The sequence below is a fragment of the Notothenia rossii genome (genome assembly GCF_949606895.1).
Source record: "Notothenia rossii genome assembly, chromosome: 1".
In the NCBI taxonomy this organism is placed as follows: domain Eukaryota; kingdom Metazoa; phylum Chordata; class Actinopteri; order Perciformes; family Nototheniidae; genus Notothenia; species Notothenia rossii.
The window spans coordinates 87,640,601-87,712,689 of record NC_136912.1 but is presented as its reverse complement, the minus strand read 5'-3'; the positions used below and the strand labels follow the sequence as shown (position 1 = coordinate 87,712,689).

The 72,089-nt window shown below is 41.9% G+C and overlaps 2 protein-coding genes across 2 annotated transcripts in view; one reads left to right on the top strand and one right to left on the bottom strand.

Annotated features, from left to right (window-relative positions):
- Positions 1 to 24,225: 24,225 nt before the first annotated feature.
- On the top strand, positions 24,226 to 60,361 carry celf5a (cugbp, Elav-like family member 5a). The gene is made up of 9 exons (XM_079641950.1): positions 24,226 to 24,376; positions 27,200 to 27,279; positions 34,682 to 34,828; positions 41,793 to 41,958; positions 51,428 to 51,637; positions 51,876 to 51,977; positions 53,105 to 53,248; positions 55,631 to 55,794; positions 56,276 to 60,361. Exons 1-8 carry the CDS (start codon positions 24,271 to 24,273, stop codon positions 55,756 to 55,758), a joined length of 1,083 nt encoding a protein of 360 aa, XP_079498076.1. The 5' UTR covers positions 24,226 to 24,270; the 3' UTR covers positions 55,759 to 55,794; positions 56,276 to 60,361.
- A 7,957-nt stretch (positions 60,362 to 68,318) lies between these two features.
- rgmd (RGM domain family, member D) overlaps positions 68,319 to 72,089 on the bottom strand; it is a 12,794-nt gene continuing 9,023 nt past the window's right edge. Inside the window, exon 5 of the mRNA XM_079676131.1 lies at positions 68,319 to 70,704. Within this exon, the coding sequence (XP_079532257.1) occupies positions 70,015 to 70,704 (690 nt within the window). The 3' untranslated portion in view covers positions 68,319 to 70,014. The remainder of the gene's footprint in view (positions 70,705 to 72,089) is intronic.

Genomic DNA, 72,089 nt, shown 5'->3' with positions numbered 1-72,089 from the left:
CATTCAGCTTGAGATTAACTCAGCTGCCGACTGTACTGTGGTGCTTCTGATATTTACCATCCTTCCACTTTTTCTGCATTGTCTCCACTTCACTAACTCCTGGTATAATTTTCTTAATAATTTCTGCTACTATGTCTGGATGGAAAACCACATCTTCATCCAGCAGTGAATGTATGGAAGTGGGGGTGGAGGTATTGGGGGTAGAAGGGGAACGGGGGAGGTGGACTTTAGATTACCTTCGCAATTTCCAGAGAGAATGCATTTTATAATGATCCGGGATGTTCCCGGGAAAGGTCAGCTGAAATTGCAACAAGCGTAATTAGTAGCTTATCAATAATGCATCCGAGGGTTCAGTGGGTGTGCGGCCTCCATCTGAATGTGTGCATGTGAGATAGCATGCATGCAGCTGTTGTGTGAGTGTGTGGACCTGCAGGGATGACCAACGACATCTCTTCTCCTGACATTCATTTACATAAAAACACCTGTATGTCACTCTGGGGAGCTGCTTTAAGCATTAGCATGCAGATCTCCACCACCAACCATACGGCACTCCATTCCACAACTGATGGCAGTAGCTGCTGATGGAAAACTTGAAGAGACACATCGATCACTAAGTCAATTACTATTGATCACAGTGTCAAAATGAGGGGCCATAAGGCAGGAAGAATGTGTGATAAGGGTATATTTTACATGAAGCATGCAGAAAATATTGGAGAATTATGCAGAATTGGTATCAGCCCTGACGCAATCAGCGGTAATTATCTAGTAGTGGAATACATTCCCTCAAGCACAGTCCATACCTATAAAACTTCCAAGAGATGTGTAAAAGGTGGTTAATGCTCGAGGAGAACTTATACGACCATTTTCTATGTGAAATACCGTACATGGGATTTACCTTACGCTTTACCCAATACATTTGATTGGTATGTGTTTTTACAATGGACATCTGTTTAGGTTGTCATCATCAAATCCCCCTGCTGAAAGGTGACAGAAGTCTAGGTTATAGTGAAGCTAACTCAACAGCCACCTTCTCTGATTTAATTTCGTATTATTGCATCAGAGACTTGATCAAAACGCTGCCCTTGTTTAACTTCTATCTTGACTAACAGGATTAGCCTTTTCTTCTATCCTTTTGAATCCCCACACAAGGACTAATTTTCAACTATCTGCTAACTTTTGCGGAGCAGATCTTTGAATGAAAAGCGTATAACTGAAATATTAAACTAGAAAAAGGAAACCAGAGTATCTTGCATAAATCATCAGAAATGTTCTTAGTCATACTCTGGCTCGCTGATAAGGAGATCAAGATTGAGCAAGACATTACCACGCCTACAAATCCCTCATCTTACCTCTTCCTGTAGAAGGGAAGGGATGTGATCTCTCCAGATGTATTCCAAGGAAGAGAGAAACCTGAGGTGCATGTTAGCGGTGTGAAAAGCAAAGGGGGAGATTGCCGGGGTCGAGTGGACCGCAGGGAATATGTCTGTGCATGTGTGAGTGTTTGCGGATTTGTCGTCGTGTGTGTGATGTAATGATCCCAGGTTCTTTGGCCCCTGCCTGTTGATAAGTTGCTGCAGAACACATGAACAGGGGAAACGGGAAGCTAGCGAGATGAATGTGATTGGATTGCCGGCCGAGAGCAGCCTCTCCCATCTGTCTCAGAGTCTGCCATCCCATCTCACAGGCGGCAGGAGGTAATTGGGTTCATTGTTCTCACCACAGGATCCCCCGGATTGAAAGCTTCATTATCTGGATAACCATGAATGTAAATGAACCACACGTATGCAGTGGGGTAATGGGAAAAAAATAGATCAGTGCTTGCCACAGCCACAACACACAGCATATCCCCAAACACAAACAGTATTCGTGCATTCTTTTTGGGAAATCACATGCCAAATACCTACACGTTTGCAAACGGTTTATTCAATTCATTTCTCTCTTTCTGATACATGCACACACATTTGTTTCTTTATTGCAGAAATAACTTAATTCGGCATTAGCCCTGCAGGTTGAGGATGTGTTCCTTTGTGTGAGTTCCTGCGAATGAAGCGTCGCCTCGGTCCTCAGACAGAAGAAGAGAACAGTGCTGACTGCTGACATATCCGGCCTCTACGGGCTGGTAACCACGATGTTAACTTTCATGGCTGCAGCTAGCAACTGTGTGTGACAATGCTGTGATGAGCTTCTAACCACACTTTTCCCTGTAAGCATATTTGCATGAGTGGATAGCAGGCCCCTGTATACTCACTGGAGCTCCTACCATGAATGGCAAGACAGGGCCTGAAGAACAACAGTAAGCATTATGTGCTTTGAATTATTCATGCAAAACAAATGTATAACAGAAAGCCAGGCACATCTCTCTCTCTAATTAGGCAGAGTTTGTGGGTGAATGTTAGGCAAGGCCTTTGGACAGTTATCTCGCAGTTGATGACAGAATGCTTCAGGCGCCAAGACTAGCAGCCAGAGAAGGGTTAAAGCATCTGCCTTCTGAAAATATACTCACAGTGGAGCCCGACCGCTCTCCGATCCTCTGGCAAATCCATCAATTAGCTGCAGATGTGATCTGCATTTGAGATTATGGCAATTTAAGCATATCGGGAAAACAGCCTAATCTGGTCTCTGATGGGCGCTCCGGTTTTTCATTTTGCTTTCCAGGAGGGACCTGGGATCTGGTTGGGCCTGGGATGGGAGTCTACAGAGAAAACTGCACTAATACCCTTATACGCATGACCACCCCATCCCTCTGGATTCATGTATCCCATCTTTGAGTGTAAACGTGAAACACTGATTTATCTACACAGCAGTGAATCCAAATATTCCAACTAGAGTATTCAACAATGAGACCCGATGTGTTGTAGGTCATCTGTACAGAGTGGAGGCTGGGAGGAAAGGAGGGACGCAGCAGAGGAGAGCAGAGTGGAGCAAAGTGCCGTCCTCACTGAAATGCCATGCTGTGCCTTTGCGTCCGTTGTAGGGCCCTGTCAGATTGTGTTTACTTTCCTGAAGGACGTTTCACCTCTGGAAGCCTGGGAATGAATGGAGAACTCATTTCTCCAACAGAGACTAGTCAATCACTCCGCATTTATTCTCCTCCCTCGCAGTGACCTCTCCCCGGCCAGGCGAACAATGGCACCCCAGTAAACTGCAGATGAGTTTGACTCAAAGCGAGGCCTTATATACTGGGGACGTCAATACTGTGCAACAAAAGCTCAGGGAAATCAAAGAAAAACATTACTTTCCACAGTGTCCTGGGGAGGAGGCTTTTTTCTTTGTATTGAGTCTGAAGTATATTGAAGTTTAAACCATGCTCTACGGTGTGCTGCGTGGCCACAGTATATATATTGTCAGGCTATTGAAAGGAATAGTGATGGTGCGATTTTGTGGCGTTCCGTGGATGACGGTTGCTTCATCTGAAAGAGGTTTGAAGCTTAGCATGGCTAATGTCATGACTAGGATCTGGCAGATGGCAGAAACAGTTAGGGATCTCATTAGATCAACCAAGCGTCTATGCATGTTGCAAAACCTTTCATTAATGTTCCATTGCTGGAATACTATCTCACAATATTGGTCAAAGTCAAGAGAGGGTAGAGCAAAGTGTTCAAATGCTACATCTGTGCAATGCCGGGAGATTAAAAAGATGCATGTGTCTAATCAGCAGAGATACAAAACGATATGTGTGTGTGTGTGTGTCAGTCTTTATATCTGAGTTTTCATTTATCTGTGCGTGCTCGTGTTTGTGTGGGTGTGATGAGTGATGCATCCTTGCTGAGCATAGCAAACAGGATTGTAATGGTCACAGAGCACATTTTGTACCATTTGCCTTGTAATTAACTGGAATTTGTTCAGCACAAATGCACTGCAAGCGTGGGAATCTGAAAAAAACTCTTCTAGTGCAGATTATCGACAGTTGGTGAGGGGAAACTGGCATTCTTTTTTTCTGGGGAAGGATTCAAAGTGCCTTCATGTTAACACTCATTTTATTTGTATTATCTTTAATGACACAGAGGCTAAATGGACCATAGAGGGAACTGATTAGCAGCCCCCTACAGCTTGGCAGCCTCAAGTCAATATGGATGTTTTATGGGTTTTTAAAGGACATTTAAAATGAATTTTCATATATAGCTTAAGGCATTGGGCTAATCACAGCAAGCAGTCTGCTTATGAATGATGCTCTGCACTGCGAGGCATCAGAATCGCTCGCTGGCAGCAGTCATTACAAAAAAAGAAGGGCATCACTATAGAAGGGATGATTTTAGACAAAGCAATCGACACAGCCGACTGAAACGACTTTAAAACGACCCTTTAAAGGCACATTTCCACCACACAGGGAAGGTTGCATTATTTGTAAATGTTGATTGATGCTATTTAAAATATATATTCAGAGGAGCTTCTGACATTTATTCCACTGTCTATTGTATTTCAATGATGTATAGAAGTTAACTCAGTTGCTGAACCACATTTGCACAATTTCCAGGATTGTCTCTACATTGTAACCCGAAAAGAGAATTGAGCAAAGTCACATCAAACATCTTTGATAGATACTATAAAATATATAGTTAGATTTGAGTACAATTTATGTATACAATAATATTGCCTACCAAAATGGCAGAAGATTGATTTTTCAGCCTCTTGAATATGAATATTTACTTACAGTATATTCAAGGCTCTTGAACTGGACATGTTAACACATCGTCTTGAAGTTTGAGAAACTGGCATGTCCTGTATTTTCTTACATTTTGTTGACCAAACGATGCTTAAAGAAAATGATTATATCCATGAGGTAGATTTATAATACCGCAGCCACATTGTTGAATGTCCGGACACTTGCTAACTAGAAACAAACCTTAACAATAAGTCCTGTAGACATTCAAATGATGACCGCAATACAAATAAGTGAATAAATGTTTTGGGTAATTGGTAACTGTATAACATTATCAGGTGGTTATATGTTTTCCTAACAAAACAGATAGTTTTTTTTTATTCCCTCACAAGTTGGACATTGGATAAAGATGCTCAGAAACTTCTAGCACATCACAGGGTGGCACCATCAAACGCAAGACGAGAAGTTTGATCTTTCAAAGGCGAGAAGCGCAACATACTCCGGATGCCCCGGCAGGCTCGAATCGAGTTTAGTTGTTGTGAGCATTACTGATCAACACCTTAGGAAAGCAATCGGCAGAACTATTATGCACAGTGATTTTTCCCTCTTACCTCTGGTGATGGGAGGGCATAGGATAGGAGGCCTGTGCCCACAGCTCTCTGCAAGATGCTGCTTTGCTGGGATCTGCGCAACAGAAAACCAAGCTATTTACAGGGAACACAGCAGCGTCAGAAGTAGCTACTTGCCTCAGGGTGCAAAAATACTTGAAAATAAGCTCCTGGTCTCTTTGATGTGTGTGTGCACCAAATCTAAAGGCATTTCAAGTAGTGCTGCCTTTGAGCCAAGGACGAGTCTAAATTGTCTCTCGGAGCTGAAGACGGGTGAGTAGGGGATGAGGGTTAAGCAAAAATCAAGAAATATAATTTTTTTTTCTGATGGGTACATTACCATAATGTACACTTCACACGCCGGCTGACAACGAGTAATCCCAGTGGTGTTGTTTTTAAGATGGCTATCAAGGATTTCTGGAGCACCAGAGGTTTATTGTTCCTCCTCTGATGTGTGATGACACTAGTCTTTGGAGGCTCCTCTGATGAGAATATGAGTTTGGATATAAGGGAAACATAACATCTCTTAGCAACACTCAGCCCTGTTTAACAGCTCTGATATGATGGAAGAAAAGTGTTCTGGAGGAAATTAAGTGACTGGGTTACAACAGCTGCCTCTTCACAGCTTTTTCATTTTGTATTAGCTGCTGCATTAAAAGGCTACAGTATGTTCTGCATGGCAATCTGCTTTTTGTTGTTGCTGCTGCTCAACAGTTATTTGTCACAGTAGATAAGGCAGCCCGATTGTACGTCTCAGCGCAAAGCAGCATAAGATATTCAACTACAGAAATGAGGAGAGATATACAAAAACATGCAAGAGATAAAATACATGGAAGAATAATGTTGAATATCAATGCACAGCTGAACTAATGTATATTGAGATATGATGAAAGAGAGTTAGAGGGGGATGGGGGGGATGCAGGACTCGCATGAAAGCAGCACTGGATAGCCCTCTGCATGGTGCCAGTAAGCTATGGCTGGTAAAGAAGGGAAACGACGCACTGTACAAAAAAGCTTTTTCTACCATTTCACTCAAGCCGAGGCAGGACTCATACAGTTCACTGGGAAGAATCCCAGGAGGTCTGAATGGCTCACAACATCTGAAAAGAGCTCAATTTTGAAATAGGATGGTTACTAAACTGCTGTAACCATGGCTTTGCAGGTTTCCTTGTGCCTCCAAAAAAGGAAATGGAAAAATAACATTTCACAATCTCAGGACTTGAATAGCTTTCTTTTGCTCTGAGAGGAAAGAGGAAAAATAAAGACTTTCACGCTTCAACCGTTATTTGGCCTCTTTCCTTTCCTCTTCTGTTCTGTGGACAGTGAGTCACCTTCCTCCATTTTCTTCCAGACACACTTTTCGAAACAAAGGACCCTCTATCTTTTGTGAAGACAAGTGCTGTTTGAAGATAAGTTTAGAGGAACTATACTATATTTTGACAATACTTTGAGAGCCCTCAGGCATCACAAGCTTGATAGATTCCCACCTTCAGGTCAGAGTTCACCCGTAATGGTACAGGGGCCATTTTCTCTCCTCTTGCAATCCTGCAGCTGAATTCACAATAGCGTTTCTTTCAATTTTGCTCGCGGCTGTTTTTGACACATAACTATTCATTATGCATGGGCTGTGGCCTTCATTGTTGGCTGTGGTCAATTGAAATGTGTGTCAAATACAATGTGTGTGTACGCTGCTTCTTTGTGTTGCTGCACAGTCCGCCAATAAACTGTCTACTACTGTACTCTATAGCTATGTGTGTTAGCTTTGATACATCGATTGCACACATGTATTTTAAATCTGACTTGTCACTTGTCATGTTGAATGGCTTCTCCAGACAGATTTAAAATTAAGGAATCCCGACAAGTAGTCCTTTAGGGTCAAAAGGTAAAAATGCTGCACCCATAATGCAACTAAACAGCTTATTTTATAAAATCTCATTCATTATTACTCATTGTCAGAGCTGATATTGTTTCAAAATTTCACAACGTTCCGCCGCAGGAGTCACAGAAGGCATGCTGGGTAAATATCAAGCAAACTGACATTGTTGTAAATAAAATGACGTGTTGTCAAGTTAATGTAAATCATACAAAGAGTACCACGGACGTTAATACATCTCAAGTCATCATTGGTAAGATAATAACCAGTAGGTTTATTTTGTACATCAGTCAAACTGAGCATTTACATGAGTGTGTGAGCGCAAGCTTAAAGTTCCCTCAATTATATTTATCTCCACACTTTTGAAACTTTCTTTACATTGTTATATTCTTCATACATTATAAAGCAGTGATGCTGGAGGTCTGCTCTCTGGTTGAAGAGACCAGATGTGAGACTCTTAAGTGTCTCCGAGGGCAGCGCCTCCATCACCTGCTGCCATGGAGACGGCACTTATTCTCTCCCTCTCGTTCCCTTATTATCCCTACATCTTTGAAGTCTCCAGAGAGAAGTTGTGGCTATAATTCTGGGCTGTCTCTCCTGTCTAAGCCTCCTCTGCTGAGTAGAAGCACCTGCGTTAATCCCAGGTAACACCTCTGATCAAGGATTTTAATTTAGACCTGGGACGGGTGTTCACACCACGGTCCTGCAGGCCAGATCGTTGCGTTGACACTCCGGTGATAGATGTGTTTCGCTGTAGGCAGAAAGGAAAGGCATCTCTCACTTTGCTCCATTATGGGTACTACAGTCAAAACACAAGATGTGACAGGAAATAGGATGAAATCACAGTTTTTTTTTATTGACACTTGTGCAGATTTCCTCGTTTATGTAAGTCTTTTACCGACACTTGAAGTTACTTTGTCATCGTTTTTTTTATATATATTTTTTTCTATGCTGGAATGAGTTTGTCCTTTGCTTTGAAAGTTTCCGATGTGCACAAGACTGGACCCGATGTACAGGGAAGAAGTGAGGAACAAAAGCTGTGATATACTAATGCCATTTCTCTAAGGCAAACTCGGAGTGTGTGTTTCTGTGTTGGTGCCTTCTTCTGCAGACAGCAGAAGTGCCAGTGTTTTTCTCCTGAGTGATTTCTTTTTCTGAGTAATCATTCAAAAACAAAGATGGTCCTTGGTTATGCTCGGGGAAAAGGAGGCTATTGCCATCCTTCATTTCAGAATGTTTTACTCCCGGCTGCATTGATTTCTCTCGTTACTGCAGGTCAGCAGGAGGAAATTGAATTGGAAATTTTCGAAACACTCTATTATTTCATTTTCTGGCATTTGTGTTTCTTCCTACCCGCCCTTTGTATTTTCAGAAGTCAGCTGTGAAACTAATGGGGAAGAGCATTTTCTGTCAGGACAGTTAAATGAATGCTCTGACTTTGGCTTCTCTGATAACGATGTACTCCAATGCAAAGGTTACGTTCACCTCTGTGATTTTAGACCACTTTGGTTTGCATTTATGGAATCCCTTTCTTCTTTTCATTGCCATCTGCACTCCCTCGATTCACTTTGGGTTGGCATTGCTGTTAAATGGAGAACATTGGGTCACATTTTGTTGGATTGCTCCGGTGAGTGCAGGTAGTTTTAGGAGTGGAAAGAGGCAGGCACAGGTCAACATGACACAATATATTCCATGTATTGTCAATTCTACACAAGATTTTACTTTAAACTATGCTTCACTACTTATCTTTGTGAAGCTGTGCATTGAAAATGTTCATATATTCATTATGTTCATATATATATTATATTAAGCGCTTTGAGCACCAGGAAAAGCGCTTTATAAATGTAATGTATTATTATTATTATTATTATATATGTGGCAGTGGCTATTCCTTTCCTCACTTTTCCTTTAGCGACATTGAAAGCAACATATATAGGTTGCCTTACGATCGATTTCCTTTAAATGGCTCCAAAGAAAGTGACAACTAAAACTCACTTAACATTCTCTGTCAAGAAATGTATTGTTATATCCTGGAAAAAATTCCATTAGGAATGTAATTCACAGAGGCAATTACTTCTTGTCGATTGCTGGTGATTCTGAAAGTGATTTTTTTCCACACACAGATATTCAGGCTTAAAGCCCCTGTATGAGATGTCTGAGGTGTTGAGGTTGCTTACTACCAACTAGGGGGTCTTTAGGGGGAATCAAATAGACAAAGCATTAGCAAATGAGAAGTAGAAATGCCACAGCCCCAATAGGATTACATGGGGAGCTTTTTCATTCTGAACACCTTATCAGGGACAGCTTTCCACTTGGGATGAAAGGTGGACGCAATTAACTTTATGGAAGGATACGGTACAAGCCAGTAGGATTATAGCCAGCAGTAATATGGGTCCCTAGGAACAGGACTAACTACCACTGTTGAATGTAACGTCAGTGGCGACAAAACATATACCGTAGCATGTTTTTATATTAGAAAGCAGGGACGGGAAAATGCAATTTTTTACCAAAAGACTACATTTTAGTTTGTAGAAGCCACATCCTCGTTCCTTCACAGCTCCATTTAAACATTTTCACAACGTTTTCTATAAATGTGTATCTGGAAACATTCATGTTTTTTTTGTACAATGAGCATGTGTTTACTTTGTATCCTTGAATATTATTGACCTCTCCTCCTTCCCCTTAGATGTCTGGATTAACCAGAACAGAACAGTGCTGAATGAATAACAAACTAAACAGATTTATCCTAATTGTTATAGTTTTTTATAGATTGTATGACATCTTATTATAGTCTATGTTAAGTTATTGTAATAATACAGTTAATAAAGCAATGAAGGAAGCTCAGTTTTAGTCCTACATTTAACTCCACGTCTTTAAATTCAACTTTAAATGTGGAATACTTACATTTATCAGCTTTGAATCCATGAAGTGATGTTCAGTACATAATCCGTTCACTGTCAGCTCTGACTGGGTTTTTCTATTCGTCCATGTATAGCATGGTGAGCGGAATCCAGTATCGTAGCAACGGTAACTATGGGAATAGAAACCTGTGGAGAGGTCAATGTGACGGACTCCACTTGGCCTCTTTGTATGAAGTCTCTCTCATTGATTTGTTCTAATTCCAAACATCTATAACCACACAACACCCGACTCTGCACGGGAACAAAATGCCTTTATTTCTAATTGCTATATCTTACTGATTGTAGCGGGACAAAAACATTTATACCACACAACATAAGTGGACATTTTAAAAAAGACAGCTGAAGATTTTAGACAAGCTTTTTATAATCAACATCCCCTTTTTAATTGGTCTTTCTTTATATATGTGTCTTGTGTCGTCCTTTATTTTACAGATAGGGTTACCTGTCGTGAACCTTTGGATCCAAATGTATTTTTTATAATCATATATTTTCCCAACTTGTGTTTCTTGCATTTTTTTTGTATGTTTATATGCAGCATATGTGCAAACAGGTTTTAACTTTTGACCTGAAGTGAATTTCTAGTCTTAGTTAATAATGTGTGCCATGCTTTTAAAGCTATTTGAGCTGCACTTGGTGTATAAAAAGTCCTTTACCAATAACGCTTTATTATTCTTATTTATTATACAAATGTCATAGTGAGACATGTTAGGTTGCGGTCTGTCCTTGGTCTAGCTTCTTCTGTATTTCCTTTTGCTTTCACTCCTTCATACACGTCTCTCTGTCTGTCTGTGCGTGCGTGCGTGCGTGCGTGCGTGCGTGCGTGCGTGCGTGCGTGTGTGTGTGTGTGTGTTGATGTCAGCTCCAGTCCTCGTGGGACAGATTCCCCGGGGATCCCTAATTGACAAGTGTGTACAATAACTAATCAGCGGCAAAGCAACTGCCCTTTAAGATTATGAATTAACTAAACTAATTTCAGATAATCCTTCACCATACCGGGCCACGCTGACAGCGCCAATTGATATTTGAAATGCAGACACCCCTCCTCTCTGACTCCTGCCAGTCATTTCAATACACCCCCCCTCCAACCCCCAGTAAAGGTGGCGCGGTTGATAAACTGCTGATGGAGCTCCGAGAAGATTACAAATAATTTCTTAGCTTGATGTGAACACACCCCATCATATCCACATACAGCTGTACACACACACACGTAACACATACACCATTACCTTAAGCATGGACTGCAGTTATTAGCATGCCTATATGCACAAGCCATAATAAATTAATTTGAAAGGGCAGGGTTAAGTCTAGTGGGCATTTGCTCATAAAAGTTGATGCCTTATAAGAGGTTTACCCATTTAAATTCCTTTTCTGTGTTGATGCCTAACCTCTCCCCCTCTAAAGCTCTGTAATGTGTTCTGTCAACGGAGATTAACATTGTCAGACAGCTGTGGAGTGAAAAGGACGACATGCGGATTGTAGAGCAATAGAAGAAAATCTTGACAGATCGACCTGACATCAGTGTGTACAAAATAACCCCAAAATATTTGAAGTAGAAAAAAAAGGATATGTGTTGTGTGCTCATTCTCATGTAGGAGAATTATGTGAATGGATTTTAGTGGGCAGGAAGGTTTAGCTTGTTCAAACTGATTGAGTTGTTCTGCAGGATATGTAATTGCCAATGTTTCTCTCTCATTACATCACTTCTACCGTGTGATTAGAGAGTCTTGTGAAGGTAGTCGAGGGGAGAGTGGAACAGAATACGGTTTCTTTGATTATAACTATCACCGGACTGGAAATTGACAGCCAGCAGGTTTCTCCATCACCTGAACAAGAGAAAACATGTTGCAGTGTTTTGAGCATTTGTTACATGTCGTTTTGTCATAATACATTTGTGTTGCTTCACTCCAAAGCTTGTGGCAGAGTTAGGTATGTTCTGTATAGTAAGTTTGTATTTTCCAATGTTATAATGATGTAATTCAATGTAAAAAAATCCTCAAGCACACATAGGGATAAGTCACCCTGATATTGTGTTTTTTTTGCTAAAACAGTGGATCTGGAATATATAATAGGGTTGTTGTTAAGCTATAGGTAATATGTGCTTCTGTGTTTCCCTGGAAGTATTACAGAATGACAGGAAAACTCAAATATACCCTCACTGTTTGGATGTTACGGTTTGGGTTCTTTTTTGCTTCACCAGTGACATTTGATCAACACTAAAGATCTTTAAGCCTATGGGTTCTCATGATGGGGATTTAAAGCATAAGTTTCGTGAAAAAATACCTCCCAAACATTCACATCATTTTAGAAACCATCCAAATCCAACATCGTTTGCTATGATTATCTGTAATTGATTGACTGAGCATATATAGTTAATAATTTGTATTCATATATAAGCCGGTGGCTATACTGCCCTTTTACTGTAGCGCGAAACTCCACAGCTAGCCCCACAAATACAGCAACCCTCAGCTGTCTCTCCTCTCATCAATGTTTGTCGATCTCGGTACTCGCTCTGTACGCAAGAGCTGACAAAAAACGCAGAGCGCTAACTCCGATACGCCCCCAAAGAATGGAGGAGCGCTCACTCCAAGCCAACAAAAACGACTCAACTAATTAAACCTATTCGTTAGCAGCAGAGTGGCCATAGATCCATTGTAGTAAGTTGTCTGCATAGACGAGTGTGTGTACATACAGTTTGTCTGAATGTCACTTCTTTATTGGGTTGGGGGGGGGCGGTCAGTCAGAGAAACAGCATTGTCAGTAAAGGCAACAGGATAAAGAGGAGGAGAGGATCCGCAGGCAACTGTGAGCCACTGTCCCCCTTTCCCCCGCCTGCATTTTTCATCACACGCTCCCTTTTTTACACTATTTAGCTTTTTCCTCCCCTCTAAACTTCCATGTGGTGCGTGCTGACACCGCATTCCTCATCCCTGCACACAAAGCCCTCTGGTGCTCAGTGTCTCAGAGTTCGAGCATGTCCATTTGTGTGCCAGCGTGTGCCATGTGTGCATACATTTGAGTATTGGGGATGTTGTGCCCCCCCGTCTCCCCCTCCTCACACACACTCACAATGACTTTATGTGTCCCATAGGCAAGAGAGAGGGAGCTCTTACGGCTCCTACACACGGCGGCGTGCTTTGTCGCTTGCCGGCGGGGGGGGTTGAAACTCGACCGACAGCCAATCACATGAATCTCCCGCCCCAGACACACAAGCACGCAGTTTGATTGGCTAGAACTTGCACTGGCGTATGATTCGATTGGCTGACGCCTCCGTTGAGGCGTCAAAAGTAGAACATTGCTCTACTTTTGCAGCGAGCACCACGAGAGAAGCTACGCTTTGCTCCAACAATGCAGTTCGGCGAATCGTGACTTCACCCCATTCAAAGTGAATGGGCAGAAGCGTTGAAGCGGCAACGCACGCCGCCGTGTGTAGGGGCCGTTAGTATGGAGAGTCCATTTAGACAGTTGGCAGCACTCAAACTAGAACATAGTTTCCTTGCACAGAGAGGATCATCTTAAATGATTCTCAGCTGAAATTCAAATTTCATTTTGTTTTGGCCCTAAGCAACCGGCAGAATTGCCTGGCTGAGATCAGTAAAGGTCAGGGGGAATTAAAATGCTTTCTATAAGGTTTGTCAGTGAGGGAGAATGAGCTCTGAAGAGATAGAGAGCCAGAGGAAAGGCCACCTGCCTGATAGTTTAGCCTAAGTTGGTGAGAGAAATAAGCCTATTTGTGGTTCAATGCTATCAGGTATTAACTTCACAGATCCACATTTCTCCTGTCCTTAATATATATATATATATATATATATATATATTTATATATCATATTCCAAGATATGGATTGCATTTGTAAGTCCTTCATTAAAAATGAACGTCTCAGAAGCTCCATCTTCAGACAGCGTGTGCTTTACAATACATCTCTATTCATGCCAGGAAACTAGATGATTTGCTATCCATTACATTTGATGCATGAAGCAAAACAGCAGAGCGACAATGTAACTCACATCCTATGAAGATTTCCATTCTCCCCTCTTGATGATTTGTTCAATATATAGATATTTATTTCATTAGATATCAAGCAAAATATCATTGAAATGAAAACAAATGGGCTGTCAAGACGATTAGAGCCGAGGAGAAACAGAGCTGTGTGTGTGTGTGTGTGTGTGTGTGTGTGTGTGTGTGTGTGTGTGTGTGTGTGTGTGTGTGTGTGTGTGTGTGTGTGTGTGTGTGTGTGTGTGTGTGTGTGTGTGTGTGTGTGTGTGTGTGTGTGTGTGTGTGTGTGTGTGTGTGTGTGTGTGTGTGTGTGTGTGTGTGTGATTGAGATAGAGAACAGTGTGGGGGTCATTTTTGCCACAAGGCACACACAGATGTCTGTTTCTATTCTTATACTTATACGTCTCTATCGGTCTCACAACTCTGTACGCTCCGCAGAGGGATGATGTTAGCTGCCACATTTGGTCTGGCTGCTTTTTGACCTTAGTGGGAGGAAACAACGGAGAGTGCGGTTGGCCAGTAAGGGAATTTCTTATGGGAATAGAAGATAAAATACATGAATTTCCAAAAAAAGCAGTAAATAGAGACTCACATCTTTATATCTGGATTGTGTCGGGAACCAGAGAGCAGCCAATGTATTGTTAAATCATTGACAGTACAAGATGCTGTATTTTCTCACAGCTGTAACATAGAAGATATCGTTTGAAAACCTTTGCAGCAGTTCATTAGTTTGTGTTATGGAAATCTTAGACCTAGTCAATACTGTGGAGATATACAATTAGAATGATCAATCAATAAACTGGTGAAACAAACAGAGTTGTCTTTCTGGATCTTTATTCGAGGCGCCTCGAAGGCACAAGTCTCACAGAGTACAAGGTAGTCTGCAGGAGTGTGCGCCACAGAATAGCAAAGCTTATATATAAGATAGGGCGGGCAGACAGAGTTTTTGTGTAGCTAGGCGGAACGCCTCAGAAATTTGCTTTCACACGGATGTGTCATATTGTTATTAGACACCTGTGTCCTTGAGCTGTAGAAAGTATAACGGTTATCAGAATATGGAAGTTCAAACTTTGTGTGAAGAGGAGTAGTTTCAACATAGTCTGCCAAATCAGCTCTGTGGCCTTGAAGCGCTTGAGAATAATAACCCTCATTAGAGACAACAGATGAAACAGCAAATATGAAGAAATGGTACAGTAGTGTTAGATAATGCTTTCAGAAGCATTTGGTTTTACCATATAAGGTAACATAAGAAATTGCCACTACATTTGACAGTGCAAGCTTCAGTAACATATAACTAGATCTGATCTTTCAGACAAGTAGAGTTAAAAAAAGTGAGAAAAGAGTGTGAGGAAGTCCTGTACGCGTGTTTGCCTTAGGCCTCCAAACCACTACATTTTTGAAATGCTTTCATTAGAATCACATCCCCTAAAAAAGTGCCGATTGACCTTCCTAATTAAAGACCACCAGCGCTGGGCTGTCAGTGTGACGGACAGGGTTAACTCTCCCCCTGCAGTCACATCAGCTCTACAGAGGGGGCGATACAAAAAGCACACGGCGGCTACTGAGTAAAAAAGTTTTGAGTTTAGCATCTCGCTTGCTATCAGGACTTTGCTCGAGCTATTAATATGGAAATGGTAAAATATAAAAGTACACCAGTGACATGCTTTAGGGCTTATGTATTTATTTATGTACTTGCAACTTTACCTCATACAGCATTTCCTCACCTCATAACTGTTAACACTGCAGTTTCTCCAGAGATCTGCACTGAACTGGAGTATATGCAAAATGAAGCTGCTGGCTGATGTCACATATAGCGAGCAAATCTGAATCTACTTTCACCAAGGTCTGTGTAGGTCGCGGCAGGTGAGGGCCTGAGCGCACCCTATATTCCCCTACAGCTCTCACACTTCTGGCCGGGGGAAAGCTGACATGCAGGGTGGCCTGTAAGCCTCTTTTGTCCATGTGCAGCAAAGTCATCTGCCAGCTCAGTTGCTCTTGCAGACAAAGCTTCAGAGAGATAGCCCATATTCTGGGACATCCTCACCCTCTCTTGAGCTGGAGTTGGGCATGGCCCCTCGCTCTTTATCTCCTAAGCCTCCTCCCTTTCATTTCTCTCTCTCTCTCTCTCGTGCTCGAAGACCATTTTCATCATCTTTTTCTTCCGCATTTCTCTCTAATTTTATTACTTTTGTTTGCTGTTCTGCAGGGTTAATACTTACTGTAACCTTTAGGTCTTATCTCACACTTTCATTCCGTCAACCTTTCCATTGTCTTTCCTCTGATAGAGGTTTTTGTTCCGGCATGGGTTTATATTTTATGATATTGCGGCTGTGCAGAGGTGAAGAGGTGACAGGATATTGGTAGTGCACGCTATACTTAACACAATAAGATCAGGGGCAGCAGGATATCACATGGGGCTCAGTTTAGCTCAGTGTATAATGAAGTTTGTTTGCTCTTGCTGTATTCAATTTTGTCCTTCCGAATGAGAAAAACAAGTAATTACTTTAGAGCAACCATGAAGGCTAATGAGTTACCATGAAGGTAACTCATTAGCTATCCAAGATAATGACAAGGTAATATGAGAGAAAGTAAGGAGATGGAGATTGTAAAGCAGAAGGAGAGTGACAGTATGGTACACCAGACAAAGAGGGGGAAAATATGTCAGATATCAAAAAAAAAAAAAAAGCACCTCTACTGTAAGGAAGAGAAAAAAAGAGAGGGAAATTGTTCGTGGAGGAGAAGGGAGGTGGGGGCTGGCCGAGGGGGTGTGTCCAACATTACCCTCATGAATCAGTGTCAGCGGAGCGATGAGAAAATAATTAAGAAACAGGCTAGCGCTGTGTTAAATACTGCCAAAGGTAAAAGGCCCATTCTACTGTATAGAAACACAATCTGGACGGGGAAGAAGAATGGCAATAAATGGGATAGGGGGAAAATGGGGGAGAAAAAATCCATATTATAACGGATGCCAAAGTGCCCTTCAGATGGCATTATGAAGGGAGACAATATAAATAGCACTGCCATATTGTAAATGTTTATATACAGTAGCTACGTACACACGTTGCACAGCAGTTTCAGGATTTATGACCGCAGCCGTAATGCACTGAATTCCACACAAGGCTGCGAGTAATATTTCACATTTGTTATCATATTGAATGTAAATTTGCTCGGACGTGAACAGTGGAGATAAATATTTGAAGGCAATTTCTTCTCCTATTCTTCTCTGTTCAGCTGTTCTTAGGTGGAGGACTGATGACTAGGACTGTACGGAAAGAAAGAGAAAGACACACATGCATCCAACAGTTCTACCTACACCTCAGTTTACATGGTTGCATTTACAGAAGAGGGAAGTCAGTAGGCTGTAGATGTTCAGTAATATGTTAAAGGGATCCAGCAGGGGCCGAGATGCAGCTGAAGTCCCCAAACAGAGCAGCTATTAGATCGCACTGGTGCACAAAATCTGTCAAGCTCTTGTGAGAATATTGAGTGACATACAGGAGGTCCTGTGTGTGCTGCATGTGCATTTTTCTGTTTTTACATGTACGTATGAACATATCTGCGTGCACGTGGGTGTGCATGCTCGGATATGTGGGTGAGTCTTTAAGGTGTCATCTACAATATCCATCATCCTTTCTGCCAACGGCATAGAGAGAATTCATGATCACTGGTCTCCAAATCCCCTCTGAGATGGAATCGACTCGGTTGGTGTGCACGGAGGAAATGTGTACAGCTGGAATGCGGAAGCTATCTCCCCGTGAGGCTGCTGTTCGGTAACACATTATGGTTTGATCTCGGGCTTTTTGGCCTGGCAAATACGCTATAGGGATAGTTGATGCAACAGTTACCAAGAGCAACCTCCCACTGCAGTGATGTTTGTTTGTGGGAAGCGTAGATGTCTCTTGATACCGTATATTCTTTATGTATACAGCACATAATGTACTGTATATGTTCCTGTATGCGTGCCGGTTCATATAGCTGCGTGTATTTGTAAGGCGTTCTATTTCTCTGACAGCCTGTATGGGAGTGTGCGTGTGTTTCTTTGTATGTTGCCAGCATATTTACAGTGGTTACGCACATATGAGCAACCTTGTGTCATTCGTATGTGTACTGCTTACATGTATGTGAAAGCAGTGAAGCCTAATCCATCCCAGAGGGGTGCTTAGTGAAGGATGCGCTGTTTCTGCTGCATGGTTATCAAGGCCCTGCACGCAGCGCTAAATGGCTTTTATGGGTGTCAGCCAAGAGCAGCCTTGACACCAAAATGATGAAACTATGACATGAAATCAAGCCGGTGTCATCATAGGTGCTGCTGGAGTTGAAAGAAGCGCGTCCTCCCTGTAGCTTCTGTTAAAAAGGAGCTTATTGAATTAAACATTGAATACATGAACAACATGGCTGTTTATGGGCAAGCATCACAATGAAATATAACATTAACATTGATATATGAATAAGTGTTGGATCAGTCTTTATAATTCTCTTTGTATTTTGTGTTTAATCATATTTGTTTCACCATTAGTCCATATTGCATTGCTTGCATGTTGAAATTGCCCATGGCCCTTTGGTTAGATCTGCAGTATTGTTTTCTTTTCAATGTTGTTTCCAGGCAACATCTCCGTAGTTGTGAGGAAACGGCGCTAATAAGGCAGCTCATTAGGCCCGGTGCATGGTAGGCCTTAAAGTGGGTGCTGTCAACTCTGTGGGTTAGCATGCACACTTCAAAAGACCGCTGCAAATACAACACATACACACAGGAGTGCTAATTTACTTTAGAAATCGGTAAACAAAGTCTTCTATCAGCCCACATTTCTTTCTCCGTTGATGGTGTGCCGGTGGATTGTGCTATCTCGGTTCTGTCTGAAGTGGCAGTGACAAAATACACGACCGTGCGCTCGCCACTGACACATAAAAGGCTCATTATTCAGGAGTTAATTTGGCAGGGTTCTCTCACCCTAAGGCTCTGCCAAACCTCAGAGTCCCTCCCTTGTTGGTCTCCCCCAGTCTACCACTGATCCCTTACTGCATGGAAAGGAAGCCCTTAGCACAACTATGCACAAGAGGGCAAACCTACACTACTGTGTGTACACACACATCCATTCACCATCTCATTAATGCCAACACAACCATTTAGATCCCGATATGTAATAAATTGGATTAAATTCCACTGGCTAAGCATTGTGGTTAATTAATTTCATTCCATTCTGTTTGTGTTTTTTTATGCTTCAACACATGCTGACCCTGTTATTGTGTGGCACCCTGCTCATTGGAGAAGTATAACAGGCTTGTGGAGGAGAAAGAGGAAGCCACAATGTTTGGTTTTCCGGCTACAAAGTGATTTTGATTCTTTCTTTCTTCCTTTTGACAAGGAAGTACGCAACAGTAGCTATAGCTCTAATACGGTGGATCCTTCCCCTCCTCACAGCCCTTATCTTGCCCTCCAAATGAGAAAACCTGGATGGCTTTTCAGGGCCCCTGTTTCTGCCTGGATGCTATCTCATTTGGTTTTAATATATTTATCCATTCATTATTGTTCCTTTTTTTTATCAGCCGGCTAATATTGTTCATAATTTGTCCTTATCTCAAAGCCTGACAGACAAATTTACGGGCCTGGGAGACAGATGGAGAAATGACCCCTCTCCAACCCCTCCTTTCCTCACTCCTCTCCTCCCTCCATTCCTCTCCTCCTCTCCAAACTCCAATGAAACATGACTGACAGCTCGCTGTATAAGTAGTTGTCATAGCAACCCCCCCGTCCTTCTGACAAGTGCTTTTTCTCTCCCTTGCACCCTCTCTCTGTCATAATATCCCTCTCCCTCTTTCCATGCTACACTCCCTCGCTGTTGCAACGATTGAGAAATAGACAAACAGAGAAGGGACATTTGAAAAAAACAGAGAGCGCCTAAGGCAGTCGAGTATGCTTTCTTACCCCCGCATCACACCCATTGCCAACCCTCCCCCCCTCTCAGTCTCCTCCCACCCCCGAGAATGATTTACCAACTGCAACGGGGCACCTCTTTCATCCATCCCGGCTTATCAAGGACTGCAGGACTGTATGCACATCAACTTACAGTCCTCAGTCCCCTCCCCCCTCTCCTTCCCCCCCCTCCCACTTATTCTTTCTCTACATCTCTGCTTCTCCTAGCTCTCTAGTTTTCTTTCTTTTCTCTTGTTGCTCCAAAAAACTCCTACTCTGCCCCATTGCTATTCAATAGGTCTCATTTCACTCTCAAAATCCTCAGCAGTCTGCATTGTTATGATGGAGCATACAGTAATAAGTCTCCGGTATACTGGACTGTGCTTCAGAAAAGTGCATACTGTATGCCGTGTGGACAGGATATGCTTCAAACTTCCAGCGGAAATTAACATTACGTAACAGGAGAAGGTATTCGGAGCATGTTTACAGGGAGGGAATTACAGTGTTATTGTTTGTTATGTGCGTGCTGTAATAGTCAGACTACATCATGATGAGGAATTAAGATATGAAATATTACTGATATAAGTTGCTTTTCTGCAGCGTCTCCAAGGCCAATGCACTGATACTAAAAAGCTTATATTGATTAGAAAAGGGTCCACATGGAGCCGGTAATCTTCAGTATGTATAACCAGGCAGCTCTCTGCCATTTCATTACTCCAGAGTTTAATTTCCAATGCATTTATTCTAAACAAGCATCTGTTTAGTAACCCAGAGTAAATTAAACATGATGGGGGGGGGGGGTGAATTTCAAAATAGTGTCACAATGAAGTTGCATACAGTACTCTGCCACAGTGAGCTGTAAATGCATATTAATGCCAGCATGCTGCTCAGTTTTCACAGTGAAGTAGCTGCTGGTTATTAGACCCCGAATTGTTTAGGTGATGGCATTTCACTGTTTACACTATAGCGCTCCAATTTAAGATGCTAGTCATGCTCTCTGGGCCCCGCTGAAAAACAACTCATAATTTCTTGTCTTATTTGGTATTCATCGATACAGTAGAAGGCATTTACTACAGGTGAGTAGCTGGAACAGAGAGATGACTCAGCAGTTTTTTAAAGCTGCAAAAGAGAAAAAGAGCACTCAGAAAGAGCATTTGCTGCTAATCACATTTTAACATCTCAGCTTTACAGAATGCTGCAGGGTTGCGTGTGACTGACAGTTCAACTCACTGAGACAAAAACACGATTCAAACAGAAAAACTATTTTCATGACTTCCTGTTCATGTAAAGTACGGTTGACTTCGGCTTAAAAGTCCAGAGCGAAGGAGCTTACCTGTACAAGGATTGAATCGGTTTATATTACATAGAGAAAATTAGGCACGTTTTGGGGGGTTACGTTGTTTGTTGTTAGCTGCATGTTATGATTACATGTGTAGCTGTAAATATTCAGTGAGCTGATTTCTGTACCCAGTTTAGGGGTCAGTTCCCATACATGTGGAATATGTCACTGAGCAGAGAGATGTTGCATGTGCTGCACGGCATCAATGATGCATAGACATGAACGTAAAGATTGAATTGCAGATGAAGGATACATGCTCTTGGGCTAGACTGAATTAAGCTGAGCTTTGTGGAAGTCTTACTATCTGGTTAAATTCAAGACTGAAGAACATAGGTTGTGGAAGCCTTCACACAGGTACCTGAAAACGTTGCTAGCAGCAGCATGATATAGATCAGATAACATCTTGACCCAAAATTAGATAGTTTGAGATTTGTGTTGCAGTTGGATGGAAGTTTTGATAGCATTTATGGTTAGCTTTGTAATTCTCTGTTAGATTCTGTATGTTTACTGAAAAACACAATTGACTGTAGACTAACACTCGTATCTGCTCTAAAGAAGAAATCAATTAGCATTTGGTAATGGCTAACAGTGGGACATGCAGCTCTTTGTGTGTCAACTGCGTGTGTGGTCATGGCGGGGGATCCGTAATCCTCTCTGTAAGAATGTGAAAGGGTATCCCAGTTTGTGCATGTACATTTTTCTCTCCCTCTTTTGCTGCTTTTTGTTCCTCCCCCTTCAGATTTGTGTAAATGACTGTAGGTGTTTTGCACTCTCTGTATGTCTGTTTGCACACTGCCTGTGCTGCAGTGTTGTAGATAAATGAGATAATGTTTCTATGGGCGATGAACACAACACCTGAATTCCCAAGGTAGCATTTGAGTTCAGAGCAGCCACAGCAGAATCCTAGACGGTGGAACAGATCTCCTCGATTATCTGTTTTCATGTGTTGTTAGCCTGTTTTCAAATTGCAGTCACTTTGCAGAACATGCACTCCATCTCTCTCTAGCCCACGGACCAAAAAACTCTTACAAAAAGCACCTGATAAAAAAAAAAATAGAGTCAAATAAGTCTTTCTTGCGGGCGGCTTAGTATCTTTTTTGGATGTCATGCAAAAAGCCAGCCGACTGACATGACTTCACTGTGTTAGTCTTTTATGTTCCTCACCAGTATTATATAGGAATGTGATATACAGTAGTGACCAATGATCCCGCTGTTCTTGGAGTCTTACAAATATTATTACATTCAGCAGGAGAAGACGTCTCAGTTAGTCATCTTCCCGCTGAAGGATGGATGAGGTGTCGTATTTTAAGACAAGCCACATATGAGCTGTTCGGAGAATGATCTTCAGAGTGCGGCTCATATGAAATTGATGGGGTCATGGATTCATTCAAAACTTGTCAGAACGCCCATCATACTTGAAAAAAGGAGTTGAAGTGGGGGGAACGCAAAGGGCGACAGCGGTTGCGCGGCTAGTTCTGTGTGCTGCGTGTGGCTCTCCATCTACAAACAGAAGGGTATATGAGGTCTGGCGGCATTCAGGGAAATGTGTGCAGCAGAGCCCCTCCCCCCCCCCCCCTCTCCCTCGACTCATCTCTCTGCATCCAGCCTCAGAATTTATATTCTCCCTCCAGCAAAAAGGAAGGACCATCTTGGCCTTTCATTTTCCAGTTCAGGGCTTTCCTTTTTTTTGCAGATAAATGCTCTCCAATCCACCCTGACAGATGTCACATTGCATCACTTCCGTTTTGATACGTAGCCTCTGATCCTGCCACTTGCAATAAGGAGTCAGCACCAGGGATGCCCCTCCCTAGACAACGCTCTGACACGGAAGATTATTTTAAAGGTGCATCATCGGAGGTGCTGAGTGCCGAAGCCCCAGCCGGGCGGCGAATCCCGAGCACTCTGCCGTGCCCGATTGCAGGATTGTGGGTATCGCCTTGTGTCTGGGTCAGAGGACGACCACAACACGACACACTCAGTAGTCGTCACTTGTCACCCTGACTTTGTGCAATACTTCTAGAAGGGATTTCTACCGCTCTCTACCTCTTCACAGTAGCAGCCGCTAGTCGTGTTCCTCGCTCGGTGTTTCCACTATGGCTTCACAGGTCAGAGTTGGAGAAACAATCTGTATAAAGGGAAGGTTTTAGTGCTTCTTCCGCCAGCAGAGACTCTCTGCACTGCAGCATTAATCATACAGGGCCGGAGTACATCAGTAAACACAGTGTGTCAGGTCAAGGTAAAGATCAGATCCCACAGCATTTAACAGAACTCAATAGCATACACGCTATCTATTGAAAATTCAGCGTTATTCATGGCATGTCTCCCAGCCTCCGATGCTCGCAGGAGAGACACGCCATTGTTCACTGAAGAGCATACTGAAATAATTCTCTGGCTACACAAAAAACACTGGATCAGCAGCAATTAGTTGAGTAAGAGAGTGATAAAGAGGGGAAGGGAAGGAGGCAGTTGAAAAAGAATGAGGTTGAAAAATGTGGAATCAGCGAGAGAAAAAGGGAAGCAGAACAAGGAGAGAGAGAGAGCGTCAGTTTCCAGCCTCACAGTGTGGCGTGTAGGAGGTTGGAGCCTAGAGCCCCTGGTGCTTTTAAGGACCAAAGACTTGCTCATTGTCTTGGGTCCTTGTGTGTGTGCTTGTTGTGTGTGAAATCTCTTCATTAGTTCTCCCATTGCTCTTCCCCCAGCCCCTGACCACTCACTTAGCCTCAGCAGCTACAGTACACTATGTGCCCATGTGGGACTAAACCCAGTTATACCAGAGATTAAAATGATCAGTCTTGGAAGAGAGATAATGCAATGTGACTCAAGCCCAACCGGCGAAAACTATATCTGTGTTTGCTTCCGTGGAAAAAAAGACACTTGCTTTAAATGAAACTCAAAAGAACAATGAACGATATTATCTCTTCTGTATGTTCTCAAATTGGTTTAGTAATTGAGGTCAAAGTTATAATTGAACCGTTTTGTCTCTTTGTCTTGTTTTGTTCCAGAAGACAGGAAGTTGTTTGTTGGGATGCTGAACAAACAGCAGACCGAGGAGGATGTTTACCGCCTCTTCGAACCCTACGGAGTCATCGAGGAGTGCACGGTCCTAAGAGGTCCTGACGGAAACAGCAAAGGTAGGTAGCCATACAGTTGTCAGCATTATTTAGGTCACTGACAGAAGAAGTGACAATGTGAGTACGTGTCTAAGTCAGCTGGGGTACGGAAAATGTATGTGACATACTGTATGTCCCAGATATAGGTCAAATGGCACATAACCACATTCTAATGCCATTGTAGTTGATGTGCTAGCCAGAAGCAGGCAGGGAACAATGGTAAAGCCAATGTATGTCAAATACATTTGATTGATGTATGTCTTTTATAATTGTCACGTATGACAGAAGATGAGTGAATCATTTCTTTGACTTTTTCTTTTGTTCAATTGGTCAAGAATGTTAAATTATTGCGGCAGCAGGCTCTCAATGATTGAAGTATTTTCAAATTAGAATAGAATATATCTTTATTGTCATCATACAAAGTACAACGAAATGTGTTTGGCAACTCCCACTGCAGTGATCTTGGCATGTTTTAAATATAATCTTTGTTTGAAGACAGACAGGGCAGATTAACATATACTGTATATTTATGTTTAATATGTTTTAAAATCCAAAGGCAAGATAGAAAACCAAGACTCAAGTTATATGGTAGAACCATCCTTCTTCTTTTAAGGTAATTGTGAACCCATCAAATATAGCAAGGATTCATAAAATGCTAGTCATTTTTTAATGCTGAGTTTGCCATTACAAACTCTTGCTCAGCAATCTTTTCTGAAAAAACTCTGTATTTCAAAAGCCAGGATTTCTATTCTGTCACAGTCCTCATTTTCTTTTTGTCAGTGTTAATTTAAAGCATTTAGTCCTATGGATGTACTGCAGGCCTTTACTGTTACTAGTGTTGATATCTTGCAGGCGCTTTTAAGACAGCCCAAAACTTTTTGAAGACATCAATTCGCTCGACACGCAGCAAAGAGCCCATTCCCCAGCCAGCGCTTAAGGAAATTGTTGTGGAATTATATCTAAGGGGGTTTGAAGCCAGAGCGGTCTGACTGCCGTGGTTTGGAGGAGACAGGAAAGATGGATGTCAAAACGATTCAAATGTCCCTGCTGTGAGGACGGGGCAGCCAAGATAGATGAAAGGGCTGCAAAGCAACCATGTACATTTACTCAGTACAATTCCCAAGTACTCAAGCCCTACTTCACATTAGCATTCACTTTTTATGCTACTTTATACTTGTACTCCACTGACATTTAAACATTTCTTGTAAATGAGTATTTCCTCTCTGTGGTATTGCTACATTTCATTTCAAGTAAACATTCGTCCCTGGACATTGCATTTCTCTTTGTGGCTCTAGAAAAAGTACACTCTATCTAAGGTCTATCACATTTTCTAATAAAAACCTGGAAGAATAAAAGACCTCGCTGACAAAAACAGGTTTTGTGTTGCACAAAATCCAATTTGTGCCGACCTGACTTTAAGTTTAATAGCAGAAAAGGTTTTGTTCTCTAGTTCTTGCACAGTTGTGTGTGATGCACACTGCAGGTTTCACAGTATATTAAGAGTTAAATTCATAATTATATTGGCATAGTTTGTACTGCTCCAGCAAAGTCCTTGTACAGGTCATGCTGATCTCTAGCTCTTTTCTATCCATATCTCAGTAGGAGGTAGTGGTTTGACAGCTGAATGGGCATCTTGATTGGCTGGTGTCCACAGGGGTAAGCCCATTAAGAGCGGAAGAATGGCAGGGCTGCTGGGTCAAGCAGTACAGATGATAAGAAGAATAAAGTGTGAAAGATTAAATGAGAATAGAAAAGAAACTTAAAATGAAATTAGGTGAAATAGGGTATAATTATAAATGGGGATGGCGGCTCAGGAGTTGGCCCTGCTGCCTCACGGCAACAGACCCCGGTTCAGTTGTAACAGCTTTTTTGGTTTCCTCCTAAAGTTTAATTGACTTGATCCAGAGACTTCAAATCTGCACACACATGTAGCATTTAGACTGTGTGTAAATGTGCTTTGTAAAACACTGACCACGTGTACTAGTAGTCTCCTTTCTTCCTTCAAGCCTTGATTAAAAACAGTGAATGAATAAAGTATAATTAATAAATTACCATAAACTAACATAATTACTATTCCATTGTTCCATATGTAGCTAGACATGTGTACTTACTGTAAGGGGGCCATGCTATTCTTGAAAATGAATTACAATATTTATGAGTATATGTTTAAGAATCATTTTGTGGCAGTAAGTTGTAGTATTTCTAAAGGAGACCAAATGTACAGCTTTAAATCAATTTTCTGTTAGCTTTAAAAGGAGGCCATACTCCAGTTTAGTGATTGAATAATTCATGTGCAACAGCTCACTTTGTAAACCCGCAAAAGCCATCTTCAACTTGTTTTCACTTGATCTAATCCTCACAGTATTTCTAACGGACATTAGAGCCAAGAGAGTGGGTTTTGTGGTTCCTGGCCTTTTGGACAGACATCGTCATATTCACAGATATTGATCCTGTTGTGAGAACAATACACTGTACTGAGTAGTTCTCAAATTGAGTGCTTTTTAAATGTAAAACATTCTAGTCTTGAGTGTAGCCAGTTAAGCTAGTATTTAATAAGCACAGACAGGCATGTGGTGCTAAATAGCATGTTTTTCTGCTTCATCAGTGCAATCTTTAGCCTACAGCTTCTGCCTGCCTGATGCCCGGAGTGGGGCAGCCTGCTGTGCAATGAGAGCCTCTCGCTGCACAGTGATTTCCGTGGTGTCAAATACAATTCAACATTCTTTATTAATATAACGTAGGCTTTTAATCTCACTCGGTTGAATACATTTACTTCACATAAACTGTGTGTAACTGTGTGTGTGTACCTGCATGTGTGTGATGTGCTTCTGTTCTCTCTTCCAGGTTGTGCATTTGTCAAGTTCTCCACACATACTGAGGCTCAGTCTGCAATCAGTGCCCTCCACGGTAGCCAGACCATGCCAGTGAGTACAGCTCTCTCCCTTATCAACATTTCAACATTTCAAAACAACTGAGAAACATACACACACATCCATTGCATGCACACCTACACACTGACTAAAGTAGCTATTTGCAGTCTTTATTTAAAGGTCCCCTACGGTTTTTCATCAATATATTATAGGTCTCAGATATATACAAACATGTCTCTGAAGTGTTTGGCTCCAAATACCAAACAGATCATTGCAGTATCCCATATCCCCTCTGTTTCAGCCCCGTTTCAATAGTGCTGATTCTGGGTCTGTCACTTTAGATAAAAATAAGGAGCCACTTCCCATGCCCCTCTGAGAGATATTTGGTTAAAAAGAACACAATGGTGCTCTAGGAGGAGATTCAGTTGATAAGGTGGGGGGGTTACCTTGGTTGGTTATAGGCTAATGGTTACACAAGCCAAAACATCGTTATGACATCATAAAGTGGGCAAAATCTGATCAGCTAATTTTCTATAAATGGATCAGGACACAACGTGAGAGAATCTTTTTTCATGAGACTTTCAGAATCTCTTTACACAGAGGGGACACATGTTGATGTAGAAAATACATGAAAAAGTGGATTTTGCATAATACAGTACGGTAGGTGACCTTTAAAGCTCTAACCTCTTTTATTTTTACTTTCCCCCAACTTTCAATCAATTTATAAAATGCAACCGTCCTCATCGAGTTTTAAAAACAGATACAGCCTGAAATAGCCTCCTGTCTCTTTAATTGGCAAAAAAAAAAAGTCCAAATCTAATTTCCAGATAAAACTGTTTAGAATGATAATTGAATTTTGGGTGAGTCATCAATCAGTAGTTCTGCTTGCATAATCAGTGAATATAACTCCAGTGTGAGATTACATTTGCTCGTTATGTAAGCACACTGAATGCTCTGAATTCTGTCTGTATTGGATTTACTATGAGCGCAGAGGCTGCACGGCTCATTTGTATGTGCCTCATGTTTAGGCATACTGCCTGTATACCTGATGGTTTCAAATAAAAGCTACTTATTCTGCTCTCCAAACCTGAATAGAGTTATTTTCCGTGTCATCCGGCTAACGGACAGTCACATCCCATATTATACAGTCGCTTTTAAGTATACGTTTTTATCCTCGTTTTTTTTTTCCGGGAACTCTCGCCTCAGAGAAGCAGGGACCCTGAACTCCCTCCCATACCCTATCTCACAGATGTTGTGTTTCAATGTATGATTTCATTATCAATGGTAGCCAATGTGTGGCTCAGAGCAAAGCATAGAGGAGGACTAGATGCCGGCTGTGCCATTTTGGCTGCAACCTCTGAGTCAATCTAAGTGCAAATGACTGCAGGTCATGAGGAAAGACTCTGGATGTCCATTCTCCATAGATACCCTCCTCCTTTGTTGCTCCATTCCCCTATCTCTGCTAGCTCTCTGCCCTCACTCGTCTCTCTTTGGCAGCCTCTCGGGATATTAGGCAATAGACTTGTTTACTCCACCTTTCACCACATTGGCTGCTGAATTATTCATCTAACTATAAGCAGGGGGCAGAAGGGAGGGGGCGAGAGTTGGGGAGAGAGACAGAGAAAGGGGTGGGGGGGGTGAGGGAGAAGGAGTGAATGGACAGGATTTATACCTCCTGCTCTGGTAAATTGATTATAGAAATCTGATCAGCATCTCATATCCTGTGGCTGCTGGAGGAGAAGGCCCAGTGTGCCTGCCTCGCTCAGATTAGCGGACCACCAGTGGGCCATTACGCCTCAGTGGGACTCTGCTATTCACAGAAAAGTGTCTATCAATGTAGCAAACATCCGGGAAAAACCTCGGACCATACATCCTGTATTAATTTGAGTTTTTTGATTACAGTTGAGTGACAGCGGCAAAACTAAGTCACGTACAAGTACATTGATGGACTGAATATATAAATAATCTTTTGTTTACACTACTGGATGCATTCAAAAATGAATACATGAATAAAGAAGTGAAACAAAAGAAAATAGACTATTGACAGCTACAATGCAGGATGCATACAGAACTGAACTTATGAAGGCCATCCATTGCCTGCAACTGTTTTTGGGGAATCGTCTAATTCTCACTTCTCCAGGGCTAATAGAGATGATTAATTGCTCTAATGAAACCAGACAAACTGAGCCAGCATGTGAGCGTGTTTGTGAGTGAGTGAGTGTGTGTGTGCATATTTACTGCCTTCCAAGGCCGTGTCTGTTGAGCAGACTCAGAGAGATGACCATGAATAAAGTCCAGCCAATAGCGTGGCAAGCTGAGGTGTTGAAGTGCACTGAATATTAACACTGCGACTAACTACAGCAGTTTGATAGATCTACTGCCAATCCCCCAAAGCATGAGTTTAGAGTTTATGAGTGTGCACACACACGCACACATGAATGCATGTGTGTGCATACATAAACATGTACAAACAGAAGCACTTTGTGGCTAGCACATTTGCATCAGCCCACACACACGCACACACACACACACACACACACACACACACACACACACACACACACACACACACACACACACACACACACACACACACACACACACACACACACACACACACACACACACACACACACACACACACACACACACACACACACATACTATTTCTATATTGCTGGTCTCTCTGTTTCACTGTCACATGCTCGTACAGCCACAGGCTGGGGTCAAAGGCTCCCTGACTGATCTTATTTTCCAGCTCGCAGGACTTGGGCTGAATATATTTGTGTTATTCATGTAGAGGGGGAGTGGGCATTTTATATGTATTGTATGTGCGATTTGGGAAGGAAATTGGAACATGAGAGAATGTACGAGTGTAGATAAATGACGATCAGAGCATGCAAAAATATACTCTACATATGCATACATGTGGGGGAGCATATACTTCTGTGAACTCATCCCAATGAAAAATGATCTGCCAATAGCTAACTACGACATAATGTCACTGCATGAAGGATGATGGCAAGATATTTGTAAGTGTGTGAGTTATATGAGTGCATCCGCAGGTCACATATAAGAACTTGGCTGGATATCCATCACACCGTATCCCATCATATTTCAAGCGTGCATACCTCTGCCTCCTATACACACCACCACTATCTCTCAGCCAGCGTTCCCACACACACACACACACACACACACACACACACACACACACACACACACACACACACACACACACACACACACACACACACACACACACACACACACACACACACACACTGCCACTGTTCAGAGTATGAGTGGCTCAATTAAACATTTAAACGCCAGAGCTGTAAAGCAAATTGCCGGGATTCAGCAGGGTCGTGTAGGAAGTAAGTCCCGGGACAGAATTACACAGAGACGAGGGGGGGGGGGGGGGGGGGGGGGGTCAGGTCCGCAGAGCCGTGATGATTTTTTCAATCCGTATCCGCGTCAGCTCAGCAGGGGTTTGAGACTGTTTTCGCTGACATAGGGACTGACACAGAAATACTGGAGCAGGTTGATGGAAGGATAAGAGCAGAACAAAAGAAAGTAAATGAGGTGAAGTCTGCATAGAAGAGAGAGCTGGATGATTGAGAGTGAAGAGAAGAGCAAAGAGGGTAAAAATAAACATCCAAATGTGATTCCCAAGCGGCTGGATCTTCTCCATTACTTCAGACAGAGAACACTCACATGCAAGTGCTGTGAGTGCCAGGATTTAACACTCAGCAAGACACATTGTTTTAATGTACTGATCAATGTGTCACTGCCTTAAATAATGCCAAAATAAAGAGATGGTGGAAAGGCAAAAGATGCTGCAGATAGCCCAGTATATACTGTAAAGGCTGCTTTAAGTCAGGAAACAGTAATGATCTCATTGTGTAGTCAATGAGATGCAGAGTTTTAATGTCAGTTTTTCACGAGGATGACAGATCTCCGTGCTGCTATTCATTAAACAATGTTCTGCCTTTATATTTTTAAGTTAATGTGTATTGTTTAAGTTCTGTCATCTCCCCCACAAGTATTTCTACCCAGGCAATTTACATTCTAATAACCTCATAGATTACAGTCATCCATTATTTTACTAGCCAAGCTCAAAGACGACATTCATGACTCCTTTGGTGGAGAAGATTAGTATAGTATCATGCAAAGGACATCAGTTATAAGATATATACTGTAGCATCTAACTGCATTATGAAGCATCAATACAAAAGAAATACATAAATGTCAAATGTGACTGCGGGAATCTTGTGACATCTGAAGAAATGTGAAACCCACCATAATGTCAAAACAAACATGTCAAGTGGTGTCTAGACGAGCATCACATGCTATGCACTCATGTTCCTGATGGAAGCACTCTGGTCGAATGAATTTTTAATATAAAGTTGTAACTTTGTGAATATAAAATCATGTTTTAATGTATGGTAAGCAATGCAGGCAGAATCTGAGGCCATATGTTGTGGAGGAACAGACAGCTTTAGTGGCCATACATTCTCATTAAAATAGTTTTTTATCTTTCAGGCAGGGATGAAAATATGTCTTATGGTAAAAGAATGTTTATGAGAAAGATGGGATGTATGTCTTGGTTTTTGTTTTTGTGCTAGCAATTTTTACAGACTGAGTCATAGAGTGACTAACCCAAGCAAACTGGGACAACATGAAGGCCTTCACCGTGTGACTCTTGAAACCAATACAGGATCAGAGTCCTTTCTAGCTCTGCACTAATGCAAGCCTGCATATGTTTAAAGTTAAAGAAGTAAAGGGTGTATAGCTTGGTCGGCGGCTTAGACAGACCTTGGCAATGAGAAGGAGGTGTAGAGAAGCAGACTTTCCTTTTGGTTCTGGGTCTCTGCAGGGACTTTTTTTTATCCTCCCTGTTTAACTCCCCTTCCTTCAGTGGCTCTCCAGGCAGCTGGGAGCCGCCTGGCAGGGGGATTCTGCTCACACTTGGCAGCTTAAACATTTAATGAGACTTTTACTTCACACTTCATCCTGCTCTCTTTATAGCAGTGGCGATTCTACTCACTGATATCCTGACAAGCCTAACTGGGAAAACCTGGGAGATAAACAAATGTGGCATTGGATGCTTGGCTGATAAACCATATGATTCAGGTGTCCGAGGGAGAACCAGCGGGAGGGAAGAGTCAGTGTATGGACCTCCATTAAAGACTCCTTGAAAGAATGAAAGAAAGGGCAAAAGGCTCTTATACAACTTAACATGTCAATTCACAATAAACCATGTTTCTATCATCCAAGCAGGCACACTCCAGTCTAATCCTGATAGAAAAGAGGTTGACTTCAGTGTTTCAATTTAATACCCTCAGATTATAAAACCCAGCCTTCCCCAATAAATTAAAGTAGCAGAGTAGGAACACGCAGCTCTCATTACCAAAGAAGGTAGACCTTTAATAGCTTTTTCTTTTCTCTTTTTTACTGTGAGAAGGCGTTAAGAGTATTCATTATGTACTAGCACATCTCCTTTGTATTCGGGTCATGCTCTGCTATGTCCTGGACTCGCCCAAAGTTAAACCTCATAATAAAGTTAATGATGCAGATGGTAAAAAGCTGGACCGACACAACAGGCAAACCCTAAACCAGTAACTGTGCCAAGGTTAACATTGAGGTGACCGAGCGTAGTCTATGAGATGTTTCTTACGAGATTGAGAAACTCAATAATATCTCTTTATAGACGATGTTCTATTTCCTGTTTCTATCCTGTTTATTGTAGAATCATACAGAACGCTCGATGGCCAGGAATAATGTTGTTCTGGAGTGACAGGAATGGGATGATACTCGCGACACTGAGGGAAACAATTAGTCAATCAGCTGTACAGATGTCAGCCGGCTTGTCAGTCTAACGAATACTACAGTCCGTCAGCCAGTTAGCAAGCCATCTAGCCACCTAGCATGCCAGTCAATCAATCACTCCACTAACTAGACAATAATCAATTTAGTCAGGCAACCAACTAACTGGCGTCTCACCTACGATCCTTCAAACCTGTGATTCAACCTCTGTGGCAAACCAGGAGGAGAGAGCTTGGGGGAATCTTGAAAAAACAGGGGAGAACATAGACGATATAATCTAAAGAATATCCCGTGCCTGTCTTTGAAGCATCTCTATAAATGTCTTCATTAGCAGAGCTCCACGGACTCAGTCAGAATATGCAAACAGAGACAAATAAAAACTTGATAAATAATTAAAGTTTTGTAATGTTGCTGCCCATTTATAACTGCTTGCCTAGAGTCCAACACAACTCCCACATCCAACCAAAACAAGAAACCCCCCATGTAGCCCTTTAAAAGCCCCATCCCCCAACCTTCAAACCAGCCACTTCACCAGTCACCACTGTTATTGACAATCCTGCACCAATTTCAGGGGGCCTCTTATCATGACTGACACACAACCTTTCTACCCTGTCAGATCAGAGTAATATTTCGGCCTTTTATGTGGATCGATTGGCCAGTTTGGGGGTGCAGAGGGGAGGAGAGGCGGAGCACACAAAAGGTCAACTGTAGCGCTAAATCATTTGAAGATTCTTAATGAAGGGTGGGTGGCAGACACACCTGCTGTTTTCATTATTGGGCTGCAGGAAGAGGTAATAGTGTTGATAAGGAAGCCACATAAAGCAAGGGGAGGCTAAACAGAGGGCAGAACGAGGGAAATTGCCCTAAAAAGCTACATTTCCTTTGAAGACCACTTTCACCAAGGTCAATAGGAAGCGCTGCCAATTGTAGCTCTTCCTTCAAATCATTGTATATCGCAGATCTTTTAACCTAATCTGTGGGGAGGAGCACCAAGGTTACATATATGTACTGTACCGGAGTGGGGAAGCTGGGGGAAACATAAAGTATTTATGTCATGCACAGCGAGGCTTCTCTGCCCTGAGTGACTTTGTAAATGTTAAACACTGATTGAAATAACGGAAGGTTTCTGTCTGCACATCTGCCTACAGAGCTGTTCGCTCAGTAGGGAGAATATTTGTATTCTTCCCATATCTTTCTTAGGTTCATGTTTATGTATGCCAGTCGCAAAATGAGGAGGCACAATTCCCTGCAATAATACAAATGTGCAATGATGTTTCATCTAGAATGCCAAAAAAGAAAGCTCTGACACACAATTAGAGGATCTGACTGGATATTGATGTCATCACCGGTTGTTGTTGCTAATGATCATGGCATACAAACAAATCTGAAATAATAACAAAGACCATTCTTCATGCCCTTGTATTGAACCTTTTTAAGCCTTTTCTTGTGGTTACTTCTCTAAATCCTAACAGTCACAAATCCAAAATAATTCCTGAGGTGGCTAAGTCTTTTTGGGGATAGAGGATGAAATGATGTTATTGTTGAATGACTGAGCCGGTGTTAACATCCCAGGTTAAGTGTCAATGTTGTTTTTCCTCAGATCTTCTGTTTCTCTCTCGACCCTCAGGGTGCGTCCTCCAGCTTGGTGGTCAAGTTTGCCGACACAGACAAGGAGCGCACCATCAGACGTATGCAGCAGATGGTTGGGCAGTTTGGCATCTTCAACCCAGCCATTGCCCTCCCCTTCAGCACCTACAGCTCTTACGCACATGCGGTGAGTGCGAAATGATACACACAGAACCACTCAAATAAATACAAATTCAATTTAACATACCAATATGTGCTGACTGAGGCTACAGTAGACCCTTGTAACTACAATACAGTAGGTTGTGTCCAGGATGTTGGGATTCTGCTAAATCACATTGTTCTACAAGGTCCTTTCGAGCTGCTATAATTGGGTATAAATAATGTAATTTTAAATTAACAATGGTTTAAATGACTACGTTTATGTGAAAGGTGCCATCCAAAGAGAATTACAACTGGACTCTGCAGCTATTCTCAGTTCTATTAAGTATTTAAGTGTCTTTAGGCCCATTGTTCTGGTTTTGTGGCTATACAACTTAAGTGTTTAGGTTTATACTCACCGCTCTCATAGCGTCATTTTCAGCTACAGCTGGAAGCTCTTTCTGTCAAAAGGATATACATAACTTACTGTTCGCTACCTTTCTAAACTTCTGTCCCATGGATCGAACGGAAGGAAAGAGAGATGAACGCACCAAAAGCAATGGAGGCTGCGCTCACATGAGCTAACCTTTACCAGAATGGTCTCCTAAATCTTCAACGTTTAGCGACAAAACTCGTAAAATCCGAGTTCGGTGTAATGACGTAAAACGGCCTCGACAACTTCTGTAGTCCTATTCAGCCACATGTTAACAACCATCGTTTTCAGACACGTGAACTCTTCAAAAACCACCAATGGGGTCACTGCTGATGTATTTAATGTGGTAGATCAAAACGTGATCTGTCTCTTCAATTTGTGTCAAACACAGACCTTATTTCGAGCTATTTTCCAAAATCCTATGGAGAAACTGCATTGCTTTTTGTTGAAGGAACCGGAAGCGGTAAACATGCTAACTTACTTCCGGGTTTTAGGACGCGTCACTGCGGTTCTGTACAGTATTTCCGCTGACACATATCATTTCAATTTGACCTCTATTCCCCTTTGGATGGACAGTGTATTGCTGAGGTGGGACCGTAAACAACTTAGAACACATCACACATGGGACACACATTTGAACCCCTTTGACCTTTAGCTTGACTGTTATGTGGTACAAGCATTTTAAAACAGGATATCAGTCGGTGAAATATGTAACTTTTCTAGTAAATAGAACACAAAGACACGTTTTGCACCCTACTTGGTATTCATTTCTGTAATTGAAATGAGCTTGCCAAACTATCATCACTTCATTCAGCAGCACTTCTTGGTCCCCTCCTTTTCATAAGCAGTGCTGCTATGCTTTTACATTCAGTCTATCACTACCCTCTGCACGTAGTCACACACATTTAGTTAGCTGGTACCCTCCAACCCCTTCATCAGCTTCCCTCTGCCCTCCTACCACCGCCAACTGTACCCCCCCCCCCCCCCCCCTCCCCCTCAGGGCATGGCACCATATTCACACAGCAGACCCCCAGCTCTTTGATGAGTTCAGGCAGCCTATGCAGCCGCTCTCACCATGCGCCCCCTCCACCTTCTATCACACTGCTTCTCTCCCCTCCCCCTCTCCCTCCCCCTGTCCCTCCCTCTGGGCCCTTGAGATGCTTCAGGGGCCACAGTTGACTCAGAATTTTCCATTGGCAACTTATCTGCACACAAACTTTCTTCTTCCCCGCTGAGGCAGAGCACTCACACGTACTGCCTTATGCACGTGCATGCACACTGTACTTGAAGCAGGCTAAAATGAATTTAGGAGAAGCTTTCCATCCAGCACTTAGATAAAAAAAACCTGGGCCTCACACTGCATAAATACACATAATCATCAGCAATGTGTTTACTCACAGAGAAGGAATAAGACCAAATCATTTCCCCTGTACTCATTTGGATGTCAAAGTTATATATGTTTCTCGCTGTTTCCAAATGCTAGGATACATTGTTTCAAATAGCCAGGTCTTGGGGGCTTATCCGTTTCCCTCATTTTCACATCACAGCCATGAGACCCAGTGTGAAATGTGTAAATTGACCATCCCAGAGTAATTGCGAGGCCATCTCTTGTGCTCGTCCCAGTAAAACTCCTTCATTACCATTCATGAAATGCAGCCCTTTCCCCATGTGGAGAAATGCAAATGTTTAAGGGGTGGTGGAGGCAGTGGCGGTCTGCGAGGAGACCATTGTGCCCCGCTCAGGTTGGCCATGACTCTTATTTACTGTGGCAGAGACCCGTGTCCACTCATACAAGCGTGTACACACTCAGACGCACTGCGCAGCAAATGTTCTTTCTTTCCCCCCCCCCCCCCGCCCCCTCTCTCTCTCCCTCTCATACACAAATACAATATGACAAAGAGCAGGATGACGCTAGGAAATTGAGTTCCGAGTGAAAGTAACAAGGGCACTGGGGATACTTCAGCATTAGAGAGAATCAATTACTATTAAATCTAAAAGAGAAATTGCAGGTATGTGGTTGCTCGACACAAAGATTATACAGCATGAATGATGTTAGTGAAGGTGAGATTCTCCTTGTATTAGTATTACGAATTACAGAGACTGTGGGTGCCATGTACCTGCATATAATGAATTTAGCGAATAAGGCAAGCCGGTTAAGAAACTCTGAGGGAAAGCAACCTTGGAGATAAAGTTTTGATAAAGTAATGAGTGCTCCAGAGGCAGTAATGGATTATCAGCGAGGCCCTTGTTTTCATATCTAGCTAAAGACGTATTTAATGAGTATAAATACTGGTTCCAACTGCAACATGTGCATAATGTGGAATAAAGGGAAATCTGAGTTATCTTTAGTGTGGGGGTCCTGCTTGTGCAGCAGTTATGATTCAATTACAGTCATGGCTGCATGTGTATGGTGAGCAGCCTCGATTCCCCTGCAGCCACCGGGAATGTGCTGAAGTGATACAGCGAATGTTTCTTTACTGCAAGATAAACTACACATATTCCCCCAAGAAGAAAAACCTGCAGTGACACAAAAAGGACTTTATCTCCAAAGACACACTACATGTTCGCCCACTCTCCATACTCACTGGCCAAGAGAAGAGGAGGTGGCACAGTATAGAATACAGACTTGGGGAGAGATGGTATATATAGCTATAACCAGGGAGTACAGTAAATGGTAAATTCAAAGAGCTACCTCTCCACTACAGCAGTGGATAGGATTAAAGAGTTGAGCTGACAGCCAGTAAATTGGATTTTAGTCAAACCAGGAGAAGGAGGGGGCTCCGAACACAAATTGGAGGGGTACAACACTCACAACATATGCCAGAAATGAGACATGTGCCATTTTTACGATAGACACTGGTGTGCTCTGACAGGAGACATCCTATTTGCAAAAAGGTGATTTCATAAAACGCAAGCGGAGGGAGAGCGAGCGAGTGGGATTCCTTGTTTCATTCCAGTGTTAGTAGTGAATGGTAATAGTTCTCCCATGAATTCGCTGAATGTGAGTAATAAAACCAGCTTTTATTACCTTTTTGTATTCCCCCGTCAAGACACAAACATCATATTTGTACATGATTAGATTTGATTCAAGTCACTTTTCTTCCCTCGTCTTTAAAGCCGTGTCTCTCTGGGAAGACAGCCATTTTAGCTTGGTCTCTTCAGGTGGAGGAATACATGCTGTGTCGCAGGGAAGGAGAAGATGTAAAGGCCCTCCGCACTGTGCCCCTGTTGCCTGCCTAAAAACATACATTGGACTGAGTGGAAGATGGATAAATGAGAGGCGAGAAAAATGGTTTAACTTGGCACTAATAGTGACAATGTGTGGGAGGATGAGAGGGAGGATGATGGCTGTAAACTCACATTAGGAAACATCTCCCCCTGTTGGAGGGACTCGCGTTCAAACGGCTTCACAGCACACATGAGGAATGATGGGAACAGATTACTGCATCATTTAGCTGTGCTGAAAACTGCCTGCACGCAAACACACACGTCTATGACCTGGTTTTAGCTGTACGATACTTGTGAGGACTCGCTCCGCACACACAACAAAGTGCCTCAGATGAAATAAGCTATTCAAATCTTTCCGTGGAAATACGGCCTGCCAGCATGGGGGGTAACAAATGAGGCCCTTGAGCTTCAGTCTTCTGTCTTCAGTCTTGTTCTTCACCTCATTGACCTACTCTCTCTCTTATTGGTTCAACCTTTTTCACCCTCTCACTCTTTTCCTTCTCTTTGTCTCTCTCTATCCTTTCTGCCTCTGTCCCCGGCTGGTTGTTCTATAAGGGGTCACATGTGACAGTGCGGAGAGTCAACGAGTCACAGAGCAGCGCTACAGAGATAATTGCCATGTGATAAAGAGGTGATTGCCTGCTGGCACCAGGGGAGAGTAATGCCATCAGGTTGCAATAAAAAAGCAGATGTCTGACACTAAATGAATGCTGCGGGAACCCGGGCAACTTTCTCTTTGCTCCCTTTCATCTCGCGCGCTTCTCTTTTGTCCCCCTTGTTTCTCTCTGCCTTTTCTTCTCTCTTCCTTTCTTTTCAAGAGCAAGCAGAAAAGGTTGTGTCTGTGACGATGAAGACTCAGTTCGGCTCATTCTCCACCGGAGACATTTGCTATCTGCTGGCTGGTGCATAAATAAAGAAACGGGAATTGCTTTTGAATATAATGCCTTTTGAAATGATGAAGAAGAAGAAGGGGGAAAAAAGCATATACATATGAAAAGTAAAATGGAACGACTTTGAATATCTCTGTCAACATAACCACTCTGCTTGCTGCTATTTATTTTCTTTTTATCAGAGCCAGTTTGTATTAACCACTGCGTTCCAACATAATGATATGCTTTGGTTTCCAATTTGCTGCATTTGAATTTGGAACGAAGCGTCAATGAATGCCAGAGTTGTTATCCATGACAATCTGACGGAAGGCATTAAGCATTGCGTTATCTAAAATATGCATTGGGAGAGAGGCTGGTCTTTACTCCCACTCCATGTTTGCTCCATACAGGCTTGTAGCTTTTATAAGGCCACCAGGCCCACAACAAATAGACTGCAAGCCTATTAGAATTAGCTCTAAGTCCTGAGTATCAGCGAGCAGAGCCAGAGAAAAAGACCAAAAAACAGCGAGTGTTGTGACACTTTATTTATTCTGTAATACCAGCCCAGTTGGCCCGTTCATCCTGAAGTCTCACCCTGTTCACATCCTAATGGGGGGGCAGTCACAGCATCGCCAAAGCAAGGCAGCCACAGACCCTCTAGACCTCTTTGTTTGTTTCCGTGTCATTGCTTTTGTTTAGTTTCTTGTTCCTTTGCTGTCTGTTGCAGCTACGGCCCCTTAAAGGCTCAATTCATCTTATTTGGAAAGGAATGGATGATTCCCATTTGTCACAATGAAATTATGCAAATGACAAGAGGCGTTAATAGATAGCAGAGGCAAGGCATGTGGCTAATGGATGAGATGCCAGCGATGGGCATTCTGCAGCAGGACAGCCGCTTTCAGGCTACCTGACAGGGGCACTGAGGGGAAATAATTGGCTTTTCCGTTGCCGGGTCCCCATGCAAATACAAGCCGAGTGGCATTCTCTACCCACAGTGTCTCACAATATCGTCATTAGCATTAGCGCCAGTGGCAGAAGAGTTTGATTTCTGCTTATACGAGTCATTCTCGGGCCACGGCCATCAGCAGCTCCCCTGACACGCAGCAGCTAAGCAGCATTAACCAGATGCTGAGAGGTCGGTCCAGCTGTGTTTGTATTCCAACACCACACAAGTCTGCATCACTACATAGCCGGCGAAAGATTGTTGATTCGCTAGATAGACCCACTGGTTCGCAAGCTGCAAAAGCCATTGTACAATGATGGGTTTTCTTCTGAGTTAGGCATTCAGTTTATGGTTTGCAAAGGGAGAATTTAAGCTGAGTGCGGAAACTCAAGTAGAAAACTCAGTCGTTCTTCATGTCATTTTTTGTTTGTGTTTGTGTGTGAGTGCAGTGCAGGGCAGCGGTGCATGTGAGCATGAATAAACACACTGTGGGCTGCATTTGATGGAAAACATTTTCGGCTCTAACTTCTCACTTCACGCTAAGTAGTATGCAGAGTGAATGAAAGGCTATTGATTTATGTCTTTGTGGGATTGTCCGATGGTTGAAAATCGACCACCATTTCAATGTTCTGACTAACATACTGCGCTACTAACATGATGTGGAATTTAAGTTTCTTGCTACAAACAATCAACAAATATTCTTTTAATAAATCAGGGTCTGGATTCAGTGACAAGTACATGATGTTGTTTTGGCAAATGTATGTCTCTAAAAAAAAAGCTATTCAACAAAAACTGCACCTTTTAATGAATTTCCAACTCTAAATGCATTCTTTTTGAAAAATGCCCTAACATTTTGGGAAAGTAGCCCAGAGAAAGGCCTTGTGGTTTCTGAGATAAATATGAAACAAAGCTAATTTGAAAGTCTGGGTGAATGTCAGGCTGCATGCAGCAATCATTACAAATACATCAGAAACATCAGAGATGAGGCCGGGAAAATGATAGAACATCAAGCATCTGCGGCAAACCTATTCAGCCAAAGTGAAGTGAAGGGAAGTTTGAAAATGAAATGAATAAGAAGTGCAACTCTTCTGCAAACTCTGCCTGTTCCCTGAGCAAGTATAATGTCCACATGTCAATGTCTTGATTTGTATGAGCCATAACCGACAGCTATTAAATCGTTTTTGCAGCTGGCGACAGGCTTCCTGCTGGGAGAATAGACAGATTCACTAAACATAGGTTGACAGGCTTCTTTTTTCTTCCCCTTCTTTTATTCCGCTCTACTTTCTCTGTACTTCCCATGCACTATCCATCCATCAACCTCAACATACATCCCTCCCTCTGTTCTACGCGTTCTCTCTCCTCTCATGCTTCCCTTCTCCCATCTTTGTCCAACTCCTTCCCAACGTACTATATTTTTCCTTACCGTCTGTCCTCCCCTCACCTCTCTCGGAACCCCATTCTCCCCCCTGCTCTCTCCCAAACACCCACTCCACACCTCCTTCCCTCCCTCCGCCCACCTCTCCGTGTCCCTCTTCTTTAGCTCATGCAGCAGCAGGCAGCCATCATGGCAGCAAGCCACGGAGGTTACCTCACGCCCAGCATGGCCTTCCCCGCCACACAGATCCACCAGATGGGGGCGCTCAACATCAACAGCCTCCAACACAACCCCATGAACCCGATGTCGAGTGAGTTCCATCAAACACTGGGTGAGAACTTTTGTTTTATTCCCTTTGCTTCTGTGTGCTTGTGTATGTGGGTTTTGTGGATTGAGGGTGGGTTACTATTATTACGAGCGAGATTCTTGTTTGCTTGTGTTAATGTCTTACTGTTAGTGTGTGTAAGTGTTGCGTGGGTGTATTTTTTTTGTTCATACCAGTAGGGTTCTTTTAGGTCAACTTGTCTGCAGGAATATTTGCATATGTGCATGTCTGTGTGTGTATGTGCGCGTGTGTATGTGTGCAGCGTGAGAATATAACTAGTACTGCAGCCAGGCCGAAAGGATGCCTGCCTGCTCACTGGTTTTCAGAAGTGATTTCACTGGAGAGCAAGAAAGACCAAGATGAAAAACAAAGTCAATCGGATTTGCATGTTTATGTACTCGCTGGATGCAGAAAGTATTTGGGTTAAGTAGCAGCAGAATAAGGAATCTCGATAAGTAAGTTTAAAGATAAGGCACTAATTTCCCCATAGATTTTTGACCTTGCGCTTTGAAGCCCTAGCGCATGATCTGCATGCAGTTGGTTTTGTTTTCCATAACAAACACCTCCTATGCCGATACATTACAGAGGAAAAGGAAGGACTTTGAAATACCTACCCACTGCATAACATTTGCTTATTCAGCAGTGCTTGGTTTTCCTTGAGACAGAGGAAACTTCAAGATTCTCCACTCAACAAAAGCATGAGCCGAAATAAATAATACAGTAACCAAGTCTTTGTTGTGCTCCGCTCACCTACTTTGTCAACACTGCAGTATTGAGTTTTTAAGGTGATGACTTTGGTTACTTTAAACCAATCAGTGAGTGAAAGAGAGAGGGAGTGGAACAAGGCCTTTCTTAGATTTTCTTTATAGCCATCATAGAAATCTTTACGACAAGCTTGCTGCACTATATCAAATTCTCTCTGCACTGTGTTCCTGTGGGGAAAGAAAACATTCTCTTAAGTCTGTATTGTGTTCTGTACTTTATTCACAGACTCAAAGAAAGGGCAGTTTTTGTTGTTCACACACTGTTTTTGTGCTTAACTTACTTCACAACAGTCAGTTGAATTCCAATAACCAGGACAGACAGCAGACCAGGAGTGGAAAGGCTACAGGACACCTATTAACCTTAAATCATTCATGCCAAATGAACCCATGTGCATAAAGTGAATTGTTGGAACATGCTGTGTGTGTACAGTACACCCACAATCATTTTCTACTTTGAGCAATATATCTAGAGAGGGGATCCATTTGTCAAATATTCACAGTGATGTTTTCAGTGCAAAGCGTGCACTTTTGTGCGGGCATAATCAATCAGAGACAGTGATTAAAAGTGGTGCTCAGTCTTGCCGGGAAGCCTCTTTTTTGATGGGCAAAGCACTGACAGTATGACAATTCCGATCTTTGTGTTCTGCATGCATACCTATATTTTGCAACACAATAGTGCTGATGAAAGATTGTGCAACTCTATTGCAAGGAGTGTGTGTGTGTGTGTGTGTGTGTGTGTGTGTGTGTGTGTGTGTGTGTGTGTGTGTGTGTGTGTGTGTGTGTGTGTGTGTGTGTGTGTGTGTGTGTGTGTGTGTGTGTGTGTGTGTGTGTGTGTGTGTGTGTGTGTGTGTGTGTGTGTGTGTGTGTGTGTGTGTGTGTGTGTGTGAGCCTTTGTCCGCCAGTCTAATTGCTTTGTGCTGTTTTGTGTCTCTTTTGTGGCCTCTCGAAAGACAAAATCAGTGCATTGCTGTAAAGAAAATATTGCTGAATTTGTGGGATATTCTCTTGAATCTAATAAGAAGGAACATTTCAGGAAATGCTGTATTCTGGAAAAGAAAAAAATTCCAATAAAATGTATTGTTTGTTAGAGAAGTGAATGCCTCTAAGTCTATGAATCTGGTGTGTGAAGTGGTGCCATGTGTCTGCTTTTGGACGTGCTACTGTGTAAGCTACAGTTGGCTGATTACCTTTTTATTATTGAAGGTAATATATTATTAATCCTTGAGAGAAGCATGGCTTTCGTGAATTCTCAAGGACCATCATAAATATGAAATGTTTTATTTCTACTTTCTCCATTCATTAATTTGAGTGTGGCTGCCAGCAGCTGCAGGATTGCTAGTGTAGCTCGCTGCTTTGGTTTACACAGCCATTGTCTCTCTCCATTTTCACACTTGTGGCTATGACTTATTTAGAGTTCAATGAAAGAATACATAACATTACTGGCAAGGCTGACTGTATAAGTAGGCCATAGTCTCACACTGGTGAGAGACAGAAGAATGTCTGCCCCGAGTCAGAGGAATAATTCATTGTTATATCAGAATCTGTTTTGAAGGTCTGGTAGCCAATGCCTGTCTGCTTCGACAGAGCTGTAATTTATACATTAAGTTGTCTCACCAACTAGATTAGAGCTCAAAACAAATCTTTACATTTTGAGATTTGGAAAGTGTGTCAACTGTTTAAAAGCATAAACGGTAGAAAGGTAAAGTCATTGACAGATAGACTACCACCTTTATGGTAATTACCTACACGGCTCTGCATTAACACAAAGCTCCAATAGAAGCTTAACAGATGAAAAACCCTGCCTGATCATCTGTTAAATGTTTGACATTAATCTTGTATTTAAATGATCAGTATAACCTCTTGCCACATAAACAATCTTGTTTGTGACAGCAAGCAGAGTACAGAGAGACTCAGAGGTTAAGGGTGTTACTCTGAAAACAATGAGACATCCATTTGATCAACAGATGCAACGCATTTAAGCTCGATGGTGCATAAGCCGTTTGCCAGATGGCTCAGCTGATTAGAGCATGTATCCTTACAATGATGCATGATGATGCTTTTTGAAAATAATGTTCACCAGGTGCCGCTCCCTGAGCTCTGCAGAAGAAATACAAGTTAAACAAAGAAAGGGAGAGAGAGGCAACAGGAATAGAAGGGCAGGGAGATAAAGAGGTGGAGAGAAAGGGAGGAATGGAGAGAGCGGATCCTGCCGGGTGTGTGAAGAACACGTCGTGTCAAGGACGCTTTGTTAGGATGAGAGTGTGTCATCTAAGTCACTCTAATGTTCTGTTGCATGGGATGCACAGCCACATATCACACACGATATACTGCAGAGGCTCCACAGACAGACCGGAGGTGCCACAACATCCCTGCTGGATTTGAGCATGGTTACACCGTTGATGCAAAACACTTCCATGCTGACGGAAAACATGAAACTAATGAGCTGACAAAGTGGTCTTTCGACTGTGTGCACCTGTCTTCAGCGACGCATCGTACATATTCAACATACAGTGTATATTTCATGTTTAATTTAAATGATCGCCATAAGGTTAAAGTTAACCAGCCACAATGTGTGTATAAAGAAAATAAAAAACTCATCATAATGGTTTCTCTAAGCTAATGAGAACGAATGAGACACACAGAGGTATCGCATCGTGGCTATTTGGAATAATAAGTTCAATTCCAGATGACCCCTGTGTCTTAATTGCGACCTTCAGCTTCCAGCTCCCTTTCATCTTTACTGCATTCACTGTATTAGCTCTTATGAATACTGAATACTCTTTCCAAGAATACCTTTACAATCATTGCATCTGTAAGGGCAAAGATATCAACGTAGAGACGTGTACTTGCTCAAAGGGCCTTTGTCCCTCTAATCCAAAGGTACCCTCTTTCAGTTTGAATCAGGCGTATTGCATCAGAAATATAACACATCCCAGGAGCACAAGTGAACAGTTCTGTGAAAGCAAAATCCCTTCTCTGCTGGTGTGTGCGGGTATTTTTAGAGAGCACTGCCACAGTTCTTGGCCAGACAAAATCAGATGTGTGTGTAAGCAACAATCACCGAGCTTCACAAGCACTAGAGACTGCACTTCTGTGGGAATTGTATTTATTATATTGCCCCGGGGTAAATTTGATATTTAAAGGTGGGGTAGGTAATTCACTTCAGAAACACTTTTTGTTATATATTCCATGAAATGCTCTTAACATCCCGACAGCAATGAATATATTAAATGCTTTGACAATAAATACATACAAAAACTTCATCTGTGGAAGCCGTAGCGTTGTAAAAAGCACGACCAATCAAAAATAACTGGATGGCCTACCTGCCTGTCAGCCTTCCATCTGTGCACAAACTTATCTTGTGTCCTGATTGGTCATGTGCGTTGGAGGAGGGGCTCTGTAAGGAAGTCGGAAGGAAGGGGCAGATTTTAGCCTAGCGCACTCGAGCTGGTTTCTCCATCCTTACCTACCTTTAAGATTAAGAATACACATTTTCATACTAGATCCAATATGTATATCAAGACAAATAAAGAAATCTCTGTATTTATTGTGAAGATACCCGGTTATTTAAATATATTTTTTGGGTTTGATGGAGACCAGTGGCTTTTATTTGTCTAAGACTTTACTCAGGGGGACTTTTTGACTTGGTGATTCAAGATTCAAGGCTTTTATTGTCATTTGTACATAGCTACAGTGTAGGTATGACTGTCACTACCCGATCTGCAGCTCTGCCCGATCTGCAGTGCGCATGTTCGAGATGGTCCGCCATATTGGACAACTCCGGACGGCAACCCAAGTAGGACACTTGACACAGTGGCTTTTTGGCAAAGCTGAAAAATAAAGAGAGAGAGAGAGATGAGTTATTGTTATTACAACGTGGCTTCACTATTATTTAACAACTCTTTTTATTGGGTTCTTTTATTTGGGGTTAAGTACATTGTCAGAGTAAGTGAGACATGGATTTAACTTCTGTTAGACAGCTGTATGCCATACATTTGTGCATACATTCACAGTAAATAATTATGTATTCAGTATGATAGCAGTCTAACAGAAGTTAAATACATTTCTCACTTATTCTGACAATGTACTTAACCCCAAATAAAAGAACCCAATAAAAAGAGTTGTTAAATAATAGTGAAGTCACTTTGTAATAACAATAACTCATCTCTCTCGAGTTTTATTTTTGAGCTTTGCAAAAAGCCACTGTGTCAAGTGTCCTACTTGGGTTGCCATCCGGAGTTGTCCAATATGGCGGACCATCTCGCACATGTCATGCGCACTGCAGATCGGGCAGAGCTGCAGATCGGGTAGTGACAGCGACAATGAAAATCTTAGGTCACAGGCTCAGGGTAAAAAGTGACTTTTGCCGTATAGGCAAGTGCTGCCTGCTAGTGGTTGGTTTGCATCTTGTACGAGACTTTTAAAGCAGGGAAATGGATTGTGGCCACCAATATTTCTCAAGGGTTTATTCTTTTGTATGAAATTGAGTTCAATGTTCTTTATGTTCAATTGAATTACAAATTTCCTCAAAGCTCCCATCTTCTGTCTGTCCAAATGAAGAGGATATTTGAATGGTGACACCCAGAAAGAGTTCGTCTGTAAGCTCATAATCAAAGAACATGATGAACTTTGTGTTTTGATGATTTAAAGATAGTTTTTTGCTTCTCCAGCTATTTATTGATTCATTTGCTGAGGCTAGCTTCCACTCCAGCCTGCAGCCAAACACGTTAAGTTGCTAATCAGAGTGACGTCATGAGCATACAAGCACATTCTCACTAACACTCACAAGGTCATCAGTGGAGAAAGGAGATGTGAAACAGAAGGAAGATTGAATACACGAATAAAGGTTATAATCCTACTCTAGCCAAGCTGAAGTCCTTTATATTCGGATCCTCAAACTCTAGAGTACAGATGGACTGCACGTTTGTTTAACATTGTTTCATAAAAAGGTAAAGTATGAAGCCTTAAACTAAATCTGTAATATCTCTCATCTACGTCGCATAACGAAATAAGCAGACATCAAAGTAAAACATTAATCATCTGATCTGCGTCATCAGGACTGTGTGGGTGTGGGTGATTGACAGTTGCTTGGCAGCCCACCAACTGAATCCAGATCTCTCACGGAAAATACCAACCAACCAAACAGAACATTTTATTTTTCTTACTCTTTGAGAAAATAGATTCAGGGCTTTAAGTGGAAAGACTCTTTACATTTTTCAATCAGTTGAGGAGGAAATTATAGGTTACAATCTTTCATTATCTAACACAAAACAGCAGGTACATTCACATCTCATTTGCTTCAGAAATATAAGGTATAGTATTCAAAGTCACATGGTTTTCTTGGTATACCAACTGAGATGCCCTTTTTCATATTCAGATATATTATTCAGACAGCAATTATTCTAAATGCATCACATTTTGAATCAGCTAGTTGAAAGCATCTGTTTTGAATGCTTATTACTTGCTCCAGCAAAAGACAGTCCTTGTGCCTGTAATGACTGCACTCTCCAGTATGGCTATAGCATTGCTCGTTGATTTGAATGTATCATTTGCATAATAAATGCTTCTGTCGCATTTGAAGACTTCTCTCGTGAAGCAATCGTGGCAAGGAGCAAATCAACAGTTTCCCCCTCTCTATGAAGCAGCCTGCACGAATATAAATGTAATTCTGCTTCCATAACATTTATATATTTGACACACATAGTGTTTTGCATTGCAGACCTCTTTCCTGCAGTAATAAGAGTGAGGAAGTGATAGTTAAGAGCTAGCTGTATAGAATATGTAATTCACGGTATGTCAGTGGGGAAACAACATGTCATTATTATAGGCCAAAACACACTGACATCCGCACTCTTGCGTGTGCATTGTAAACAGGCTATGAATACCATTTCCCACAATGCAAGAACTATGTGTCCACTGAGGTATAAAATGAAAATGTCTTGTTATTTTCTAGTTCAGGGTAGTAGGAAATACGTCCCCATTTCAACTGAGGAGAACATCCTCGTGGCCGGCTCATGTTGGATATTGGGTCGTTGTGACAGTGAGGATAAAGATGATGACTAGGCTACATAAATGGCTTTCTCCTGTAATCATTGTTTTATTGGCCGTGGTGTTGCTTATTCTCTTTTTCTTATACCACAAACCCATCTTGTTATCCAATACATGTATATCCCAGCCACTGTAGTATTTGGGACTATTCCGGTCGTTTTTGTGGATAAATGTTTTAGAGCTTTGCCTCTCTGCAATATCAATGTTGTTTTTATTGCAGTTATGATTTTTACGCTTATTCCCTGCTGTGACATTTCCAGCCTGATAACCTGTCTGGACTCGGTGGCCTCAATCTGTTACTTTTATCATGTGGCCTACTTTACCGCAGATGTCATGTCCAACTGCTGACCCTTAGAACTTATGTAATTGCATGGAAGGGATCCACTCTACCACCCACTACTACCACTGCTACTGCGTATATCCCTACAACTGCTACACATACATAGAAGCGCGCTCCCACAGCACCGCTAAGCCTTGGAAAATGAATTTGCCTGATGATGGAGAGGGTGCATTATCTGGCGGTACAGTAAAGTGCGTGTGGCCCGAGCAGACTAGCTGTCTCTCGCCCTCAGAATAGGAGCAGCAGTCTCCTGGGCCCCGGTAGGAGAATGGGCTGAAGCTGCAGTCTAATTCATCACAGCTCCGCAGGAAACAAGCAATCGTGGGGAGGCTTAAAAAAAAAAGAAAAAGGAAAACCAGTGCCAAAGACACAACAGCTCTCACTGGACCCGGGCAATTCCCCCGGTCACTGCAGTTGCTTGCCTGAGTGTCAGACTCTTCATGACTTAAATGCTGAGGCAAGGAGAGGAGGGGGAGAAGGAGAGGAAGATAGTAGGTAGAGAAGAAGAAAAGCAATTATGTATGGGTATGTAGATTATATTACTGAGTGGTGGGACGTTACAGCGTGTGATGTACAGCATATTTACCGTAGCATTAGCATAAATCACTATGTATATGTATACGGGATGTGATTGTTTACCCTATGTGGACCACCTCTCAAAGGGGGTTCTTCACTCTGGCTCCAGATTGAGGTGATATGGCCTGCTGGAGGGTTTCCGTGACAACCTGGGCTTTCTGTCCAATCAGGACTAGGGTTTCCAGATTGAGAGGTGGTCCTCAGGGGAGCTGTACTTCAACGAGCTTGGATGCTTTGCCACGGAGCAGCCCTTTTAGAGAGACCATCACACAGTGAGATTCTGCTCAAAATGGGTACTTTGATGTTCCTGGCATAATTGGAAACACTTTCCAAAGGACCCTCTCCTTTTAAAATTCATTGAAAGCGAGAGGACAGGGAGCATCCAATTTCAATTCCGCTCATGAACCATCCTGCAGCTGCCTTTCAGGCGTGTACCATATATGTTATGACCCGCCCATTTGTCAAACTGCCAACTGTTGTTATTTTGTCTTGTTTTATGATGAGCAAAAGTAGGAGACATCTTTGTGTTTTTGCCACCTGCTCATTCAAGCAAATCATCTCCCCCTGTAATCTCCTTCTAGTCAGTCCAGATCCCTTTTCCTTTTTTTTACTCCAGAAGTTGCATCGTGGTTTCATCATCCTGAGCATAGGAGCCAGCAGGGTATCGTACAAACACTTCGGGCAGGCTCATTTTTCATAGGTTGACTTCCCAGCTCTCCTGCAGGAGGTGTCACGACAAATGGCTGATATGTGTCACACTTGCGACAAATCCGTGTCCTTGCATTAGAGAGGAGATGTAGTGCTTTGTGTGTTTTTGTGAGTGTGTGTGTGAATATATATCTGCTTGTCCTGGGGTGTGTTTACTATCTCTATGCAATAGGAAAGCATGTCTGTGTGTAGACTTACACTGAAAAAACTGAAATGTTGACTTAAATTAAATGTATTGTGTAAGCAGATTTCACATAACTTAATATTATTGCTAAACCTAATACAGTTATGTGACATCTGTTGACATAATACACGTATTGAAAGGCAATATTTGTTTTACTGTAACGACGTCTTAAAGGTCACCTATTATGCAAAATCCACTTTTCCATCAACATGTGTCTCCTCTGTGTAAAGAGATTCTGAACGTTTCAGGAAAAAAGATTCTCTCTCTTTTTGTCCTGATCCATTTATATAAAAACCTGTCTGAAAATGAGCTGATCCAATTTTGGCTACTTTATGATGTCATAACGATTTTTTTTTTGGCTTGTGTAACCATTAGCCAATCACCAACCAAGGTAACCCCCCCCCCCCCCCCCCCACCTTATCACCTGAATCTCCTCCTAGAGCACCATTGCGTTCTTTTTAACCAAATATCTCTCAGAGGGGCGTGGGGAGTTGCTCCTTATTTTCATCTAAAGTAACAGACAGAGAATCAGCACTTTTGAAACAGGGCTGAAACAGAGGGGATTATGGGTAATGCTGCAATGATCTGTTTTGTGTTCGGAGCCAAACACTTCAGAGACATGTTTGTATATATCTGAGACCTATAATATATTGATGAAAAACAGTATAATAGGAGACCTTTAATATTATTGCTAAACCTAATACAGTTATGTGACATCTGTTGACATAATACATTAATTTAAAGTCAATATTTTGTTTACCGTACCTACGTCTTAATACCTTATAACTGTTCTGTAGTATCATTGTAGAGCTATATAGACAGAGCCTCTAACTGTAAACCTTTTCCCCCCCGCAGGCCTCAGCTCTCCACCAGCCAACATCACCACCTCCGTGCCCAGCCTTGTCTCGCCCCTCGTCAACGGGTTCACCGGGATCCCCCATCAGCCCAACGGACACCCCGCTGTGGAGGCTATGTACACCAACGGCCTGCCGCCATACTCCACCCAGAGCCCCACCGCTGCTGACACCCTCCAGCAAGCATTCACTGGAGTACAGCAATACACAGGTGTGAGACAGCTTTGTTTACTGTGCTGTCATAAATGCTAAATGTGTAGCAGCTACGGGACGATTACTGCAGGCTAAGTACTGTATGAATAAGGTTATATGTATTCTCACAGTGTAGGACAGCGACATCACAGGGCCTTTGATTACACATGTTATGCTTGTGTGATCGACCTTAAGCATCCTTGACATCGTTCTCTCTTTCTTTTGTACTCTTTCCTCTCCCTCCTCTCTCTCTGCAGCAATCTACCCCACCACCACGCTGACTCCCATTGGCCAGACACTGCCCCATCAAGCCCAGGTCATCCAGCAGCAGCAGCAGCAGCAGCAGAGAGAAGGTGAGGGTGAGAGAACATTATTTCTTTTTTTACACTTCACACATCTCATCCCGTGTAATAGACATAGAAAGAAGATGAGAATGAGAAACCAATATTACTTTAGAATTGTACACACCTCATTCAGTGTAACACACACATCAAGACTGAGGGTGAGAGAAGAATATGACTTTAACACTGATCACCTCTCATTCTTTTTTAATGGATTAATATAGTTGGACAGCTGAGAGAACAGTGGAAGTGATTGCAGTTCATATCAAATACATGTAAAAATGATGAGATTAAAGAACAAAGTTAATCCCACTATAATGTGCAATATGTCTTAAAATAGGTTACATATGATCGACTTAGGCCCACGCTTCTTTTATAAGGAATAATTAAAGCTTATATGATAAAAATCTGCAAGCAAGATGGAAAAATGTAATTAATGTAGATTTGCTTGAAGATAAAGGAACTCGCCACACAATGTGATGGTTTCCACTCACGCCTACTGTAGGTCTTCACAATAATAATGTATTCATGTTGCATTGACCTTGTGTAATCTGCATTGAATTAGTAATAGTCATTTTAGTATTTAATATGTCTGTGTGTTTTCAAAATTTGAAATACATTTTAAGACAGACGGTGTGAAAGTATGATTGAAACCCTCAGTTTAACACATTGTTTACATGATCATTTACTTTAAAAAATATATTTGATTGATCAGATTGTATTTCTTTGGCGGCACATTCATCACACTGCAGATAGTTGCCAGTGGAAAAATGTAATTTGTTATCTTGATTTAGTCTGTATTTATATTTAATCAGAAAATAGAAATGTTAAATAAATTCCCATCCATTCAGTATCAGCAAATCAATGCAAAAACTTTTCAAATTATTTTTATGTGTTTAGGAACAGCTATGTTTTATCGCTGATAATGTCACAGACGTCGTGACAATCTATTTCCACTTATCTTAATTTAGTCGACACGAGAGACAGCATAGATCAAAAAGACAAATTCACAGCGGTCTCTCTCTGTTCCTCATCCATTAACTCTCTCTCTCTCTCTCTCTCTCTCTCTCTCTCTCTCTCTCTCTCTCTCTCTCTCTCTCTCTCTCTCTCTCTCTCTCTCTCTCTCTCTCTCTCTCTCTGCTCAGGTCCGGAGGGCTGCAACCTGTTCATCTACCACCTGCCACAGGAGTTTGGAGACAATGAACTCATGCAGATGTTTATGCCTTTCGGCTCCGTCATCTCCTCCAAGGTCTTCATGGACCGGGCCACCAACCAGAGCAAGTGCTTCGGTGAGTTTCTCCATGCCCCCTTCACACACTGATATCAAGTGGGTAAGAATCATGGACTTTAGCTCTTTCTGCACACTTTGACAGACTTTTCCTTAGATATAATATGATAATATGAGGTTCTAGTTATTAACCACTGACATAAACATGCAATAATGGCCTCTCCTAAAGAAGTAGAGAGCAATACAGGAGGGAATAACCGAGCCACATATTTGCATAAATACACTCAAGGGAAATGTTTAATGGATGTTTTCAGGAGTTGGACACAGAAACAAGCTCTGGTGCAAAACCAAATGTATTTTTGCAGTCTGACATTTTATATATTATTTTCCAATTATTCAGATGTTTTTGGGTGAAGTTATGTTTTTTTATTCACAGGGAGTTTTTATTTTCGTACTGCACCCCAAACCATTTTTTAAACAAATATTTGTTTCGATGCTTGACTCTGATGATGTTTGACAGCCCTCAGACAGAGAGGAGTGAAGGATCTTGCCACTGCCTGCCTGCCTGACTGACTGACCTGAATTTGCATCTTGATGACTGTTGTGTTTTGGCATCAGTGCTGCAGAAAATGTGCTGAATACATTGTAGCCAAACTAGCCATGATGCAGTCGATCAGAGCCCATGTCCTTGTTTCCGTTGGCAGCTGTGTGACCTGAAAACCTTGAGGTGCTGTATCAGCATCCACATCACCGTTCTGTAACCCCAATATCTGTCAATACCCTCACCGCTGAGGCTGATTCACACACCTCCACGCCTCCCGTCCCATTTAGCCCTGTCAGCCAACACACTCCAACAAGCCCCAGGGCTTATAACAACTTTGAGGAGACAGGCGCGGGGGGGGGGGGGGAAGGCAAAGGACGATTATGGATCAGCATTTGTTTTCACTTCAGGGAACAGCAGAACCCTGGGCAAAATTGATCGGCAGTCCCGTCTCCCTGGGGGGACTTAATAACATATAAATTCATGAAAGAGGAGCTATTTGCAGTATTGACTTATACACTATGCATTTACAACATAATGTTAGGCCTGGGGAAACAGGGAGCACACTGGTGTAATTAATCTAGGGAGGAGAAAGAGGGGATAAACGTAGATTGATGGGGTGCAAAAGACAAGGAAACACAGAGTAAGAGAGAAAGCACACTTGTAATGTGTGACAGGACTGAGCGGAGGGCTTAGAGCTCTAAGCCTGCATCTCCTCTCCATCTCATCTCTGCTCCCGGCCCGTATGCGTTAACCTGACGGTGGGTTGGGGCGCTCACATCCTTCCCCTGCCTCTATACTTTCTTCAGAGTTGCGTTCAGCTCAGCCTTCGCCCTAATGGGCCGGCCCAGAGCCAGACAGACACGCTCCCAGGTGGCTGTGGACGAGGGGGAGGCTCCTGCTGCTTTTCACGGGTCATCGGCTGCTCCTAATGACACCACACACACAGGGGAGCGCATCAAGCATAGACACACTCCACTGCCGTTTCTGGTCACTGAGTCCTCAAGGCTTTATTTTTACACATGATGAAAACAGGATGTTCAGCGTAGGTTTGAGGAGGGGGTGTGTCTTGGGGGAAATGCAGACTTGACTCCCCATGATGAACTATGTTTGCTCTTGTTCTGTTCCAAATACTCTGCCCAGGGACCTGTGCTCATTCATTTCTGTACTTTGGAATTTCTAGGGATATCAGAAAAAGATGTTGAAAAGTATTTTAAGTCAAAAAAGATGGTATGCATAGAGTACGACTTTATGTGACCTCAATCTATTTTGTATTGCTCCTTCTCTAGATGATGTTGAAGATATAGGTTGAGGCGGATGAGTGGACGCTGTTTGTTGTGAATGGGGGGGGAAAAGGAACAATTATTCAAAATGCTTGTAAACATTTCCAAATAAAAACTGTTAAGGAAAAAAATATATTTATGGACAACCTCATCATGATACTGTTAGTATATTTAGATTTGGATCTGGAGTCCCGAAGCGGTCTTTACCGGAGATTATTTTAGAGTTGTGCAACATAAGCAGCTGGTTAGACTCACTTTTTAAGCCGCTGGTTTTTAACTGTGAACATATTCAACTGTGAGAAATAAAATAGAATTCTATATCCATCTCCAGTTGGGAAGAACGTATTAACACACTGTCACAAGCACTGAGCATTTGCTAAGCAGCCGAAACATGCACACTGCCTCAACTACGCCCTCTAGACTCCTTCAGGAGGCAGTCAGCCATGATGATCAACAGACAAATGTGTTTCTCCCTTTTTCAAGTTGCTCTTCCTGTCAGTAGACGTTTTTGCTGTAGAAATGACCCCTGAATATTGATTTACATTCTAAAATAGCTCGTTTAGGCACTGAGCATTCTCCTAATTCTCAACAGGGCTAATTAACTTGTTCTTTCTCACAGGTTTCGTGAGCTTCGACAACCCTGCTAGTGCACAGGCAGCTATCCAAGCCATGAACGGCTTTCAGATCGGGATGAAGAGGTTGAAAGTCCAGCTAAAGAGACCGAAGGATGCCAGCCGCCCTTACTGACAAAGCCTACCTTCAGTATTCATTGCAGCAGCACAGGTGAGCCAGCAAAGTGTCAGAGCCCTGTCACCGGTCCAGGATTTAGATCCTCAACATGGTGTCTCTTAAAGCTGAAGATGTGCCTCTGCTTGAGTGGAAGTGGCAGTTGACATCTGGCCAAATGTTGTCCTCGCTGCTTCTTCAGACAGCCTGAATGTTAAGATCTTGCTGTAAGTATTGAATGAACTTTGTGTTCAGTAAATCTTCATTTCTAAATGTTTCTAGAATTTGAGTATCTGCAGAGTTGATTTGATATGCCTCACAGCAGTCGTATTCATTATAGGAAAATCTGTCATCGTCATGATTGACAAAGATTGATTGGTGTGCCAGTGCGGGTTAGCTCTCTCCAGACCATTTCACTGATTTAATAGTCATTTTGAACTCTCCAAAGTTTCAAGAAATACATTTTTTTTTTTGTAATGACAGCTTAATGAGCAGTGAGATCTGAAATGGCCTTCTTTCTGCTTTTTCTATTCTCCAGGTTTTAGAGGACACGTGAAGATATCTCGGAGGTGTTACACTTTTTTTCTTTGAGCGCAAAATATGTTTTAAAAAAATCAACACATAAGGAATTTTTGAAGACATATCAGCATTTACTTATGAAGCTATAGGTTACGGCAGAAAAGAAGAAGATGCAAGAGAAGAGGAGACGCTTCACCGGGGGACTTAACAGTAACAGATGGCACAGTGCAAGAAAGACGAGAAGAAAAAAAAAACTGAAAAAAGATGTGATGAGACTGAACAACAGAACTTTTTCTTGTTGAGACTTGAATTGTTAATTAAGCAACAAACTAACAAACAAAAAAGCAGCAACAACAAATAGATTTCTATATACATATTATATACACATATATATAAGGAAAGAGGCGCTTGTGGCTTTTACTGTACTGGACAAATGAGGGTTAAAACTTGAAGATCAAGAAAAACAGTGGAAAAAAAGAAGCTATTCCAATCGTCCACTGACAGACTTTCTTTCTCTTTCCCTCTTTCTCTTATTCTCTCACCGTCTCTCAGCAAGGCAGAACTATGACTCTTGGAGGTCACTGGGGTTTCCATTAGCAACAGTAGAACTGCAAATCTTTCACCCCTAAGGGACCAAAGGACCAAACATTTGTATTGTTCTGAACAGTAATATATAGTATTAAAGATACTAATACTACAAACTACTACTAATAATATTACAAGTTAAACTTAAGAAGAAATAATAGCTTCAGGTTAAAAAAAAAAAAAGAGGAAATGGGTTTTGTTTTATTTTCCTTTTACATTTATAGCTACTGGGTTTAAGGAATATTAAAACAAAACAGAAAAAAAATGTATAAAGCTATACTATTTTAGGGGGGTAGACTATGTGGGTTAGACATTGTTGCGGGCATGTTCAGATATGTTGTTTTGCCACCCATTGTTTCATCTATATCACAGCATTTCATCTCGGAGGTGTGATCTGTCGGTGTTATTGTGTCAGGAGGAGAAGAACACGGTGCCAAAAGTGACACAATAACAGCCTCTTAAAGCCAACATTACCATCCACAGTGTAGTCAGCCGTGTATCGCTGTCTTCTGCTCTTGTCAGCGTGTTGCAATTCCATAATTGACGCAAAAGTACTTCCATGTGATCATTAAGGCGTTGATATTACCGATAATCTGACCATAAAGCACTGTGGTGAGAGTGCCATCCGGTCGAGCTGGATACGCAGCAGTGACACGGCAAAGCATCTGTAACCGCTTAATGAAATATACAAATGAGCTTGACAGCAGTTGTAAAAAAAAATGCCATGGTCGTGTCACAGTGGTCCCTGCCGGGTCGTGCCCCGTCCCGCTGCCAAGCCCCTCCAGCTGCTCTCAGCAGGCGGGAGCAGCCCCCCCCCCCCCCCCCACCACCTCTCTCCTCACCTCCAAGTGCCAGCATATCTCTCTCTTAATAGGGACCATCAGTTCACGGGGGCCGAGAGCTAACCCACAGCATAATTAGGATAATGATAATATTGATCAGATGGGGAGCAGCACTGCGGGGCAAGAGATGCTCCATCAATTACGCATTGGCATTTTGAATGAATTGACTGAGTGACAGAGTCCATTTTTCTCTCGGTACTTGGATGGGAGCCCTGTCCTTCTCTAACTACTATCCACAGTCTCAGAGGGGACCTCAAACCTGATGTCCTGTGGGACACCTCCGAGGCACTTAAATCTGAGAGATTATTGCTCATAGATATAACATTTGAGATGATTTGATGGCTGCGAAAGGATCTGTATATACTAAGTGTTTAGACTAAATTGTACGAGTTCTTCAGTGAAGAGCAGCTGTATTTCTTTTTTTTTTCCAAAGGGTATAATAGCACAGTAAGAGCTTGTACACGTTGAGGAACAGCCTGGCATTGCCAGCCTTAGGAGGTCAAATTAAGAGCAAAATGATCCATCAATTAGACAGCAGCAGGCCTGTAAGTGTAGCTGCTACAGCTGCTGCTGCTTCGACAAGACGACAGCTTACCATTAGCAGCGGTCACAAATGGCTCCTATACAGTGTGGTCACGACACATCACGCCATACCCGATAAGATTAATTAACTAAGCTATCAACGTCTGTGGAGAGCGCCACATACAGTACATCCGAGATGAAATCTTTGTCCATGCGTTATTTGCTTTTACTCTCCATTATCCATTTCACTCTCATATTTCTTCAACTAACATCCACTCAGTTGTCTTTTCATTTGAAAGTATTTCCAACATGCCATTCATTGAGTCAGTTTGCACTGAAGCAGCTCGCCCCCGAGGACTCTGAGACCTCAGCGCTATGATTATTTCTCTAAACTTTAGACACATCAGTGCTTCGAATCACAATGCTGTCTCTACGGCCGCATCCACGTACGCAGACTCTTCAGAGAACATGACTGCTATGCCTCCATAGTCTGAAACCACAAAATGTCATCAGCAGAATGGCTCCCCAGGTCCTGGTGACTGCATTTTTTAATTCTCTTTATTTGTTTGGTTCCCGGTTCACAGGATCAGTATTATTAGAAAGGGGTTTCATTTTCAGGAGGCTGTTAACAAATGTTACTCCCCTTCTCCACTGCATATTGTTCTCTTGCAGGCAATACTTAGATGTTGTAAAAAAAGAAAGCCTTTAAAAATGCCTTTTCTCATCATGAATTGCCAAATTATGCAAGCATATCCACTGCATTTCCTCATCAGACTTTAAACGTGTGCCAGATTCCTTGAAAATGTTCTTAGGAATGTGTTCATTTTCAGGAAATATTCATTACTAGAAGAAGTATTTGGTTATGTGATATAGCATAAACTTGTGGGACAAAGGTTCTTGCAGGCTGTAATGATATACAATAGAGTTTCCTAGTGAAAAGGTTAGATTTCATATATATTTGCCAGAAGACAGCTTTTTCCCCCCTGGTGAGTTACAGTTAGTTTCCTCTCTCCTGTCAGGCCCAGCAGCTTTAGGATCTGTGATATATGCCCTCCTTTCCCCGGGCCATGCAGGGCCTTATAAACCCACTCAAAAATCTTTTCTTATGGGATTTCTACTAGAGAGTTTTTTAAATTATTAAAATCAAATTAAATGTGGCCTTCACAACAGCTCGGGTAATGCAAATTAAAGATGCCAGCTGTGGCTGAAATTTAATGAGTTGGAAAAGATGTTGAGTTAATTTCATCCTGCCAAGAGAAAGAATGAAATTTGATCGAACGAAATTAAAACACTGAAGGTTTGTGGATATCGAGCATAAACCTAATTATACTGTACATATCCAGTAGGACATTCAGAAAAGGGAAACAAAATGAAATGGAAAACAAACAAAAAAAACGAAATTAATTAATTGAGGTTTTTAATTGAAAGCAAAAATCCAGTAATTATGTGAGGAAATAGCAGTACTTATTTTAATCTTTATATACTTCAGTTGCATGTGGTCAATCTAAAGTTTATTTTCTACATTTCTTTCACTCTAGCATCCATACATTTTTTTTATATTTGTCATCCTACAATGCCCTTGCAATCTCTGAGCATGCTCAATGGGGGGCTGGGGGGGGAGGGGGGGGGGGGGGGGTTAAAGATTACGGTACTACTAGTATTAACAATATGATTATTTGCCTATGGTTTGAATGCTAAGGATAGTAGCTTATTATAAATATGAAATCTGTATATTATGGAAAATCAGCACAGGACCTTTCTTTAGATACATATTGATTAGGGTTTGAAATGGGGGAGGGGTTCTAGGGAGGGGGTGGGTCGCTTTATAAAGATATTAACTTTCTGGTTTCTCAGCACAAAGCATACAAAAACATATAAACAGCAGTATGGAGTCTGTGAAGAAGACTTAACTGACATACAGGGCGCAAAAAGAGGATCTCAGAACTATTGTTTAACCTGGAGGAGAACATGTGGTTCACAGGTTGTATTGTTTTTCTTTCTTTCTTTTTTAAAGGAAAGCGCCACCTGTTTTTGTGGCAGCGTCAGTACAGCATGGATTAACTGACAGGGAAAGCAGTATCTTTTTATAAAAAAAAACATGTAAAAAAAACGATGTGTTCTGTATTAGCCTGAGAAACCAAACATTTTCCCCTGTTGACATTTCTTAATACTTGCTGCTTAGATTACTTCATATTAATGATTGATGATTAAATAATTTTATAATTATCAGGTCAAGTATGTAACTTGATGTTTATTTATCTATTTATTTTATTTATTTATTATTTATTCAGCCACTTTTCTTTTATGGTTATGGTAAGATAAAGATATGTATCAAAAAGAAATGCTTATTGGGGCTTTTCTCTCTTTCTCTCCTTTTTTTCCAATTTTACAATAAAAACTCAAACAGGATGTTTTGTTTCTCACAGTTATATCGTGTCGGGTGGAGTGTTTAACCGCTGTGCAAAGAGAGGGGGAGTAGTTGCACAAGGATTTGCTCTCAAGGACCTTCAGAGTCTGCAGATGTTGCAACCTCTTGCAGCTCGCCACCCCAGAGTGTGTTACTGCCTCCTCTCTGCTGAGTGATGAAACTGTGATGATAGGGTCATTGCCCTTTAAAGGGTAACCAGGTTATTACTGCACACACACACACAGCTTGAAGTTGTGTAAACATTTTTATTTTAACACGAGCCAATTTCTGCTACTCAACGGGAAGGAGACTAAGTTGGTATTCATCATGAAAAAGCTGGAAGGAAATTAAGAAAATTCCCACTCATATGGAAACCCAGTTTCACAGCATGTATGATTTGGATTATCTGTTATTTTTGGAAACTGAATCCTCTACCAGTTAGAAAGGTCACCTGGTGTTGTTCCACTGCTGACAGACACTGGAGCAGTTTTTTTTTTCACAAACAAAAACTAAACATCAGACATTAGTGAAGATAGTGGATCATGCAGGGGCTGTGAGAAGAAGACAGGGGAACACATAACATTATCATTTTGACAAGCAGGAGGCAGTACATATAAAATAAGGAAGACATCGTATATCAGTCAAGTTTACATCACGAGCTAAAGAATTGCTTTGGGGCCCAGAAGAAAAAATCTGATACATCTGTTGACATTGACTTGCTTCTGCACATGCACTTTGTAATCATCTTCTTACACTAGAAGTCACTGTAGCATCAGAAGCCGAACAGCAGAGACATTCAAATGTTGAGGAGCAGCGACAGATATGAAAAAGAGAGGGAGGGACAAAAAGTAGAACCACTGGCTCATGAAATAAATTGTCCCAATTACAATAAAGTGTGGCTCTTGGTCAGTGTGCACGGCAGGCAGTTCATCTTTATTACAATCAGTTAATGAAAATCAATCCCCCTCCTGATAAACTCTTATCTCCACGGCCTTTGCGCGCCCCTCGTGCGGGGAGATAATAAATTAGGGTAATATTGCCTTTGATGAGGGAGTGAATTGCAAATTATTGTGACTTTCCAAGATTTATGAAGCAGATGCTTAATTTCCGAGCTGGGTTTTTCGGGGCGTCAGGGTGCCGGGGGGCCATTTGTTAAAAGTTTGGTGACACAGGCTCGTTAATAAAAATACACATTCAGACAACCAGGTGTTCTCTACTGTTACAGTAGCAGAGAAAGCACTGCTGCGATTACAGAAAGTCCTAGCTCGCAGCATTTGCAGGCAGTTGGTATTTTACCTATAACGGCATATGCATACGAAGAGGCAGGAACCCTGGGGATGCAACGTGTTTACTTAAGTAAGACTGCCAATCATAGAGTGTGATTTCCCCCACCCCAATCTCTATCACACAACACAAGCTAGGAGCGCATGATTTGATATGTAGGTCAATACCCATTCTGGAGTGAGCCAGTGTGTGAGATATGTCTCGTTTCTTGCTGTCACTCTGATTATTGAGGAGACACAGAAAGATTGAGTTGGTCAGGTATGAGAGCCTGCGGTATGAGATAGCTGTATAACCGCTGCCACTAGAGCAGTTTGAAAAACACACACACATATTCGCTGAGAAATGAGCAACTTCTCGCTCTTTGTGCTTCAGCAGTGACCCATGTAACAGGGTGCAATGTATGTGTATGTTGAATGTCTCCTACTTGGTGCAACAATCTGACTCTGAGGGCATCATTAAGCAAAAGCGCTTCAGTGAAAGGAGGTTAGGGGGTCTTACCAGTCAGCAGGAGCTGCAGAAATGATGCAAGGTGATCATCTAAGGAGCCACGCATATCAAACACAATCTCACAAGAGCAGCTGAATGAGTTCACAAGTTGGGCTGGCCAACATCACATGTGTCGTTTAGCATCAATAAATCAAGTCTAAACTTGAAAAGATATCATGTGCAACTTGCGTAAGATGTTTCCACTCATGCTACAATCACTATTCATTCCCTACATGATGTGACATTATTATTAACACAATAACACATACTATTTATCTGAGGCCTCTCTAGGTGGAGGAATGGCACCTTATATATCAATATCAAAGTCATTTTAAGGCCTATAATTCTCCAAACACATGATCATCTCTTGATACAAATGTCTCCTCATCAAGGCCACCTCATTTAAGTCTAAGGCACATTTTAAATTAAGACAGCCATCAATCTATCCATTATCAATCAAGGAAAGGACTCACACACCACTATCTATTTATCTTGCCAAGTGCTCTATTAATATCAAATTAATTTCCCCATTGAGAGTATCAATCACTCAAGCAGTTTTTTATCAACTCATTAGCTCGCTAATTGTCCTTGTTTACAGGGGAAAGTCAAGACAGGATGACTGAAAGAGGCTGGACGAGCAATCTATGCAGGCTTGAGCAGCCTCCTGCAAACCTGTGCAACATCCTCCATGCTGCTAGAGAATATTTTACATATTCTACATTTGCACTTTCAAAAAGGGAGTTTCAAACGTCAAGCTCCACTCAAATAAATTAGCTTTTATGTTTAGAAGTTCACCTTTTTTGAACAGACTGAGAGGGAGCTCTCTCATGGGGATGTTATGTAATACTGCTGCTGGCTGGCAGTGCTGTCAGACGGCTGCATCTCTACAGATGACATCAATAAGGGGCTTTAAGCTTCTTCTTTTTTTTACAATTATACAGGAAAAGGTACGACACACCGCTTATATAGGCTACATTCTGTCAGCTCAGTTAAGAGCCATTGTCATGTATTTAAATAAAAGATATTAAGGTGAGGTGTTAATGAAGTATTCAAAGCACTTACCTAAAGCTACATTATGTGACTATTTCACTTAAGGTGCTGTTGATAACATTTAGAAACAAGATGACGCCTGCCCCTCCCCCTATCATTGGTTCATTTCCAAACCCAGTTGGGTGCCAGTTTGATCAACAAGCTGCAAATTTCACAAACAATCAGGATATATTCACAGTTGGCTTACTAGCAAACCATAGCTGTAGCTTACCAGTCAAGAAGAAAAGTGGCTGCTTCAGCAATCAAAAAACTCTGTCAGCTGAACCTAATGAGTAAAAGCACAACCAATTATGTTCCCCTCGGTCTTGCTCCTCCTTTCGGCACTGAGCACTTAGATTTGGTACCGGCGTGAAGTTGAAGCCTATCATCAAAATAAACCATTTTTCCCAGTTTTTTTCACACTAACTGGAAACGACTTACTATCTACTTTATTGCATAGTAAAATAGATAACACACAATACCAATGTTGTAATACCATTGGCTAACAACTCAAGCCTCATGCAATGGCGATTTGTTACTAGGGATGTAACGATATACCGAATATCGCGGTATCGCGGTAAATAAACTTCCCAATACCGTCGTGAGACTGACAAAATCTACCGCGATTTAAAAAAAAAAAAAATTAAAAAAAAGAAAAAAAAGATTGTGTTATGCCGTGTGTGCATGCACCTCGCGGGACGCGCACAGCGTAAAGCAAGACCTCCCAGACATGTATTGATCTGTACGGCAAAGTACGGTTTGGAAACTATATAATTTCCTTTTGGAGGGCATGCATAACACGGCATAATACCAGAGCCTGGCTGCGGGGAAACGTTGGCGCTGTTCCGAGTTTGTTCTAATCTGTCAAAATGACAGACTGCTTTCAGATTTTTCCGTCATTGTTAAATAAAATATTCGGTTAACGCGACCACTGGTGTCCCAGCAACATCAGTACCAAGCGAGAGAGTTTTTTCCAGAGCAGGGGATATTGTAAATGCCCAAACATCCCAGCTTATAAATACCTGGAAATGTGGACATTCTCATATGCCTAAAAACCTGTCTGATGATGCTGAGTGAGTGACTAGTGAGTTTGAGTTGAGTTACTTGAAAAACTTGAAAAACTAAAGTGAAACTTGATTTATTTTATTGCAGGGTCTGATTATTAAATGTCCTTGTTTATTTGTGAGATGCAGTGGCATAAAGAAAATGCTTACTTTGTTTGGTAGTACTAGTAGGTACAAAAACACTGGTTTTCTTGTTCCAGTCTGTTACTGTCACTTTGTTTTTGACACTTTAAAATACTGCTATCCTACAAAAATGCTGTAAAAATCAGATTTATTATGTAATAAAAAAACATTTTCCGAGGAAAAAAATGTTTTATTGAAAAAAAAATTCAGATTTTTTTTTCTTCTTCCCTTTATTAGTCAATATCGCGATAAATACCGTACCGTGGACTTGTTATCGCGATATTATCGTACCGTGAGTTTTTGGTATCGTTACATCCCTATTTGTTACACAATGGTAAAGAGGTAAAATATACAATGATAATGTCTGACCCAATGACATGTTTTAAGTTATCATTCAACATAGTATCTTTTTTTTTTTTAATGAAACTATGATTCTGCAACTTTCTTAAAGGTCCCATGTCATGCTTTTCCGGTTATTACCCGTCCCCTTGTGTGTTATGAAGGTTTTTATGCATCTAAATCTAAACGGTCTGCAGAGTCAAAAACCCTCAAAGTACACCCTGTAGCGAGTAAAACTCTAACACAGTCTATGCTGCCCCAAAACGCCTCGTTGGAGATTTCTTATTTTCCATTGTTTACTTCCTGGGTACTTTGACGTGGGGATACCCAGAGAGGACACAGCCTCTGCCAGCCTTTCACGAAACAAAGCTTCCCAAACCTTTCAGCGATTCATGCCAGATATGTACAGCGTAGGGCACTGAAGAACGATGATGTTCCTACTTTGTTTGGACCAGCGGGAGATTCGGGTACACAACCTGAAAGTATTCATTGTTGTTTGTGTATTTATGATGTTTAAAACAAACAAGGTATCTACCACGACTGTTTAAATGGGTTAACGTTTTTCGGGCTACTACGTTGGGATCGCAGAGAAATGCTCTCCGCAGACCCATGCTCACAGCGTTATAAACCTTTTTCTTACTCAATATCAAGCCACACTTATTGTTTTTACTTCGGCTGTGAGTGTTTGTGTGTGCTCAGGATGAGTTTCGCTTGTTCTCGCTGTATCGCGGAAGCCTGTCTGCTCATCGCAGCAGCTGCGAGCAGCAACGAGCCTCTTCCTACACACAACTCTTATCAATATAACCTTTAAATAAGGGCTTCAAAACCTTTTTCACAGCAGGACTTTTGACCTTTTAAAGCACAGGTGTAAATAATCACATTAACAATGTCCCTTCTAATAAGTAAACTACCAAGCTTTGTCTAGCCTTGCACCATAATATAACCCTGAAACTGGCGTACCTAAATGAAATGCAGCCTTTATCAATTCCACCTTTGCTTTTTCCAGCTTTTGCAAGTCAACATATCTGCTGTTCTTGACTTTGTGTGTAGGCGCCATGGTAATTTTGTTGAGACTGGATCATATAACTCGACTCAGTGATGTACGAAGTTTCCTAATGGACAATGCGTTTAGCTTGTTGCTAAGTAACGCTAACCGCTAACGGCTGCTAACAGTAGCCGCTGTCAGCTAATTAGCTACTTAGCTAATTAGCTCAGCTAGCCCTAGAGATCGTTCGCGTTTATACCGCCTGGACAGAAGCTTTCAGCCATAGGGAGTAGGAGGTTTTCCGTCCTGTTGTGTGGAGAGGCGCCGGTGTCGTGCAAGAACTGGAGCCAGGCGAGAGGGCACCAAAACCAGGTTAGTAACTTTATTAACTGCCTTGGTATGTCTTGTGTTCTTACACTTGCTTGATGTTTGGCTGTACTATCACAGTTGTAGACTGGCTAGTTTTTGATCCTTCATTACTAGTAATGACAAATGCACGTGTAGAGGTAGCGTTACAGTACATTTGTCAATATATAAAGGAGTTGAACTCTAAATGTAGGGGCGCTAAATCACAACAATGCTGATTGAGACATGCTGCAATAGAACTATGATAAAGTACTTTATAAGAAGTCCTGGACTCAAATCCCTACAGAAGTAAAATAGCACATAAATATTATCAGCATAATGTAAAGTATGCTACTGGTTCAGCAGTAACATGTCCCCTGTGTCTATTATATCCATTATATATTACAACATTACGAAAGATAACCCAAGTACCCATTTGTAGATTGTTAGTACTGATGCAACAATGTGTAAGCTGCATTTTACTGTTATATTTTCTCATGGTGAGTTAAACCCCTTTTTATACAGTTGGCTAGTTTCATCCAGCATTTCCCAACCTGTCAGACTAAGTCAGTCCCCTCCAAAGGCTCTGAAGATACATATGGGGTCTTAGATAATTCATGTGAAAGGAAAGATAAAAGATGTTCGATAATGTTAACCCTTTTCGGCCTTCTTCATGACCCTGACAAGAAACTGCTTTTTTGAAAGCGGTCTACGAAGTTTGTGATTTTCCCTTATTTGCATCTCTCTTGTACTCCTTTGACAATGACTCGATGCAGTCACCCAAAGAAGACTTAATTTGAAATGTGTAAGTGCTGAACATAAGGGTATAAAATAGGGTGGAAATAGTAACAAATGTATTTTTCCAGCTCCTTCCAAACCACGCAGCTCACTGTGCTGTTGTCTTTATTTGAAGATATAGGACATGGAGAGATTAAGTATGATTGCATGTGTGACGAAACATTCTGTCATTCAGAGTAATAAAAGGACCAAGACCCTTTTAACTTGATTCAAGATATAAATTAAATCTACATCTACTAATTATAGTGCATTAATTCGTAATGTCTTCATAAGAAGTGTGCAGGAGCTTTGTTAATTGCATTTTTGATGGCGATAGAAACTGATCACATCCTTCTAATCATAGTGCTCATTGTTCGTGTATAGTGCAAATATCAGCACCACGCGTGTGTTGACTCTTACCTGGTGTTAAACCAGACTAAATCCTATTTGGAACCATGCAGCGCTCTGGCAGACAAAAGCAAAGCCAGCAGCCAGCTCAGCACTCAGAGGTAACATTTACACAGGGGACTAAGAACATACTGTGGATCCCTACAGCTATACAGGCAGCCTGTCACAACTGTCTGTGAGCTGGCAGGCCTTATGGACTGAGGACCCCACCAGGACACATGTGGCATTACAAGCATACACTTTGTAAAACACAGTATTAGTTATTCAAAGCTTTCCTGTTTTGCGTGTCATCTTGACCCAGCAACTGTGCATGTGTTGCCATATTCCTTCCAGGTACAACCCCTAGTTTATAAGGGCAATGAAAGCACAGATTCAAGCTCTGTTCACAATTTACTATGATCTGATGTAGGGCAGCATACTGCATCGTTTTTTATCTTCATGATGTCAACTCGCGCAATACCTGTACCTAAAAAGACTGAAATATTACACTAAAGGTTTTTTTGACTAAGTTGAAAGAAAGTTACATTTTAAAGTTTAGTTTTCTTATGATACTATCATCACAACACTTCATTTTATTTATGCCTTTTGTGTTCAGTTCATTTTGTTCAAAATGTTGTATGATGTAATGAATTCATTTTTTTGTATTTAAGCAATATACAGTAAAAGCAGAACCGAGTACTTAAATATTGGTTTATTTATAGTCGTTTTGTTTTTAGTGTTATGTTCAACGCCTCGCCAATTTCCGATATAATGTTTAACCCTAATTTGATGTGATAGAAAAACTCTCTCGCCTAGATACCAGCAGCCAGTGCGACAAAAAGAGGAAAACAGACCGTTGTCAGGAGTGTCCAATACTTTATTACAGAAAATTACAAACGCATATTAGTTTACTTTTCTTACAATGTCTCAAAATAACCTACTAAAACACAACAGTTAAAACATCTATACACAGGCGAATGTACACAATATAAAACACTTATATACACTCTTTTAATATATTATTATATAAAGATTTGTGTTTTTTTTAACCTTTTTTAAAACTGGAAGCCAGACAGCTTGAAGAGGGAGTGGGTGTTTCTCAATGTCGAGGAAGGCTGCTCCAGAGCCACTATTTCAAGGATACTACGTCACAGAGTGCCGCCGAAGGACTGTTCCAATGTCCAGCATACTTGGAATTCTACCGAGGCTGGCGTACTCCGTTGCGAGAAATTTCAAGGCCGCACATGTGTAGACTCCGAGGTCTTAAAATCCCCACAATGCTTTGCTCACGGACCAATTTCCAAATCTTTGGCAGAAATCACGCTCCATTTAAGGCGGGGCCTCGCATATGACGCACACCTGCACACCTGTTCCACCATTCTTTGTTTTCCGAGGCTAGGAGGGATTCTTGCCTCGCTTCTGAAGCATCTGACTCGGCTACCAAGCTAGCTTCCTCGACATTGAGAAACACCCCGAGGTTCACAGAAGAGAACTGTTGAATATCGAACCGACACATCGTATATTATGGATAGGTAGTTTTTACATACAGTTGTTGGATCCTGTGCACTTAGAATACCAATTTCCTGAAATAACAGTTGAAATAGACATAGAAATAACACTTGAATACACACAACTTGTTGATAAAACTGTTAAGTGCTATTGATATCACTGGATAATACAGAATGTAGAAACCACAATAGGCGCTTTCACACCGGAGTACTTTTCCCTTTTAGTTCCGATAGTTCCTGGGATTTTGCGTTCACACCAAAAAGAGAACATATTTCATGAGAACTTTTCCCCCCTTTTCAGTCCCTGCTAGAGAGCAGGTACTTTCCTGGGGAGAAGAAAGTTCTAATTTCTGATTGGCTGGGCGAATTGCAAACCTGGGAGTCCCAGCAGCTTCTACTGAAGCCAGTCCCAAACTCCGGGGACTTCTGGCCGGGGACTTCGGATGGCAGTATACGCCGTGAAGTTGTTTGCGGCTTGCCAGTAAACCCAAAGCAGAAGAAGAAGAAGTGACGTCAGCCGCTTCATTTGCGTAATCTTCCCTCAGGGACTTATTCCGGTGTGAACGCAATCTGCTCTTTAGTTCCATGGAGGAAGTAAGTGCTGGGAACTAAGTACGGCAAAGTACTTGGTGTGAAAGCGGCTATTGCTCTGCAGAACAACTGTTAACATACTGTTTGCAGATACATGTGCAGCTTCATACATGGAGTGTTTAAAGGTTGTGCACCAATGACCTTTCTATTTACATTAAAACACAATGCTGTTGAACTGCCATGACATCAGCACACCCATTGATGAGTTGATAAAGATTGGTGTAAACCAATGACCTGAAACCTGTAGTACTGGACCCAAATCTGACTATTTTAATGTGTTTCTGTCTTTTTACAACTGATGTGACATAGAAAATGTGGAGTTGAAAAAATACACAACATTCACAAACTGCCCTACCCCCCCAAAAAAATACAAATGTATAGGTCTGCGCTCTAGTCACTCTTTCCTCAAGCTGGTAATGCTTCCATGTTCTGTTTGTCTCCATGTTTGTTCTTTTAAAAAAAAAAATCATTTATATTGAATCTTTTACAAAAGTAGCAGAATGAGGAGTACGAGTGAGAAGAGGGAGCTGTGGGCTGCTGCATTGTGCGACGCTCCTCCGTTGTAAATTCGAGGAGTCCTGGGGGAATTCTGCCTCAGTTTACTCGGCGGCAGCGCCTTTAAATCCTCCAGAGCCCCGTAGGCTGCCAAAGAGAACTCAGGGTCTCCTGTGGTCAGCAAGTCAAACACACAGGACTGAAAGTACACGTCCTCCACCTGCAGAGTCTCTCTACACCTGGCTGTGGCCCGCTCCACTGTGTAGACTTGGTGAGGGGGCCGCAGAGGCCCCAGCTCTGTGTTGGTGCCCTGCAGGCGGGGCTGCTGACTCTGAATGCCCAGCGTGTGCTCCTTGATGAGCTCGTTGCGTGGGCAGCCGTGCAGGCATAACTGCAGACCGCCATTGTCCTCCGTAAAGTCCAGGGTGTCCTCTGGCATGCGGATGGCAAAGGTCAGGTAGCTGCCCACGCGCCGGACGATGATGGAGGTGCCGATATAACGGGCCTGGATCCTCACCTGCCGGCCCACTCCTGAGCCGCCGCGCTCTACGATGGACAAGCTGCCACTTTCACCACCACTGCGGCTCCCATCCTGAAAGGCCAATGGCAGATCTACTGTGGTGGCCTGGTACACCTTCTGATCTGTGCAGCCTTGGAAGAACTTGAAGATCACAGTGATCTGAAATTAGAAGAAAAAATATGATCAGTATTGAAAAGGCCGATCCCAACATTTCACAATTGAATGTGTCAGTTTGAATAAATGTCGTCCGTACACTAAGAAACGCATCCTAGCAGGGAAAATATGCCATAATTCATTGAAAAAGAGCAGTACCAGTCAAAGCCACAAGGTGGCAGCAGGAAACCAAACATTCTTGAATGCTGTGGTAGGTGTTGACGGCAAACACTAGCCTTTTTTTTTTAAAGAGTGACAGTGATTGCTATCAGTGGTCCACTAGATACTATACAAGTATAGAAACTGTTCGAATAAACCACAATTACAACCATTGTGAGGTTACCTAAAAAAAAGAATACAACTGCAGGCATAACTCCATTGAATGTTGGCTCAAACAACACTGTTTCATAACAGCCTCAAATCCTCATGCATCTTCCAACACTTCTACTCAGGCACTCGCTGACTGACTGTGATTTGTATTCCAGCTGAGCTTTGAAAATTTGGGGCCTAACCTCTGTTTCTTCAAAGTATCTTGACAAAGCGGTGGCTGTGGTCACGTTTACACTTACGGGGATGCTGTATTTGATGGATGATTTCCTGTCTTAAGTCTGGCATTTGCAAACAACTCTAAAAGCATGATGGGGGCATGCGGGTGCTGGCACAGACCCACCCACACTACAGGTTTGCATTAGTCTCTGAACACACCGCCAATACTTTGATAGAGTTTGTTCTGAGATCCATCGTATTATAGTTTATCATTCTCAAATTGCTGATATAACATTGGTTTTGTAGGGACAACATTTCCTGACAGTTGGAAACGAGTTTACTAAGCATGCAATTCACATTTAAAAAATGCTTGATAAACCTTTTTTTCATGGACATGATATATGTTTGGGGAGCCCTATATACCAATGTGACTTTCAGCACCAAATACAGAGATATGATAGAATTTCTAACAAATTAAAAACATTTAGAGCATACAAAATGAGACTATTTCACTAGGCTAATAAAAAACCCAAGCTGCTGTCCAATTATTCCTTTATTTTTCCACATTATCAATATTTACTCAAAAAGCACCCAGTTAATTATTTGACCAGAGGGGTGAAAAAACATTCCAGATCGTGGCGGTGGAGGAAAATGTTAGAGTGAGCCTAATCACTAGCATATGACCACCCATGTGTTAAAGGTAGAGCGCTCAAGCATGTCTGTGATTCAACACCGCTGAAGGACTCCCCTCCTCTCTCTTTTCCCTCATAGATCTGAAGGAGCTCCAAGACAAGAGGAATGCTGGGGGCTCGAGAGGCACCGTGGAATGACGATTAACTTCACATGTTGATACTTTATGGCAATACTCGAGCTAAAAAGCCAGCACTCAAAAAACGCCTGCTAAT

Bases quoted from the DNA above. Each gene is read 5' to 3' on its own strand.
- celf5a (XM_079641950.1), top strand. From the start codon at position 24,271: ATGCTGAACAAACAGCAGACCGAGGAGGATGTTTACCGCCTCTTCGAA. The intron at 27,280-34,681 runs GTGAGTACAGCT...CTCGACCCTCAG, and splicing joins ACGGTAGCCAGACCATGCCA to GGTGCGTCCTCCAGCTTGGT. The intron at 34,829-41,792 runs GTGAGTGCGAAA...CCTCTTCTTTAG, and splicing joins ACAGCTCTTACGCACATGCG to CTCATGCAGCAGCAGGCAGC.